This window comes from Sus scrofa, chromosome 9 (genome assembly GCF_054392235.1).
Source record: "Sus scrofa isolate SSC_HxYL_T2T_F1_AM1 chromosome 9, Sscrofa_HxYL_maternal_Yorkshire_Landrace_v2.0, whole genome shotgun sequence".
Lineage (NCBI taxonomy): Eukaryota > Metazoa > Chordata > Mammalia > Artiodactyla > Suidae > Sus > Sus scrofa.
Genome location: NC_139391.1, coordinates 104,375,179 through 104,436,731, shown reverse-complemented (window position 1 = coordinate 104,436,731; position 61,553 = coordinate 104,375,179). Strand labels below are relative to the sequence as shown.

At 35.0% G+C, this 61,553-nt stretch overlaps 1 protein-coding gene across 5 annotated transcripts; it reads left to right on the top strand.

The window, feature by feature from the left end:
• The first annotated feature begins 15,860 nt into the window (after nucleotides 1-15,860).
• LOC106504983 (platelet glycoprotein 4) lies at nucleotides 15,861-43,829 on the top strand. 5 transcript variants are annotated; one of them, XR_014816021.1, is made up of 6 exons: nucleotides 15,861-15,978; nucleotides 20,822-20,916; nucleotides 30,774-30,934; nucleotides 33,482-33,557; nucleotides 35,266-35,411; nucleotides 40,670-43,829. XR_014816021.1 is itself a non-coding variant. In XM_084977319.1 (4 exons), the coding sequence occupies exons 1-4, from the start codon at nucleotides 30,640-30,642 to the stop codon at nucleotides 40,720-40,722; spliced, it is 378 nt and encodes a 125-aa protein (XP_084833445.1). In that variant the 5' UTR covers nucleotides 30,594-30,639; the 3' UTR covers nucleotides 40,723-43,829. The 5 variants fall into 5 exon arrangements, 1 of the variants encoding a protein (XP_084833445.1); XR_014816020.1 differs by lacking the exon at nucleotides 15,861-15,978 and having other exon boundaries at nucleotides 20,819-20,916; XR_014816019.1 differs by lacking the exons at nucleotides 15,861-15,978; nucleotides 33,482-33,557 and having other exon boundaries at nucleotides 20,819-20,916.
• Nucleotides 43,830-61,553: the final 17,724 nt, after the last annotated feature.

The window sequence follows — 61,553 nt, the reverse complement described above, 5'->3', positions numbered from 1 at the left end:
TAAGCCAAGTTGGGAGGAAATGTAGAAAATATGATTAGTTTCATGCTTTACAGCAGTAGGACTTAAGTTCTAGACTGTAAAGGATCTTTCTATTTTTTAATATTTTTTAATAAAATATAGTAGATTTGCAATGTTGTGCCAATTACTGCTGCACAGCAAAGTGACCCAGTCATATATACATACACATATATATACACATATATATACACACATATATATATATACATACACACACCTTCTAGCTTTCTTTTTATAAGATGACATATTTTTAGGTAGTCCTGCTTTCTTTTTAGCACTTATGGCAGAGAACGCTATCCTCCTAAAATGGCTCCCTATAGAAAGGGAAGATGAACCACATTCTGTCTTGTGTCTTATACAGAGAAGTTTACAGGGCCAAGTATTAGTGACTGGTTGGTTTGGATAATAAATCAAGAATAATTTACTCTCCTCATGTTAGGTGCCAGGGTAAATACTGAAAACCCAACTCAAGATACTACCAGTTTTGAAGGATCTTTGGAAAACATGAAGATATTCAAACCTAGTGATGTAATGTCCTGTCATTTAATTGGTAGGGGAATAAAAGGGATCCTCCTAAGATATTGACATGTGAGATGCCAGATATCCTCTTCTGATATTTGAGAATACCTTCATTGCATTAGGATATTTGGGAACATGTTGATCTAAGAGAAATATAAAGGAAATTTCTTCAATCTTAAACTAAAGGATGAATGATGAAAAGTAGAAAGTATTCAAAAGGAGTAGATGAGAAATTATGTAACCTCAATATGATATTATTGTCAATGTCTCCATTTATAAATCTTCATATAAAATATATCTCATGGTATTTAGGTATCCGGTATTATGAATTATCTATGTTTAGTATTGTTTAAATACATATATATTATAGTCTTTATAATTTCTCACTGTATTTTCTCTAAATACTATAAAATTATGTAAAAAAAAGGGCAATCCATATACAAAAGTAAATGACATACATTAAAAACATGTAGAAAATGATTCTTTCTTTAAAAAATGAGAGATTATTATATGAAAAATGATATTGGACATGTGTGTATTTATGTCCACAAACACTGAAGTGGGAGTGAAGCACTTTAGGGACTGTATTAAGTGTGTGACTGTTTGCCCTGAAGAAAGTGTAATTGTACACACAGATGAATTCTATGCTTTATTCCATAGAAAAACCACACCATTTTGTAAAGACACACATTTTAATTCCCAACCAGTTTAATTACCACACAATTATAATTGTTCAAAGCTTCAGTTTGAAGATATATAACATCTGCAAAGGGGTTAATATCAGTTAGAGAATCTATGGCATCTTAAAACGGGTTAAGGCTTACTATTGCTGTCAAGTGCATAAAGAAGAAGAACAATGTGTATAGCTTTCAATTTTCAGGGGAAAAAAAGTAAAGAGGGAATTCTTTCAGAAAAAAAAAAACGAAAAAAAACATAGCTATAGGGAAATAGGTTATCCCTCAAACTTTACTCTTATGAAAATGCAGGAATCTGTCGTTCTTATCCTGTTATCAATTTCTCAGCCGCAGAGTAATTATCTTTTGAACTGCAGTTTGTTTCAGGTGTGTTCCAACTGTCAATTAAGTGTTTCTGGATGAAATACAATGTATTAGAGACACTGCAGCTCTCTTTGTCTGCCTCTTCTGGCCCATCTACACCTCTAAATAACCACTTTACTTAAATCATCAGTGCCTCTTACATGTTTCTGCATATACTAACAGAATTACCTATGATAGTTTTTTTTCTGAGTTAATTGAAACAAAATGAGCTAATGTATTAAAAATGAATTAGTGTTTAACGTTGGTGTGAAATACATTCAGGCCTACTCTTTTGCTTTTGTGGCTCAGAGGTAGCTACATTTTTTTAAGTATTGGTGAAAGTTAATGCTTCAATAGAAAAATTATTTTAATTTTTTTATTTTGAATATGTTTGACTTCGATGCTATTTTTATATTGCTGCTATAACTATATATTAGCTATTTTTGCCTGTAGTTCTTTACATATTAAGTCCTATTTTCTTTTAACAATTGTTCTCAGGTGCTAGTAAGTTTAAGTGCAGGTATTTCAGATATGCTCCTTTCTAAGCACACATGAAGGAATTCCCTCTGTGGCACAATGCAGAGGCTGTGGCATAGATCATAGCTATAGCTCAGATTCAAAGCCTGGCCTGGGAATTTCCATATGCCATGGGTATGGCCCTAAAAAATAAAAAATAAACACTCGTGAAGGAGAATTGTTAAATAGCTAGGACAAACATAAATGTTTTAAAGTTTTGGTTTTTTTTGTTTGTTTGTTTGTTTTGCCTTTTTTTAGGGCCACACCCAGGGCATATTGAAGTTCCTAGGCTAGGGGTTGAATCAGAGTTACAGCTGCCAGCCTACACCACAGCCACAGCATATCTTGTATCCTGCTACTTTGCTGAATTCGTTGATCAGTTCAAGTAGCTTTTGTGTGGAGTCCTTAGAGTTTTCTATATGCAGTATCACGTCATCTGCATAGAGTAACAATTTTACCTCTTCTCTTCCAATTTTGATACCTTTTATTTTTTTTGTTTGAGTGCTATGGCTAGGACTTTCAGCACTATGTTGAATAAAAATGGTGAGAGTGGGCATCCTTATATTTTTTTAATATGTGCACAGGGAGCACATGGCTGTAGAGAGTTGACCACATATCAATTATACAATTTTTTTTTTTTTTTTTGTCTTTTGTTGTTGTTGTTGCTATTTCTTGGGCCGCTCCCGCCGCATATGGAGGTTCCCAGGCTAGGGGTCAAATCGAAGCTGTAGCCACCGGCCTATGCCAGAGCCACCGCAACGCGGGATCTGAGCCGCATCTGCAACCTACACCACAGCTCACAGCAACGCTGGATCGTTAACCCACTGAGCAAGGGCAGTGACCGAACCCGCAACAACCTCATGGTTCCTAGTCGGATTCGTTAACCACTGTGCCACGACGGGAACTCCCAATCATACAATTTTTAAATCACGTTTTCAGCTCTGCTAATCAGAGAATAACTAGGACAGATGAAACTAAATGTGGAAACTAGGGTGACTCATTGGATGTAAAGTAGAGCATTTGTTTGGAATTTTCTTGTAACACAGTTGGTTAAGGATCCTGCGCTGTCGCTGCAGTGGCTCAGGTCACTGCTGTGGCACAGGTTCGATGCTAGGCCCAAGAAGGTCCATATGCCGCAGGTGTGGCCAGAAAAGAAATAAAGTAGAACACTTTTTGAAAATATGAAGGGGTGAGAATACCAAGCAAACATGACGAGTAAATATGTAAGATATTACATTTATAGGAGGCAAGGCATTTGTCCCTTATCAGTATCACACAGAAAGAAAAAAACAAAAACCATGCTGTCCATCAGGTACCTTCTATTTTTTGGACTCCCTTTGTCCTATGTCAGATACCTCAGGGTTCAGGTATAGTGAGTTTTCCACCCTTTTTGAACACTGCCATAAGTTTTTAAAACTAATCCGTCTTTCTCCAAAGTTATCACTGTGATTTTAAATTTATTTTAAAATCATAGGGTTTGATCATCTAAAGTTCTCTGAGATTTTTTGTTCTAACCTCTAGGATAGTATCTGGAACTGTACTTGGAGGATACTATTACATCAAGGTAACATCCTTATATTGGACACCTATAGTTCTTATATTGGAATCAAAAACAAGTTTCTATTTAAAATAATTCAGCATGAAAAATACAAAGAACAGATTCATCAGGTTTGCTAAATAAAAAATACAAATAGTATATGCAATATAAGACTAAGATGGCACAAAGTTTCTTTCAACAACTGTTTGATAGCAATTGCCTGAAATCATTTCGTTGAGAATGACTTAGACTACTTGAGAATGATAAATAGACAATCCAAGATCTCTGTAAATCAGAGGCCATGAACAGTTAGCAAGGTCTATCATAAGAAATGATAAGAGAGAAAATCCCTGGACCCCTGCAGAAGGAAAACTCCCTAAAACTAACTATGAAATGGGTAAGTTAATGATTAGGTTTAATTATTGACATCATTAAATGGAATAAACATTCATGGTCAATGACTTTAATTCACTGTCATATTGGAGAAATATTTACAAACAAAAACTCTCAAAGTTCAGTATATACTGATAGTAGGGTTCACTTCTAAATGATAAAGCTCCATGTTTGTCTCACTTCTATATACAGGATGAATGAGATATTTATCATTGATGAAAATGTGATTAAGATACTAAAACAGGTATCAGAAAAGTTTTTCTTTAAAGACCAGGTAGAAAATATTGCAGTCTTTGTAGTCATATGGCCTCTGTGGCATTTGCCACTACTCAGTTCTGTCACTAAAGCACAAAAACAGTCATAGACAATACGCAACAAATTGGTATCATTGCATTTCAAGAAAAATTTATTAACAGAGAATGAACTAGAATTAACCCACATACCAGTTTGTAGATATATGTACCAGAAGGTGCTTAAAATTTGTAGATCTTGCTGTTGTGAGTAATCATTCTGAGTGGCTCAGTTAACCTGAAAGTTCCCTATAACACCACAATTATGCCTAGCTATCACAGCTATGGAAAGTATATATTGTGCAGAATTGGGGCTACATTAAAAAAAAAAAAAAAGATACTCTTCAGCTGACTGAATTGCTCTGCCACAAGAACAACGGAACTCTTGACTTTCAGGATTAGAGACACATGCTACCATGTGAATGAGGCTGCTCAGCTTGCTATTATGTAAATAATTAAATAAGAAGTATTAACCATATCTTAAATTGGTGAGGCCCTCCTTTCTAGTTCAAAACACATTTGCTCTCTGAGATATTTTTTATACTTGTTGGATGATAAAATTTTGATTTGTTTTACTTCCTATGAATAGACCTTTGCCAATTAAGGTTTCAATATTTCAAAACATTTTCTTTTTTTTTTTTGGTGGATCAAGATGGCAGAGGAGTAAGATGTCACACTCACCTTCTCCTACAAACACATCAAAAAAACACATGTACATGGAAAACAACTAACACAGAACATCTAATCAATGCTGTCAGAAGAACTTAAAACTCCAAAAAGGTCAAGAAACTCTTGACATAATTGGGTAGAAAAAAAGAGAGAGAGAGAGAGAAAAGGAATCAGGACAGTGAGAGTGAGCTGTGAAAGAGAAAAGGAACCCACATCCTGGGAAGCCACCTAACCAATGGGGAGATCAGCCGAGCTGGAGGGACCTCAAAGTCACCAAGAAAAGCACAGCAGCTGGACTGAGGAGGGCAAAGTAAAGTGAGAGCTGCACAGATCATCTGCACCACCACCCCTGACAGCACAGCCTGAGGTGTTCAGGTGGGGGCTGGGCACTGAGACTTAGGCTCTGGAAGTCAGTCCCAAGGAGAGGACTAAGGTTGGCTGTGTGGGGACAGCCTGAGAGGCTAAGGAGTGGTGTGCTACAGGCTGGGGAGTGGAAGGCCAAGGCAGAGGGAACCTGGGAGAAGGTCTGGGCCTGCAGGAGAACAAGGCACCAATGTTGGGGAGGGCAAGAGCAGGAGGGATGGACTGCCATAGGAATCTACCTGATGCACATGCAGGGTCTCAAAGGGCTGGGTGTCTCTGGTGCAGGCTACAGGTGGCCGGTGGCAAGAAGCCACTTTCTTGGCTATAGGAGACTGTGAGCTTCTTGTGCAGGCTGCAGGAGGTCAGGCACCTCTTATGTGGGCTAAGGTCAGCGGGGGCAAGGTGCGATGTGGTGCCTTTTGCATCATTTACAGGCGGCAAGGACAGACTGCAGCAGTTGTTTCAAGGCCAGAGGAGGACACTGCAACCAAGCACCACACACTGTTGCTCTCTCTCTGGAAACACACCCACATTGCAGCTGCCAAGGGCCAAGTGCTCCGGGCAGCACCCAGACGCTTGATCACTGTCCCTTCCCAAGAACTTACAACTAGGAACACCTGGTCCTGTGTGGGCTAAGAGGGACGGAGTGCTTCTTGTGTGGTCTGTAGGTGGCAAGGGTAAAGCACAGCAGTTATCTCTGACTCGAGAGGTGGGCATGGCCCACCGCCACTGGGAATAAATGAACAAGAACCACTTGCAGACCCAACCACCTCAGAAGGCACCACATAGGAGGACATTGCAATGGAACACCAACTGTTGTTGCTCTCGCTCCCCTGGGAGCACAGGCACCCTGTTGCTACCACTGCCAAAAACTCTGGACAGTAACCAGGTGTTTGATCACCATCCTTCCCCAAGAACCTACAACTAAGAGCAGCTGGTGCAGTACCTCCTATGGGGGGCTAAGTGGGACAAGGTGCTTCTTGTATGGTCTATAAGTGGCTGGAGCAAACCACCACAGTTATCTCTCAATCCAGAGGTGGGTGTGGCCCACCACCACTAGAGGTCATGAACAGGCACCACTTGCAGCCCCAGTCACCTCAGAGGGCACCACAGAGGAAGGCATTGTGATTGAACATGACTCGTTATTCTCGCTGTCCTGGGAGCACACTGGCCCTGCTGCTGCCACAGCTGAATTCTCCAGGCAGTACCCACATGCTTGATCTCTGTCACTTCACAGATCCTGCAACTATGAGCAGCCTGTGCAGCAGGCTAAGTATAGGCTAAGTGAGACAGGGTACTTCTTGTGTGGTCTGCAAGTGGCAGGGGCAAAACACCACAGTTATCATTGACTCCAAAGGTGGTCATGGCCTACCTCCACCAGGAGTCCCTGAACAGACACCACTTGAGGCTCCAATCACCTCAGAGGAAGGCCTTGCAATCAAACACTACCTGTTGTTGCTCCCCCTCCCCTGAGAACTCACACACCCTGCTGCTGCCACTGCCAAATTCTCCAAGTACCTTGTAAATCTGCCTAAGGCTCATTACCACTTCCCAGGATCCTGAAACTGGGAGTATCCTGCACACCTTCCTGCAGGTTCTTGCTGCTGTTAAGAGGCCAGAAACCAGGCACTGACTACCAGCCCTACCCATTGTCCCTTTCTTCCTGGAAACATACTCAGCAACCTGGGAATAACAGCCTGTTCACACTGAAAAAGACCCAGCTAATATTCAAACTCCCACACCAAAAATAAATAATGACTCCCCACAAAATACAAAGGGGTGCTATTGCATAGAAATAGCTCTCCAAGACTACACTTTGACTTCCCTAAACTCATTCCCAGTTAAAGGAAAAAGAGAATTCACCTGAAGCAGCAAACAATGAAACAGATCTCTGCAGTGTGATAGACATTGAGTTCAAAAGGGAGATAGTGAAAATACTGAAGGAATTAAGGCTAAATATGAAGGAATTAAGAGCGGATATGAACAGTAATGCAAATCCCTTTAGAAAGGAAGTAGAAAATATAAGGAGGAATATAGAAAAAATAGAAAATTCATTAGCAGAGATGCAAACTTAGCTAAAGGCACTTAAGGCCAGAATGTATAACACAGAGGAACGAATTCGTGACTTGTATATAGAATAATGGAAATCCTCCAATCAGGACTGCAGACAGAAAACCAAATGAAAAAACATGACAGCAATATAAGAGATCTATGGGATGATATAAAGTGGGCAAATCCATGCATAATAGGAATTCCAGGAGGAGAAGAAAAAGAAAAGGGGCTTGAAAATATATTTGAAAAAATTATGTCTGAAAACTTTCCAAATCTAAAGCAAACTGATATTAAGTTACAGGAAGCACAGAGGGCCCCAAACAAGCTGAACCCAAATAGGCCCACACCAAGACATATTATAATAAAAATGGCAAAAGTTAAAGAAAAAAAAGGGGATTCTAAAGGCAGCAAGAGAAAAACAAAGTGTTAATTATAAGGTAACCCCCATAGGGCTATCAGCTGAATTCTCTAGAGAAACACTACAGGCCAGAACAGAGTGGCAAGATATATTTAAAGTTCTGAAAGGAAAAAATGTGCAGCCTAGAATACACTATACAGCAAGAATATCATTTAAAATAGAAGGTGAAATAATCTCTCCAACAAAAAAAAGCTAAAAGAGTACAGCAATATTAAACCCATTCTAAAAGAACTATTGGAGGGCTTCTCTAAATATAAAAAAAAAAGTAAGAAGAAATAGGATGGAGGAAACCACAATTGGAAAGCAATCACTCAAATAAGCCAGCATACAGATCTAAAAGAGGAAAAAGAAAAAAAAAATACTACTGTAAAAGCAATTATAAATACAAGGAATAACAAAAGAACCAACAAAAAGATATTAAAAAAGAACTTCAACATCAGAGAATGTGGGGAAGGAAAGTAAGAAAATCTAGATGCTTTTTTTTTTATAATGTGTTTGAGCCGATATGACTATCAGGCTAAAGCAAGCAGATATAGGAAGGGGTTAACATACTTAAAAAACAGGGCAACCACAAATAAAACAAAATATTACATTCACAAAAAACTAAAAAGAAAAGTACTCAAGCAGAAAAAAAATAGAAATCATCCAACCAAAAAAAGAAAGAAAGGAGAAATATAGAATCAACTGGAAAACAAGGTTTAAAATGGCAACAAATACACATTTATAAAAAATTACTTTAAATGTCATGGACTGAATGCTCCAATCAAAAGACACAGAGTGGCAGATTGGATAAAAAAGCAAAAACCTACAATCTGCAGTCTACAAGAGACTCACCTTAGGCCAAAAGATACATGTAGATTGAAAGTGAAAGGATGGGAAAAGATATCTCATGCCAATGGACAAGAGAGGAAAGCAGGAGTTGTGATACTCATATCAGACAAAATAGACTTTAAAATGAAGGCCATAAAGAAAGACAAAGAAGGATACTACTTAATGGTAAAAGGATCTATTCAAGAAGAGGATATTAAAATCATCAATTTACATGCCCCTAATATAGGAGCACCCAGATACCTATGACAAATACTAACAGACATAAAAGGACAAATTGATGGGAATACAATCTTAGTAGGAGACTTTAACACCCCAGTCACATCAATGGACAGATGCCCTAGACAGAAAATAAATAAGGCAACAGAGATCCTAAAGGACATGATAGAAAATTTAGACTTAATCGACATTTTCAGGATGTTACATCCAAAAAAATCAGAATATACATTCCTTTTAAGTGCACAGGGAACAGTCTCAAGGATTGATAACAAAGCTAATGTCAACAAATTTAACAGTACAGAAATTATTTCAAGTATCTTCTCTGATCACAATGGCATGAAACTAGAAATTAACCACTGGAAAAGAAATGAGAAAAAACTGACTACATTGACATGAAACAACATGCTACTAAAAAACCAATGGGTCAATGAGGAAATCAAGGAAATTAAAAAATACCCTAAGACAAATAATGAAGACACAACCACTCTATGGGATGCCGCAAAAGCAGTGCTCAGAGGGAAGTTCATAGCAATACAGGCCTTCCTCCAAAAAGAAGAAAAATCTCAAACCAACAACTTAACCCACCACCTAAATGAATTAGAAGAACAACAGCAACAACAACAACAAAAACACCCAAAGTCAACAGAAGGAAGGAAATCATGAAGATCAGAGAGAAAATCAATAAAAGAGAGTTTCAAAAAACAATAGAAAAAAATCAATAAAACCAAGATCTGGTTTTGTGAAAATGTAAACAAAATTGGCAAACCTCTGGCCAGACTCACCAAGAAGACAGCGAAAAATCCCAAATAAACAAAATAAGAAATGAAAAAGGAGAAATCACAAAGGATTGCAGAAATACAGAAAAACAATAAGAGAATACTATGAACAACTACAGGCCAACAGATTTGACAACCTAGAAATAATGGACAACTTTCCAGAGACTTACAGCTTGCCAAAACTGAATCCAGAAGAAATAGATAAACTAACCAGAATGATCACTAGAAATAAAATGAATATGTCATAAAAACACTCTCTACAACTAAAAGTCCAGGACCAGGTGGCTTCACAGGCAAATTCTACCAAACATACAAAGAGCAACTTATACCCATTCTCCTTAAACTTTTCCAAAAGGTTGAAGAAGGAACACTCCCAAAGACACTCTATGATGCCACCATCACCCTAATTCCAAAACCAGACAAAGATACCAACAAAAAAGAAAACTACAGGCCAATATCTTTGATGAATATAAACACAAAAATTGTCAGAAAATATTAGCCAACTGAATCCAACAGCATATAAAAAAGATCATATGCCACAACCAAGTGGAATTCATCCCAGGTTCACAAGGATGGTTCAACACAGACCAATCATTCAACATCATACACGGCATTAACAAATGAAAAGTCAAAAACCACATGATCGTCTCAATAGATGCTGAAAAAGCATTTGACAAAGTCCAACATCTACTCATGATTAATAACCTTACCAAAGTGGGTATAGAGGGAACATACCTTAACATAATAAAAGCCATTTATGACAAACCCACAGCAAATATAATATTCAATGGGAAAAGCTGAAGGCCTTCCCATTAAAATCTGAAACAAGATAATAATGCCCATTCTCACCACTGTTATTCGACATATTACTGGAAGTTCTAGCCACAGCATTCAGAAAAATAAAAGAAATGAAAAGTATCCAAATTTGAAAAGAAGAGCTAAAATTGTCACTGTATGCAGAGGACATGATACTAGGTATAGAAAACCTTAAGGACTCAAACACACACACACACACACAAAACTTGAATTGATCAACAAATTCAGGAAAATAGCAAGATATAAGATTAACATTCAGAAATCAGTTGCGTTTTGTATACTAACAATGAAATATTATAAAAGGAATACAAAACAATATCATTTAAAATCACACCCAAAAACTCAAATACCTGGGAATAAACCTGACCAGGAGGTGAAAGACTTATATGCTGAGAAGAAGAAAACATTAATCAAAGAAAATAAAGAGGATTCAAAGAAATGGAGATATTCCATGCTCCTGGGTTGGAAAAATTCATATTGTAAAAATGGCCATACTGCCCAAAGCAATCTACAGATTCAATGCAATCCCTATTAAATTAGAAGGACATTTTTTACAGTATAGAATAAACAATTCAAAAATTTATGTGGAATCAGAAAAGACCCAGAATTGCCAAAGCAATCCTAAGGAACAAAAACCAAGCATGAGGCATAACTCTCCCAGACTTCAGGCAATATTATAGAGCCACAGTAATCAGGACAGAGTGGTACTGGTACTAAAACAGAAATACAGACCAGTGGAACAGAATAGAGAATGCAGAAATAAACCGAGACACCTATGGTCAATTAACCTTCAACAAAGGAGGCAAGGGTATAAAATGGGAAAAAGTATCTTCAAGTGGTGCTGGGAAAACTGGACAGCTGCATGTAAATCAATGAAACTGAAACATAGCCTCACACCATGCACAAAAATAAACTCAAAATGTCCTAAAGACTTAAATGTAAGACAAGATACCATCAAACTCCTAGAAGAGAACATAGGCAAAACATTCTCTGACATCAACTGCACAAATGTTTTCTCAGCTCAGTCTCCCAAGGCAAGTTAAATTAAAGCAAAAATAAACCAATGGGACCTAATCAGACTGAAAAGCTTTTGCACAGAAAAGGAAACCATAACAAAAAATGACAACTTACAGAATGGGAGAAAATAGTTTCAAATGATACAACTGACAAGAGCTTAATCTCTAAAATATACAAACAACTCATCCAACTCAACAGCAAAAAAGTCAACAACACAATGGAAAAATGGGAAAAAGTCCCAAATAGACATTTCTCCAAAGAAGATATACAAATGGTCAACAAACACATGAAAATATGTTCAACATCCCTGATTATTAGAGAAATGCAAATCAAAACTAAAATGAGGTACCTCCTCACAACTGTCAGAATGGCCATCATTAGTAAGCCCACAAATAACCAATGCTGGAGAGGGTGTGTAGAAAAGGGAACACTCCTGCACTGCTGGTGGGAATGTAAATGGGTACAGCCACTATGGAAAACAGTATGGAGGTACCTCAGAAAACTAAACATAGAACTGGCATATGACCCAGCAATCCCACTCTTGGGCATATATCCAGACAGAACTTTCCTTGAAAAAGACACATGCACCTGTATGTTCATTGCAGCACTATTCACAACAGCCAAGACATGGAAACAACCTAAATGTCCATCAACAGATGAATGGACTAAGAAGATATATATACTGGTATATATACTGCATCAAAACATGTTTCTTTGAAAACTCCATCTTATCTTTCTTTACTTTATCCCATCTTCTTGCCTTACTTTATCCTGTCTTCCTGCTTGAGAAACAGTCATGGTGATGGTAAATGACTTAAGCTTAAGAACAAAGACCTAAAGGCATGGGTTATTTGCGGGGTCAGCTGAATGAGGACATAATACATTGGTCTAGGCACGCCGGACCTGGGCAGATTGGCATGCCATTTGCACAAGCATGATATGTCCTCTAAAGAATAAGAGAAAGAGGAACCTCATAGCCAAGTGGTTTATGAGTGGTCGTTAGCAGAATACCCATTAGCAAAGAGAACCAAGGTGCAAACTTGGGCACACAGGGTTGCCGCAAAGAGGCATGCCCTTTGCGGAAGCACAGTGAGCATTCTCTGAAATGCTATGCATAGATAGCTAACTCAAATGCTAATGATTCTTACATGCCTAAAGTTTAGAGTAAAAGTTTAACCATCTACCAGCTAAGTGACTTTTAAAATAATAAAAGAACTTATAAAATAATTTAAAAACCCTATATCCTGCACCTACAACCCCCTTTTCACTTGACGTAATCCTCAAGAACACAATAAAAGCAGTGTGGTTTCTTGAGGCAGGGCTCTTGGTCCCTGAGATCTTGAGTCCCCCGGTTCCCACCTTTAGTTAAAATAAATGTCTCTGTGTCTTGTTTTATGTTAACTTTTTTCCTTAAGTTCTTCAGCCCCATCCTGCTGAGCTGGTCTCGGCAATATACATAATAGAATACAACTCAGCCATAAAAAAGAACAAATAATGCCATTTGCAGCAACATGGATGGAACTAGATACTCTCATACTAAGTGAAGTAAGTCAGAAAGAGAAAGATAAATACCATATGATATCACATATCTGGAATCTAACATACAGCACAAATAAAACTTTCCTTAGGAAAGAAACTCACAGTGTTGGAGAACAGACTTGTTCTCTGCCAAGGGGGAGTGGGAGGGAGTGGGGTGGACTGGGAATTTGGGGTCAATAGATGGAAATTATTGCCTTTGGAATGGATAAGCAATGAGATCCTGCTGTATAGCACTGGGAACTATATCTAGTCAGTCACTTATGATGGAGCATTATGGAGATAATGTGAGAAAATGAATGTATACATGTATGTGTGACTATGTCAATTTGCTCTATAGTAGAAAATTAACAGAACACTGTAAACCAACTACGATCGAAAAAAAAAATAATGAAATAATAATGCTTTCTAATCCCATATACAAAAGTAAACTCAAAATGGATTAAAGATCTAAATGTAAGTCTGGATACTTTAATACTCCTAGAAGAAAACATAGGCAGAAAACTCTTTAACATAAACCACAGCAATATCTCTCTCATTTTTTTTTCTTTTTTTGATCTTTTTAGGGTCATGCTCAGGGCATACGAAATTTCCAAGGCTAGGAGTTGAATTGGACCTGTAGCTGCCAGCCTACACCACAGCCACAGCTATGTGGGATCTGAGCCATGTCTGCAACCTACTCCACAGCTCACAGCAATGCCGGATCCTTAATCCACTGAGCAAGGCCAGGACTGAAAGTATGTCCTCATGGATACTAATTAGCTTCATTACTGCTGAGCCATGATGGGAAGTCCAGAAATATCTTTTTGCATTCATCTCCTAAAGTGATGGAAATCAAAATAAAATGAACAAATCAGACCTAATTATACACAAAAGCTTTTGCACAGCAAAAGAAACCATAAACAAAATGAAAAGACAACCTATGGAATGGGAGAAAATATTTGCAAATTATGTGACTGACAAAGGATTACTCTTCAAAATATGAAAAAACCTCAAACAGCTCAATATAAAACAAACAACCCAATCAAAAAATGGATAGAAAATCTAAATAGATATTTTTCCAAAGGTATACAAACGGCTAACAGACACATGAAAAGATGTACAATATTGCTAATTATTAGAGAAATGCATATCAAAACTATGATGAGATGTCACCTCACACCAGTCGGAATGGCTGTCACTGAAAATCTTCAAATAATAAATGCTGGAGAGGGTGCAGAGAAAAGGAAACCCTCCTATACTCTTGGTGGGAACGTAAATTGTTACAACCACTATGGAAAACAGTATGGGCATTGCTCAAAAAACTAAAAAACAAAGCTAAAATATCATCCAGCAATCCTACTCCTGGGCATACATTGAGACAAAACTGTAATTCAAAAAGATACATGTACCTCTATGTTCACTGCATCACTATTTATAATAGCCAAGACATAGAAGCAACATAAGTGTCCAATAACAGATGATTAGATAAAGAGTATGTGGTATATATACACAATGGAGTATTTCTCAGCCATAAAAAAGAATGAAATAATGCCATTTGCAGCAACATGGATGGACCTAGAGATGATCATACTAAGTGAAGAGAAATACAAATATCATGAGATAGCACATATGTGTGGAACCTAAAAAACTGATACAAATGAATTTATTTACACAACAGTAATAGATTCATGTACATAGAAAACAAACTTACAGTGACCGAAGGAGAAAGAGGAAGGGATAAATTAAGAGTTTGGGATTAAAATATATACACTACTATATGTAAAATATATAAGCAAGAACCTACTATACAGCACAGGGAACTATATTCCATATATTGTAATATTATATAATGGAATATTACCTAAAAAGTATATGCATACATATATATACACATATATAAATATAAAACTGAATCACTTTGTTGTATACCTGAGGCTCACACGGCATTGTAAATCAACTATATTTTAACAAACTAAAAAAAAAAAAATAAAAATGGGAAAAAAGAAAACAATAAATTGCCTAAGTCATAAAGAGATACATTTAAAGTGCTCAATATTACTAACTTTTTGTTCCATATGACACATTCCTCAACTACACAGCTAGCATTTTTAAGTGAATGTTAAACATTGCCTTAATTCTCTACTTGAACTTTCTGAAATTATTCTCTTAGTCTTACATGTGAGATGTCTTACTAATGACTGACTCTTTCTTTATATTCAATACATTCTTATTCTGTGGCAAACGCTATTCGTCATCTTACAATATTTAGATTAATTTATCATGACATTCAGGAGACATAAATCTGTTAATGTCATAACAATTTTGTTTACAATAAAAGCCGTGTTAACTGTAACACAGACATGAATAACAGACTTGTGGTTGCCAAAGAAGAGGGCAGAGGGAGTGGGATGGACTGGAAGTTTGGATTTAGTAGATGAAAACCATTACATTTAGAATGAATGGGCAATGATATCCTAATATATTGCATGGGGAACTATATCCAATCTCTTGTATAATTTGTTTTATCCCTTTAATCCTTGGAGGTAACTAACCATGGAGATGTACACATATTTATGCACATGCATAACACACATGATGAAAGACAGTACGAAAAAAACGTGATGAAAAATAGTACAAAAAAAGAATGTGTACATATATGTAGTATATATACTATACATACATATATAGACATAACATGTGTGTATATATGTATGTATGACTAGGTCACTTTTCTATATAGCACAAATGGGCACAACACTGTAAATCCACTACACTTTAATTTAAAAAAATGACTTCTTTCTCCTCCCCTTAGAGAATTAAGCTTTGCAAACAGTTCAAGTTGAGATGAAGTCTGCTAGTATTTTTAGAAGACCTATGAAATTCACATATTGATCTGGCCCTCCCCACATGAGAATTATCCACATATACAGAGGCACTCTCTCTTTAATCTCTTTTACACATAGCTCCTACCACCGCATCTATGAAACATATGGTAAGTTTATTTCATATCTTTAGAAACCTCCATTTTAACCTCTTAAATTTTCACTGGCATTACTCTATACTGTCATGTCTTTTGCAATATTATCTTTTTAGTTATGTATGAATATATTTGTTTTTATTCCTGTATGTGAAGCCTCTCCTTGCCAAATAAAGCAGGTATAACCTGACATTGATTTAACACTACTATGAATGAAGAAGGCAGCGATTTAAAAAAAAACATGTGTGTTATGCATGTGCATAAATATGTGCACATCTCTGTGGTTAGTTACGCTCAAGATTAAAGGGATAAAACAAATTGTACCTTATGGTTTTACATTTGTAAATAATGTTTTGAGATACTTTGCAACATATGTGTTTACAGGTCTTTAGAATGAATTTTGTTTTATTTAATCTCAAAATAATTCTATTACTTGCCACTTACAGAATATGTTCATCATGCATTCCTTGTTCGTTGTTTAGATATCGTTTTCTTTTCTAATATCAGGTTATTTAAAATTGTTATTAAATTTGCACCAATGTCTTCAAAAGAATATTTAAAGAAAGATATTGACCAAGATATCATTTTTTTAAAAAATAGAGTATAAGTTTTCAGTTCATCTATCTGGGGTTTTAATCTTTTTTTGGCACATTATTAGCTGTGTGGCCTCAACTAGTTGTCTAAAGAACATAGTAAAGCCGTATGATAGGTAAACAAGATAACATATGTGAAACACTTACTTTGACAATCAGCAGATAGTAAGCCCTGGATACATGCTAACTCTGTTACTGTATCATCGTCATAATTTATCTAGAATTGCAATGCATATGATACTAAAGTTGTTCTCATTTGCTCAACTGTAAACAGGGAATGACTCACTTAAAATTTTTTACCTAAAAAAAAATTTTTTATCTACTACGTAGGATCTGCATACAGCTTTACATTTTAGAATTTAAATCTACCACATGATTTGATCTTTAGCTTGAGCATATAGATAGACTCTGTTATTGTCTTGGACAAGAAAGGAAATCAGGAATATAATGAGTGTGTGCTCTCAGTTCACAAAACATACAAACAAAGTTGTGATAAGAAGTTGGGTCTTGTGATTCTTCTTTCAGAATTTTTTATTATGCGTATGTCAGATTACAAACCCTCAAGGGAAAAAGTGAAAAAATATACTATCACAAATAATTAAAAATCTAAGTGCCTATATAATTTTAAAAATAGCTCATATTTCACTCAATTAAATATTTACCAATAAAATAGATCTTTTTAAAAATTTAGAAGTTGAGTATAAACCAGTTTGATTAATATATGGAGACAGATATTTTGACACATTTTTGTATACATGAGAAATTTGGTAAAATTCTCCATACCAAAAAAAAAAAAAAAAAAAAAAAGACATGCTTTTGGCCCAGAAATTTCATTTTCTGCTGTTTACTAGTACCCAAGTGCATAAAGTCTATGAATATGAATTTTTAGTATTATTTTTCTAAGATCAGAGAAACAGACAAACTAAATTTCCATTAAACATGAGACTGATTATTTAAAAGACAATACTGCATTTATCATGGAGTATTTTTCAATAATGGACAAAAGAGAGTTTACACTATCCATGATATGAGAATATCTCTGAGGCATCTAATGTTAAAAGAGGCAACTCGTATAAAGTATGAGTCACTGTATTAGTCCATATGCATATGTATAGAAGTTTAAAATTCAAAAAAAAATTAAAAGGATTGGTACATACATACAATGGACAACTACTCAGCCATTAAAAAGAATGAAATAATGGCATTTGCAGCAACAAGGATGCCACTATAAATTCTAATGCTAAATGAAGGAAGTCAGAAAGAGAAGACAAACACCATGTGATATCATTTATATGTGGACACTAAAATATGGCATAAATGAACCTTTCTACAAAACAGGAATAGACTCATGAATATGGAGAGCAGACATGTAGTCACCAAAGGGGAGGAGGGAAGGAGTGGGATGGCCTGGGAGTTTGGGGTTAGTAGATGCAAACTATTACATTTAGAATGGATTAACAATAAGTTCCTACTGTACAGCACAAGGAACTATTCCAAACTCCTGGGAAAGATCGTAATGGAAAATAATACAAAAAAGAAATTTTATATATATATATATATGTGTGTGTGTGTGTGTGTGTGTGTGTGAGTCACTTTCCTATGCAGCAGAAATTGGGACAATGTGGTAAATCAATTATACTTTAATAAAAAATAAAATAAAATTCATAAAATTACTTAGGTGGGTAGTAGTGGGGACATACTAAACATAGGCCCCTTCTGAGGTATAGAATTGGTGGTGGAATGAGACCTCATTTTATAACTTTTTATAATTTTCAATAATTTTTACTTGTTGATATTACTTTAATAAATCCTCTAAAATAAAAAATTACCAATGATCACCATAGCAATCATTTATTAAACAAACACTATATGTCAGGCTCTGTGTTAAGTCCTTCATATTACCATGCTCCATCTTCATTAACAATTCTGAGAAGGAGCTATTTCCACTATGACTAAGAGAAGTAAGTAAGGTTGTTAGCCACATGTCATACACTTTCAGAAAGGATGAATTCCAAATTCTGACCTAAGTCCATTCACATCTATAACAAATGTTCCTCTCAAAGCAATGTATACTTATGGTATGAAAGAGCAGTATAGTAACCTCTCATTTTTGGTCATTCTTACTCCTTTCAAATATTATTTTGTTATAATCTTGAGGGTCTTCACTCATTCAACTGATTATAGCTATGAGACTGCTCTGTGCTCTGGGGATACAGCAGTGAACTAAATAGATAAGAGCCTCCCCTCCCATGGAACCAACGTTCCAGCAGATGCAGAGACAGGACAAAAAAAAAAGTCAAATATGTGTCTGGTGCTGATACGTAATCTGCAGTAACCAGAGCAGAGAATGGAAAAGGGGCAGGGGCCTGATGGGAAGGAACACATTTTGATGCCTTGTAAACAGGCCTCTGTCATGTGTTGCATACAGCTCACCTGTTATTAAGATTCTTTTATTTAGTTTTCTTCATGTTTTGATTAAGAAAATAAGAATAAGTAGTTACTATCTAATCCTCAGTCAATATAGTTAGCTCCTGCTAATATCAGGATTCCCTTTTGACTGATTCCAAACCCTGTTTGGTCTTTCAGAAAAAAAGTGTTCCCAAAGAACTGTGCCTCGCCGACATTAGTATATTGACAATTTTATCTTTTATTCTACTAATTTTGCCTAGTGCTATAGTGGATTTACATAAGGCAAGATATACCCTCCTAGAAAACCTACCCCTTCAAAATACTGCACATACGTCATCTTTTTAAAATGAAAACCCCAACATTCATTACTCAGAAATGGGTATAGCATTTTTCTGTTTTATTGTTCCAGGTGAATATTTTTCTCAAAATATAAATATACGGTTGCAGATTTTATTTAGCTATGCGTTTTCTGGGTCTTGTGCACTAAGCTACTCAGGAACTGCTGTCTATGGGAATGAATGCTTAATAGCTTCCTCTGCCTCCAGACAGAGGATTCAGATGACATTAGGCCACTGATTAATAATGATCCAAGTAAGCTCAGTGTCAACTTAGGTATCTATTTTGCATGTATTTTTTTCTGAAATACCTTTAACAGTGTTCATATTTTCATTATAACTTAACTATCTTTCAAAATACATAAGATATGCTGTTTAAAATAGGTCCTATCTGAACTCCTGTATTGGTGAGCTATTTCTGAAGTGTCACACTGGAAGGTATGTGTATTGGTGTGCATATGTGAAAATTAAGGCTGAGAAGAAAATATGTCAAAGCAGCTTAACTACAAGAGATATCCTTAATCAAAATATTAATTGAATTAGCCTTTATACTACATTTTTACTAATGGAACAAAGATAAATGGTTACAATTATAAGGAAATCATCTTTTAAAATTAACTGAAATCATCATAAATTCTTAATTGAAAAACATAAATCATGAGATTACACAGTCTATTTTTACTTCATCATAATTTAGTGGTCTGATCCCAAAATTTTATAGCATTATAATTTCTAAATAAATGTCTCAGTCAAAATATACTAGGAAAAGAGCAATAGTTGGAAAAAAGTGTTTGCATTTCCTTCCTGTTGTATAGAACAGGCTGCAAATGAAAAGATTCAACATATGCCCAGAAGGGACAGCATAAGCAATCCATGAGCACTGGTTTAAATACAGTCTAATGAATGGAATATATTTCTGCCTATTGTTTTCAATATCAGAATAATAAATTCTTGTCAAGTTTGTTATAATATGATCTACTCATTCCACTAAGAATTTCTCCTAATCTTTACGAAAGAACCTTATATTATATAAACATAACCAGACTGACTAGGTGAAATATATACTGTATATACTGCCACAACCTAGTTGATTTTTAAAGAATTCCCATGAGTCAGATGCCCATGGCAAAATGAACAACATTGCTCTTGAACATAGTGAAAAAAATAGATGTGCGCGCGCGCACACACACACACACACACACACACACACACACGGAGACCAGTAAGGAAGCAATGCCTATCACAGAAACTAGGCACTGGCTATACTACATATCTTCTTTTCAACGTTAGATTATCTAAAAGTTATTAAAAATGAAATTGAAAATAAAGTACTCTTTTGTAAAATACTTCAGTGTTTTCAATGCTGTTTATAAGATAGGATTTAGGCATAAACTCAATATTCATGAAAATGGAATTTCCTTTAAATAGTGATTATAATCTTGATGATATTAGAGAGTAGTCTAGTTTTAATTTTCAGAGAATGTATTTTCCCAATTTATTCATATTTTTCTGTTTTGACAGATATCTTACAAATGATTAGAAGAATTGATTCCTTCTGAGACCTCATCAGATCATTTCCTGCAAAATCCTCATCTTGCTGTCTACTTGTGGAAAAGGTATAGTAAAGAAAACATCTGTCACCTTCTTAGAGCTTCACATTTAGAAGGAAAAGACATCCATCAACATTCAGTTTGTAGAAGAATTCCAGACAGGGTGCATATGGTTGTGTTTGGAGGGTGAAAATCCCAAGTGTCCCAGGCTGAGGGAAGGTAGACAGTGTGAGTACAGTTAGCATGTTCTTCTTCAATAAGGTTTCGGTTTGTTAATGATCACTAGGAAGAAAATTTTATAAAGGGGGATTTTGAAGAATGAAAAATGAACGTGACAATATTTATTATTTCTACCACTGCTAGGTAGTTCATAGCCAGAAAGGAGAAGACCTAGAAAGTTTTGTAAAGCAGAAAGAAAAGCATCTGTTTATTTATAACTGGACAAGTGATCTGCTTCAGCTGCGTGTTTTCTTTGTATTTGATCTTTTTTTATTTACATAATGGTTTTTATTTTTTTATTATAGCTGGTTTACTCAGTGTTCTGTCAATTTTCTACTGTACAGCATTGTGACCCAGTTCACATACATATACAGATTCTATTTTCTCACATTATAATGCTCCATCATAAGTGACTAGATATAGTTCCCAGTGCTATACAGTAGGATCTCATTGCTTATCCATTCCAAAGGCAATAGTCTGCATCTATTAACTCCAAGTTCCAAATCCATTCCTCTCCTTCCCCCTCCCCCTTTGCTTTTCCTACCGATGTTTAAGCTTCTATTTTATGATCTCCTTCTAATAACAGAAACATACCTCTTGGGAACCACCTTACTTAGACCACATAGTTTGAAAAAAGCAGGTGCTGAATCTTAGTTTTTCCATGAACAAGAAAAATGTGCTGTGACAGAAACTCTGGGCTCATTGCTGGTGCTGTGATTGGTGCATTCCTGGCCTTATTAGGAGGTATTCTAATGCCAGTTGGAGACATGCTTATTCAGAAGACAATTAAAAAGGCACAAGTAGCATCCAGAATTTTTCTAGTCATTCTGATTCATTCTATTTTCTCTCCTTTTTGGGCTTGGTGTTCCTCTTTTATATTTTACGGCAATTCTCAATTTTGTGTCTCGAACACAAGGGTTGTTATGAACAGCTGAAACTGTGTGATTGAGAAATGCTCAAAGTGTGATGTATATTCTGTATGAATGCGCTGTAATCTTAAATCTAATATCTAAGTTCTCATTAAAAAAAATTATTTTAGTTATGGGAGTTCCCATCGTGGCACAGTGGAAATGAATCCGACTAGGAACCATGAGGTTAAGGGTTCGATCCCTGGCCTCGCTCAGTGGGTTATGGATCTGGCATTGCTGTGAGCTGTGGTGTAGGTCACAGACGTGGCTCAGCTCCCCCCGTTGCTGTAGCTATGGTGTAGACCAGAGGCTACAGCTCGGATTAGACCCCTAGCCTGGGAACCTCCATATGCCATAGGCATGGCCCTAAAAAGGCAAAAGACAAAAGACAAAAGACAAAAAAAAAAAAAAAAAAAAAAAAAACATTGTAAGCATGCAAATTAGTGGAAATAATTGCTTTTAATTGTATTCAAAGTGTATGCTGATATGCTATTGAATAAAAAAATTAAGTGTATTTTGTTAGGATATCTCTTTCAAAGTAGTTGCACTTTTGATAATACTGAGAAAAGTAAATCACATTTCATATATATGCATATATAAAATGTAAATATAATTGTGTTTAATATTTATGTAGGTACATTGGCAAACTCTAGTTTTTTTTTTTGGTAAGCTGCTTTGTATAGTATGCACAATAGTATGATTGTCTTGTAAATGTTTCCTATTGAGGAAGTTTTATATTTGAATCTTAGAAAATACTTTGAGAAATGTTATGTACATATAAGTTGACTCCAGTTTTACCTTTGAAAAACTGACTATATATATATATAGACTTTGCACAACAAGCTAGAATATAGTTTTCACCCCAGTTCCTTCCGATTCCTCTGGAATTCCTTTTCCTGCCAAAACTGTTATCTGTCTTATCCATTTGATCATGTTTGACATCTTTTCTTAGTAGGAATACAAAATAATTGTATATATTATGATCTAAATATTGTCTCCTTCCTTGGAATTTCCAGTTATCTTACTATTTTTAGTATAGTTCAGTCGAGACAGATGGGCGATTGTAAGGTAGGAGTTGTCTAACAGTGTGAAAGGGAATCAGCATTGTTCTACACCCTTTCTTCTCTATAAACTGTTTCTGTTCTGTATCTTCTGTGAAGATAAAACAGGGTCCAACAGACAGACTATAACTTATCTTTTGGAAAAATCTTCAGAATAAGGATGTACAATAATCTTCCAGTGCACAGCATTTTAGACAAAGATATTTTTTCTGATATGTAATTTATGTTCAGTAGCTGAATACTGATCATCTATTTTTATTATTATTATTCAACAATATTAGTGCATATAGACTGTTAGATTGCACAGGAGGTGTTAGCATCTATTTTAACTGTTGAATATTTATCTCCAAGTTCATAATAATTAATCTTGAGGAAATAAGAGTTCTAAGGCATCAACAGCTTGCTTTTGTACAGAGGCTAAGGGAGAATAAAATAAATTTTTTTTCATCAACATATACAAAATTTTATTAGGAAAAGCATATTTAAATAAAACATACAGACCTGAATTGAATTCTAGAATTGAATTCTAAAATGTGGAATATGGAACATAAATGTCATTTAGAAAGAGAATTTCTCAGAGTATTCAATAACTTCAGGATGAAGGTGAGACAAGTTGTATTTTGAAGTATAAAATTCTGAAAGTCTAAGAAAGGATGCAATAAAATTGTCAAAGATCTGATTACTACTATAGAAATGGGGTAGAAATGCAACTAAGTGTTGTGAAGAGGGAAAGAAGAATATAGAAAATGTGAGAAAAAATAATATTAACAAGAGAGATAGAAAGACAACGACATGTGTTTAGGTTTAGGAAGCTTTGGGCATCAGGCAGAATAACATTTAATTAATGGTATGATAGGTAAAAGTAGATGGTGTAAGTTTTCGGGTAGGTGTCAGATAGAACAAAATCTACATTTAGAGACTAATATCAAATATACTATATAATAATATACTGCATAACAATATCCTAATATACCATATCTTACATTAACATGCTAAATAATAAAGCATCTATTTAGTGTTGCTAAGAGATTCATATATACTAATCATTTAATCTTTACAAACATCTATGAGAAAATTCTATTATTTTGCCCATTTTACAGTCACAAGACTGTCAATCAAATTGCCAGTTCACCTCGCCAAAAGGAAGAAGAGTCAGTTTCCAAACCTAGGCAACCTGAAAGCAGAGAGTGAATGAGGTGCACAGTCTTGTACTCTGTAATTCTACAACACAAAGTATTGGAAAGTAAGGAGACCAAACCAGGAAACCCAGGAAAAAACTCTGTAGGACATAACCACTTTCAAGGAGAATTTAAAATGCTGTTGTAGTTTGACATAACAAAAGGCACTCTGGCCTGGTGTGGGGAGCACACAGAATTGAAGGGTGATGGGGTGCAGAATTGAAGGGACTGAATAGGGAGAGAGGAATAAAAATAACAAACTGCAAGATGTGTACCTGAGTTATTGATAGGAATCTGTATCTTAGGAGAAAAGGAGAGAGGTTTTATAAGTGTATATTTCAAAGGTCAGAGCTCAGAGAAATTTGATGATTACTATGGAGATTACAGATAAAAGCAAATAGACTTGCTTTCTAGAGAGTTTGAAGGTAGGAATAAAAGAGCAGAGAAATTACTAAAGGATTTGTGCATTCAGGGGTAGGTAGGAAAACAAAAACAGGAAAAGGAGAGCAATGATTTTATATAATGAAATGAAAACAAGAGTAAGTTTTTGGAAGTTAATGGGAGGTGGAACTCAAGGAAATAGAGAATAAGATAACTTCAGGCAGATGAAAATTAAGGAAATAAGAGAATATGGGCACTAATGATTAGGAAAGTATAATTTCAGTAGGATAATAAGCAGGAATGAAATAAATAGAGTGCTTTTTCTTGTTTTTGAAATGAGGGTTATCTGCAGTCTTTACACTACATTGTAATCCAGCTGAATATTCACAGACTAAGACATCATTAGAATCCCTTCAGGGGTCAGGGGTCATGGGTACTTTAAAGACTAAGGCTGATTTTGCTCTCAGAATTCCATAGAGCCACATAACCCTGTCCATTTCAATCACATAAAGATGCTGGAACTATTTTTATTTAAGTAAAACTATATCATTTTTATTTAGTTTACAAAAGTATTTTTTAAATGATATTGGCATATATACAGAGATATATACATATATCTATATATCTGGCATACAGTAGAAATATATATACTCCAGTAGAAGTATATATACTAATATATATGTCTGGAATGCGGTAGAAGTCAATCTCTGAATTACGTGTAAACACAAAGAGCCAAGTCTTACCTCTGCTTCGGAAGCATTTAGGTTATGCTAAAATAAATGCTGTTACTTTACAAGTGTATACAAGTTCTAGTTTACTATTGTTTATTTATTATTGAAATTCATTGTAGATTGCTCACATTTTTTAACTAATAGCAAATTAGGAAAATCATTACTTGTATTCAAACACCATAAAAACTTGAACTGTGAAATTTTAAAAGATCAGAAAATCATCTCGTGTTGTAATCTAAATTTTTAAAGTATAGAATTGGGACTCTGTGATACCTACTGGTTCTAAAAGATGACACCTAATACCAGCATTTGAAAGGGCCGAAAATACCTTACAATTTACTTTGTATATACTTGGATGTATACATATACATACAAAAATACTAATTTCATGTATTTCAACATAGTAATATTATTCATTTCCATATAATATATACAGTATGTATATATGTATTTATACATATATATGAATTATATATTTACACATTTTCAAAGGGTGTTTTCTAAGGATTTATGACTTTTAAAGATTATAGCTGAAAACTCTCTTTCCAGTATTTTAGACTATGACTCCTAGTAGATTTGCGTGGAGCTAGCAGGTTTATGTAATCTTGCTAGAGAGACTAAAAGTCAGTGGCATGAACTGCTACAAATGTGGAATGTAGAAATTATCAAAGGACTTCAGAAAAAGGTCAAAGTTCAGGCACCATTTACAAAGGATAATTTACTACTTAACATTGTTAATATCACTTGATAAATATTTCATGAATATGGTATAACGCAGACCATTTTAAATGAATATTTATTTAATTTCCCTATGATATTAGATATACAATACCAAGAAGGGATTTGAAGATTTTTTTCCAATTAAAAGACTAATATTCAAACATGCCATCACTTTCTTCCCCCATTCTTGAAAAACATGAACTTTTAGTAGCAAAATAAAAGTTTTCTGATAAAATAAACTGAAATAATTATATTTGTGCATTAAAATTTTTAAATTAGAAGTCCATATTTAATAATAAGTTAATTTATATTCATGTAAATTTTATAATATATGCTTAGATATTTATAGATATGATAAAATAATTTATAGATTTTTATAGTTTCTAGATAGCTCTAAAAGAAACTCCTGAAGTGTAGGCTATTAAAAAATTGTAGTATTCTAAATTTAATGACAATGAGAACATGAAACTACCTAAATCAAATTGTAAATTTAAACAGCAGTATAAGATGAATTAAACACTCATATATTTGTATATTAATTCCCATAATAAAATCACTTAAAATGTTTTAAGAAGCAGCAGGTCAGCCTATGTAATCTTCTTCCTCCAGTCCAACTTTAATTTTCATGCCAAATAAAAAATCTCCCACTTTAGCTTCTTACTTAAACTCTTGGAAGCTAATTTCTGAGTTTCAGAAACAAATGTATTTCACCAAATTTTATTCTGAGGTAATTGATGACTTGATAACCTGAAACTAAAACCACTTTTGATGTTAGAGTAACTGCCACTGATACTTGAATTCACTTTTTCTCCCAGTATGCACATATATATATGTGCACAATGCTCACATATAGGAGAAAATTTTTTGAACGTGGGGAAACTGCTTGTAACTGATCCTAAGCATAACAAATTGTGGTAGTGAGTGGAGAGGATAAGGACTATTTTCAGTATGTTTCTGATTCTTAGGGGACTTGTGATTTCACTGGATGGAGAATAAATATAAAAATGATGAAATAGCAGAAAAAAGTGTCATAGGATTTTACATGAGTTATTGCCACATGACTGGTTTAGACAATTATCCTAGGAGAGAAGTAGTTAAAGAAATCTGGGAAGTAAATGAGATTAGAGTTCTTCCTCTAAAGGGAGGATAGAATTTGAATTTTAATAATAACCAACATCTATTGAATGCTTTCTCTGTGCTAACACTGTTCTAATTGTTTACATTTAGTAATTCCTATAACACCCCTAAGAGATAAATATGTAACTAAATGATGTTCCACTTTGATTTTCAAAGATACTAATGTCATGTATTTCAACCTAATAATATTATTCTTATTATCCCCATATTATAGATACGGAAACTGAAGTACAAAGAAATTACACAACCTGCTCAAGTTTAAATGGATAAAACATGACCAGACCCAGACTGGAGAGCAAACTCACAACCTCTAGTTTCATTGTTAACCACTGCATTCTAGGTTCTGAGTGAAGACAATGTACTTGGTCAGGCTGGGAGTAGGATGAGGAAATCTACTCAGAGATTAAGATATGCTATACATGATCCTGTCCCTTGGTCCTCTGCAAGATTCTTGAGACATGGGACAATGTATTTTCTATTACGTACCCTACATAGTCCACACCATAGGAGGATATCAAGGACATTTTAGCAGTTACAGTGAAGTTGCCCATCATGTTGGTGAAGAGCTATATTTCCATAGCAGCAATAATCAAGTGATCATGTGACTACATAGAAGATATTACTGCCCCAAACATGTGCTTTCAAATGAATGTAGCAAGGTTTCTAGGCTTTCAACCCAGCTGGAGACCATGTCCTGTGAGAGTCATCAGGCTGGAATCCAATCATTACCATGCGTGGATACTCTGAATACTTAAAGTCAGGGACAGATACTGCTGTTCGTATCAGCCAAGTGAGAGAAACATATAAGTTATATTAACTTTTCTGTATACATAATTATCAATTTTGTACTTCACGTTTAGCAAAAGTTTTACAATATAGGCCAGGCAGTACAAAGTCAATTTAAAATCAAAGCCTCTTATACTCACAGTGGCATAAATACTTTGATTCATTTTAAAATTAGAGGAACTTATGATATCTTTATCCTTGGTACTCAAAGAGGCTTATACAATTTTCTAGTGCATATGTTAGTGTTACATTCTGAGGAAATGCATTCCTATTTTGTACTATTCAATATTTTTCTTTTTTCTTTTTTTCTTTTTTTTCTTTTTTTTGGTCTTTTTGCTATTTCTTTGGGCCACTCCCGTGGCATATGGAGGTTCCTAGGCTAGGGGTCGAATCGGAGCTGTAGCCACTGGCCTACGCCAGAGCCACAGCAACGCGGGATCTGAGCCGCATCTGCGACCTACACCACAGCTCATGGCAACGCCGGATCCTTGACCCGCTGAGCAAGGGCAGGGACCGAACCCGCAACCTCATGGTTCCTAGTCGTATTCGTTAACCACTGCGCCACAACGGGAACTCCCTCGATATTTTTCTATTTGTCTATGAACAATTCATGGTGTTAAGGAAACTATACAAAATTTTATAATTACAAGAGAAATGCCCTGATTCTCCATTATCTACTTCTATATTATCATACAAAATAGAATCAGACATCTGTTTCTCTAGGACCTAAAAAAATGGGTGGGATTAGATGATCCTAACTCAACCTGCTGATAATTTAGTGCCTTCATTTCAAAAGTGTTTCGACTTTCACATTTAAAATAATAATAATAAAATATCTGGAGTTCCTGTCATGGCTCAGCAGTAACGAAGCTGACTAGGATCCATGAGGATGTGGGTTCAATCTCTGGCCATGCTCAGTGGGTTAAGGATCCAGCATTGCTCTGTTTGTGGTATGGGCCAGAAACTACAGCTCTGATTTGACCCCTAGACTGGTAACTTCCATATGCCATGGATACAGCCCTAAAAAAGACCACATAAATAAATAAAATAAAAATATCAGGATCAACAAATAAGACAAAGTGATTCATGGCCTGTAGAAGAAACTCATGATAGACTTGCAAGGTCTACTTAAATGAGATGCACAAGCATTAGAGTTAGGGAGTTTTCTGTTCTGTCACATATATTCTATCACAATCCCTTTTCAATTCCATAAACATTTGAGTTCTACTCATTAAGAACTGAAAATGTCTTGAGAGTCACATGATAAATAATTGATATTGTATTTGTCCTTAAGATTCTTATAGTGTGAGAGTAACCATGTATATGTGTGTATGTTCCTGTGAGTTCTCTCCTCCTCAAGTCGCTTGTAATGGGGTAAACTAACATAGTTTTCAGCTTCTATATATATTTCAGCTATAATACCCTCATCATTTAGGGTAAAAACTTTTACATTTACAAGAATAGCCATATTACTTTATATGCAATTTTGTCTTATTTTTGACCTTGCTACATAAATAAGACTTTTGAAGAGCAAATAAAAGTTTTTCAAGGCCAATTATTTGCAAAACGTAAGAAGTTCTCACATCACATTAGCTGCTTCCTTGTATCAGTGTAAAAGGATTGCAACAGCACAGGATTTTGTAAAGGCATTTTAGTTGATGCCTTGTTCTTCTCTAAAGAATTCCCTTATTCTCTGCATTAAGCAATAAAGTATCCTGAAGAAATGAAACTTAATTTGACTTCTACCAAGTAAGTGAAGAGGTGACAGGAAAAAAAAATTAAAAAAATAAAAGCCCAGTGTATAAGAGGACTAGCTTAAGGGTGGAAGACTAGGATCCTTGTCATGATTCTACTTGTCTAGGTTACCCGTGGGCCAGCCACCTGGTTTCTCAGACCTCAGCATGCTTTCCTAGAAAGTGTGCTTAACACTCAGTGTCTTTTTCTGATCCGTCATTCTACAAATTGCTGCTCCCAGTTGAAGGAAACAAGCAGTCCCATAGCCCGGAAGCACAAGAGCCAATTTCTCATGTAGTGTTTCCTGATCCTGTCATTGGTATTTTTTTATTTCCCTATATTCATCACAAGAGGCATCAAGGATTTTTAATGGATTTTGCAGAAGAATAATAGTACAACTTACTTATTTTATCCTTTTATCTAAAAAATAGTAACCTAATATTAATGTCTTAGACTATTCTCATTTTTGGAAACATACTGCTAGGCTGTTGCAAATGTATTAAGAGTCGGGAAAGCCACATTGAGCAGGCTTTGGAAGGGGAGACATCAAATGTGTGTTTTTCTTAATGTAACAAGTGCTAGTGATCTTCTTCCCTTGAAGTGACTAACTGCTAAAGAAATAGAAAAGGCACTGAAAACCACTAGGTTTTTATCTCATTTTTTTTCTTTTCTGCCTCCTTAGTCCAACTCACTGAGGGCAGAAGAAGAGTTAATGGTTGACCTGATAAGAATTTTTGGGGAAACTTTTAATAAAAGTTGCTTAATAAATCATGTTAGAAACTGTCACAATATTGCCTTAGAGTCACTCTAAAGTTTGCCAATGGTTGGCCTTAAAATCAGCAGACATGTCTGCAGCATTACACAATGATTCTCTCTGTAAGAGGTTAACTGAAAGAGACTGCTATAATTTGTTGAAAACATTTTTGTTGTGAGTATGTGGCAGTTTGCAAAGGTGCTTATTTAAAAGGTCCTTTAGCTTGGTCCTTTCATTGATTAACTAAAGGTTTTATCTCCCGCAAGTGCCCATATTTATTACAAAAAAAAAAAAAATCGTTTTCTTTTTCATAGGAAGCTGTCCTTGAAGAAGGTACAATTGCTTTTAAAAATTGGGTTAAAACAGGCACAGAAGTTTACAGACAGTTTTGGATCTTTGATGTGCAGAATCCAGAGGAAGTAGCAATTAATAGCAGCGTAATTAAAGTTGAGCAAAGAGGTCCTTACACGTACAGGTAAGCAAGTCGCCATGGATGGGTGGCACTCTTTCCTTGACCATAAATATTTCTGAAAAGTTTTCATTTAACAAATGCCATTGTACTGAAATGTACTTACTAATTTCTTGCCACTAATATACATTGAAATTTTTTCTGCCTACCTAAAATCCTAACCTAAGGATTTAATGATGATAAGAAATGCAGATTTTTATTATGAATTTGCCAGCATTAATTAACTTCCTTAGATTTAGGAATTTACAGGTGCTGTACACTTACAGCATATATTGTCAACAACTCAAAAATATGCATTCAAAATGGAAAAAACTATCAAAATTTTAAAAACCAGAGAGTATTTTAAAAAGACTAAAATTGAATGTGTTGGTTATATGAGTGGTTTTCAAAGTACAGCTCCTGGAACAGTACTATCAGCATCACCTGAGAAATGCAAATTCTCAGGCCCCATCTTAGACCTAATGATTCAAGAGAACCTGGGATTAGACCCTGGTAATAAGTTTTACAAACATAATGGTTGATTTCAACACATAATTTTGAGAATCCCAGGAAGAAACTGATTTTAATAGCTATAATACCTGCTAAGGGTTTCTCTTCAAACTAATTTGTATTAGTTTGGAGAGAAGCCCAGGTTGTATGGGTGTTTTTATTTATTCAGTAGTTTTATTCTTATCTTTTCCTCATTACTGGGACTAAATAAACTACATCTTTATCTCATATGCCTTAATAGTTTAACGTACTTTTTAAATAGAATTTTAGGTTATTAGAACTAGAAGGAAATAATTAACCAGAACATTCATTTTGTAAATTAAAAATTATAAAAACTGATACCAGAGCATATGAAATGATTAGCATATGTTCACACAAACTTAGAAACTGATAACTCTAGATTTTATAATAGACTTTCTCCTATCTAAAATACAGAGTGTCTTTTCTAACTATCAAGTAGGAAAAGAGAAAATTGAGATGCTGAAAATCCTAACTTTATCCAAGTCTAGAAATATATTTAAATTATCTATATGGGAATAGAGTTAAGTCCTAATGCATCATTTGTTATACAAATGCTGATTTTTCCTCAATAATAATTCTAACTAGGTAAACACTGGTCAATCATGTCATAAAATTTACTATTTGTAGTGATTTCTTATAATTCAGTTTTACTTGCCCATTTGTTTTAATTTATAATTATATATTTTATTTCCTCTCCATGCATTATGTTTCTAGATTGACAACTTACAATCAAATATAATGAAGTAACAGTGCTTATGAGGGTAATGCCTGCTGCCTAGTATCATGATCAATCAGTTGCAAAGGCCTATTGACTATTCTGTCCTAGTAACTATCCTCAAATTCCCTGTCTCCAGGAACATGTCTGTGACTATTCACAACTCTGTCAAATAAAAGTTGATTGTCCTTGTTACAGAAAAAAGTCTTACCTTTGGAAATACTTTGATTTTCTTCATGGTCTAATAGTTCTTATATTATTATCAAAAGCATATATGAATATCTAAACTCCAAAAATATGTTGTAACTATGATATGTACCTAGGAAAATCTGGAATTCACACATGACCTAATAAGAATCAAAGCATAATTGTTTTAGAAATCATGACTAATTGAGCTAATTCACGTAAGGAAAGAGAATACTTATTAGAATTTGAGAATTCATCACAGATTGGGGGTATTATGATTGTTTGTCTAGAAAGGGTTATGTTTTTACTTTTAAGTGTGTTAATTGGGGTGTGAGAAAACATACACATGATATTGAGTCCTATCCTAGTCCTGCTCGGAGAGGTGACAGCTAATATAAATTTTATTCTTAGAGGCTTTAACCCATGTCTCTAAGGGATTCAAAGGGGGTGGGATAGATATAACTGATTTATTTGGAAAAGCAAAGAGGGGAGGGTCGGAGAAGAGAAGTTGGATTTGCAGCTAAAGTATATCAACAATAAACTCTTTATCTAACAGAGTTAAAGGATTTTATGATCAACCACGAGTCATCTTGTCTCATGATACCTCCAAAAGGAGTCCTAGTGTCTGCTCAGATGCCTTAAATAATGAGAAAACAAATTTTCAGAAAAAGTTAATAGTTTGAGTCTTCCATGTGTTGAGGTGAACCAGCCTCCCCATGAATTGTACTCTGAAATCAGTTGAAACTGGAAGTGGAGGAGGATGTCCTTCCTCAAAGAGAACCAAAGGCTTGTTTGGCTTTTGACTGTTAAAGTGACCTTGATGGAACTTTGATTGACAGGGCATGACAGGGGTCAAAGCATGAAATTGCCTGGATTGAGATCCTAATCATACATATTCCAACCCACACCATCTCTATGAAGACCTAGTAATTCTTCAGAGTATTCTCAGATCTACCATAAAACATTTTTTTAAAAAAACTTTATTTTGGCAGGATTACTTAGAAAGCAGTCCTGGCCTAAATCTGAGGTAAATTCCTCTCTTTGACCGTATTAGTTTACATTTTCTAAAACCCTTACATATTCTAATTTTCAAATAAAACTTGAGTGATTATGTTCTCTTTTTAAAAATGTATTCTGAACAGGTCACAGCTTGAAGGATTTCTCTCTTAGTGGGTGCCATCTACTGATAGAATGTTTTAAGTACAACAAAGTATGTAGGTGAGAATTATTTTTCTATTATTTCAACAATTATATATAAATGCTCCTGAAGATTAAACTATTTTCATTTTAAATGTTAGTAATATATAGTATAATTTAAAAATACAATCGTATAAGAGAAAATAGTAATTGACTAGTAATAGACTGTGCAGGGTACTATTTCAGATTTTTATATTCTTTGTTATGTTTACAGTACTCCAAGAAGAATAAATAAGAAAACATTGAAGAAACTCTGTTAGAAATAAGATATATTTCTATCATTTGTGAATTTTCTTTTAAAATGATTAATTTATTCATTCAAAAATGTTTATTGAGACACTGTGCTTAGGGATGAAAAACACTCATGTTTATCCTACAAGAATTTATATTTTTATTATATATGATTGAAATCAAGTGTGTTTTTTTCTGTTTTGTTTTTATATTTCGGTCCCATTTTTTATAGTTTTTATCTTAGGTAACAACAGGTCACTGCTGTAACCTTATGTAATAGACATTCAGATATGTGATAGAGCAATGAATAATGTAACATTTATATCACCTCAGAAATATATTGTGCTTGTAAAAAATTGTTTTCCATAATAATCACCTTTTACTACATTCCTAAAAAATAGTTGATACTTTGCCTAGAAATTTTAGAGGTAGGAGAATAGAACTTACAAATATTCAATAAACATGGGGAATGATGGAGGGGAATTGATTTGCAAAGTGGAAGTTATAATCCATCAGTTATCTTTAATCTCATTAAAATACTGGAAATTATTGAAAAGTCAGTGCAAAAAATGCTGTGCACTTTGAACAGTTGTTCTAATACTAAAAAAACATGCCTTACACTTCCTTCTCTACCCTCTCCACCTGACACTTAGGATAAAAGCTTAACATTTGGAGTTGTTGGCATGGCTCAGTGTTTAATGAATCTGACTAGAAACCATGAGTTTACAGGTTTGATCCCTGGCCTTGCTCAGTGGGTTAAGGTTCTGGCATTGCTGTGAGCTGTGGTGTAGGTCACAGACGTGGCTCAGATCTGGTGTTGCTGTGGCTCTGGCGTAGCCCAGCAGCTACAGCTCTGATTGGACCCCTAGCCTGGGAACCTCCATATGCCACAGGAGCAGCCCTAGAAAAGGCAAAAAAAAAAAAGACAAAAAAAAAAAAAAAAAGGCTTAACATTTGAGCATAGGATGCAAACCCTTTTATGTTTGAGATCTTGCTCATTTTGGTGGTTATATGTCTACCACTCTACTTCCTCTGACTCTTTAAACCAACACTATTGAAATATTTACATTTCTAAAACCATACCACATTTTTACTTTTTATCTTATACATGTTACATTCTACCCTGTTTTGCCTAAATAAACTTCTCCTTGTCATCAGACCACTTATGTATAATTATATTTTGTCCATTATACCACCATAACCATCCCAAACATGTTTGTCTCTGTTCCTTGTTTTCACGTAGACTCTGTGGAAACTACAATAAAAACACATATTACTTCTCCCCATTGCTTCCTTAAATGCAAATTTAAGGAACCTCTCCCTTCTCTAATTAGCTAGAGTCACAGCATTGGCTTATTTATCATTTAACCTACTTGTTGAACATAATTTCTAACATATGAAACATACTCAACAATTATTTCATGCATGAATGGATGGTATTTGAGACTTCATGTTCACTTGAAACAATTATTTTGAGTTTTATATATTTGTTTTTCAGAGTTCGTTATTTAGCCAAGGAAAATATAACCCAGGACCCTGAGACCCACACAATCTCTTTCCTACAGCCCAATGGTGCCATCTTTGAACCCTCACTATCAGTTGGAAGAGAAAGACACCTTCACTGTTCTCAATCTGGCTGTGGCAGTGAGTAGACAAACAGCAATATTATTTGTTTTTTAAATACTCTAGAATCCACTGCAAGTAATCCAATAATTAGAACTATCATTAGATATTCTTTATTTTGTCATTTTTATAAAAATGTGTTCTTATGGCATTATTTTGAGTGACAGTCACTTAGAAAGACAAGATCATATCATTACCAACTGCATTAGAAGACCACTTACACTACTGTCATGAAAAAGTCGGATGTAACTTTGAAAGACTCCTCCCTATGGCTCACACTGAGGCAGAAAAGCTGGAGTAGCAATACTCATATCAGACAAAATAGACTTTAAAATGAAGAATATTTTAAGGGACAAGGAAGGACATTACATAATGATCAAAGGATCAATCCAATTAAGAAGATATAACAATTTTAAATATCTACACACCCAACATAGGTTCACCACAATATATAAGGCAAGTGCTAAAAACCTTAAAAGGAGAAATTGACAATAACACAATAATACTGGGGGACTTTAACACCCCACTTACAGCAATGGACAGATCAATCAGACAGAAAATCAATAAGGAAACACAGGCCCTGAATGAAGCATTAAACCAGATGGACTTAATAGATATTTATAGGACATTCCATCCAAAAGCAACAGAATACACATTCTTCTCAAGTGCACATGGAACATTCTCTAAGATTGATCACATCCTGGGCTACAAATCCAACCTCGGTAACTTTAAGAAAATTGAAATCATATCAAGCATCTTTTCTGACCACAATGCTATACAGCTGGAAATCACAAGAAGAAAAAAAACTGCAAAAAGCACAAACACGTGGAGACGCAACAACATGCTACTAAAAAACCAATGGATCACTGAAGAAATCAAAGAGGAAATTAAAAAATACCTAGCAGCAAATGACAACAAAGATATGACACTCCAAAACCTATGGGATGGAGCAAAAGCCATTCTAAGAGGAAAGTTTATAGCAATACTAGCCCACCTCAGGAAACAAGAAAAAGCTCAAAGCAACAAGCTAACTTTATATCCAAAACAGCTAGAGAGAGAACAGACAAGACCTAAAGTTAGTAGAAGAAAAGAAATCATAAAGATCAGAGCAGAAATCAATGAAATAGAAACAAAGAAAACCATAGAAAAGATCAATGAAACAAAAAGCTGGTTCTTTGAAAAGATTAACAAAATTGATAAACCCTTAGCCAGACTTATTGAGAAAAAAAGAGAGAATACTCAAATCAATAAAATTAGAAATGAAAAAGAAGTAACAATGGATATCACAGAAATACAAAGGATCATAAGAGACTACTATATGCAACTATAGGCCAATAAAATGTGAAGCCTAGAAGAAATGGACAAATTCTTAGAAAAGTACAATCTTCCAAGACTACACCAAGATGAAATAGAAAAGATAAATGGACCAATCACAAGAACTGAAATTGAAACTGTGATTAAAAAACTTCCAACAAACAAAAGTCCAGGACCAGATGGCTTCACAGGCGAATTCTACCAAACATTTAGAGAAACTATTTCAAAAAATTGCAGAGAAAGGGATACTCCCAAACTCATTCTATGAGGCCCCCATCACCCTGGTACCAAAACCAGACAAAGATTCCACAAAAAAAGAAATCTACAGGCCAATTTCACTGATGAACATCGATGCAAAAATCCTCAACAAAATACTAGCAAATCACATCCAACAATACATTAAAAGGATTATACAGCATGATCAAGTGGGATTTATCCCAGGAATGCAAGGGTTCTTCAATATTCACAAATCCATCAGTGTGATACACCACATTAACAAACTGAAGGATAAAAACCATACCATCCTCTCAATAGATGCAGAAAAAGCCTTTGACAAAATCCAACACCCATTTGTGATAAAAACCCTTCAGAAAGTGGGCACGGCAGGAACCTACCTCAACATGATAAAGGCCATATATGACAAACCCACAGAGAACATCATTCTCAATGGTGAAAAGCTGAAAAAATTCCTGCTGAGATCAGGAACAAGACAAGGATGTCCACTCTTGCCACTACTCTTCAGTATAGTTCTGGAAGTCTTAGCCACAACAATCAGATAAGTAAAAGAAATAAAAGGAATCTAAATTGGAAAGGAAGAAGTAAAACTATCACTATTTGCAGATTACATGATACTACACCTAGAGAATCCTAAAGATTCTACCAGAAAACTGTTAGAGCTCATCCACAAATTTGGCAAAGTTGCAGGATACAAAATTAATACACAGAAATTGATGGCATTTCTATACACTAACAATGAAAGAGCAGAAAGAGAAATTAGGGAAGTAATCCCATTTACCATCCCATCCAAAAGAATAAAATACCTAGGAGTAGACCTACCTAAAGAGACAAAAGACCTGTACTCTGAAAACTATAAGCCACTGATGAAAGAAATCAAAGATGACACAATAGATGGAAAGATATACCATGCTCATGGATTGGAAGAGCTAATATTATCAAAATGACTATACTACCTAAGGCAATATACAGATTCAATGCAATCCCTATCAAATTACCAAGGACATTTTTCACAGAACTCGAACAAAATAGTTTAAAGTTTGTTTGGAAGCACAAAAGACCCAGAATAGCCAAAGACATCCTGGAAAAGAAAAATGGAGCTGGAGGCATCAGGCTCCTGGACTTCAGACTACACTACAAAGCAACAGTCATCAAAACTGTATGGTACTGGCACAAAGACAGAAATATAGATCAGTGGAACAGGATAGAAAGCCCAGAATTAAACCCATGCACCTACAGCCAACTATTCTACAACAAAAGAGGCAAGGATATACAATGGAGAAAGGACAGCTTGTTCAATAAGTGGTGCTGGGAAACCTGGCCAGCCACATGGAAAAGAATGAAATTAGAACACTCCCTAACACCATACACAAAAATACACTCCAAATGGATTAAAGGCCTAGATATAATACCAGACACTATAAAACTCTTAGAGGAAAACATAGGCCAAACATTCTCTGACATAAACGACAGCAACATCTTCTCAGGTCCACCTCTCAGAGTATTGACAACAAAAACAAAAATAAACAAATGGGACCTAATTAAACTTAGCTAGGAAAATATAAATGTTTTAATGTCTGCTTCTTTGTTTGAAATCTGATTCAGTAGCCTCAGCATCAACTGCCAACTTGTTAAAAATGCATAATCTCATATGCCAATACAGACCTACTGAATCACAATCTGTAGTTTAACATGACTCCCAAAGTCTTTTGTCTTTTCAGTCTTTTGTCTTTTCAGGGCTGCACCCACAGCACATGGAGGTTCCCAGGCTAGGGGTCTAATAGGATCTGTAGCAACGGCCTACACCAGAGCCATAGAAATGGCAGCTCCGAGCTGCATCTGTGACCTACAACACAGCTCACAGCAAGGCTGGATCTTTAACCCACTGTGCAAGGCCAGGGATGTTGGTTCCTAGTCAGATTCGTTAACCCCTGAGCCATGACGGGAACTCCCAATAAAAGGTTTCTTATCAGGAATTTGTAAGTGCCATATGCACAAAGAAAGTGAAGAAAATTAACTTGAATTTATATTTCTCACTTAAGAAGGGTCTCTACATTGGACTAGTCTACAGAGAGAACTACTGACTTCAAATTCATCCTAAAACAAGGCTCTAATAACAAAAACAACAAAGCATGGACAAAAAGAATGAGAAGTAACAATGTCTTTTCTATCAAAGGAAATCTTCATTACTCCATTTTGCTCCGATTTCGGCTGAAACGCCCTCTTGCAACCCCCTCCTCTTTACCTCTTCTTCCAGCAACAGTATGTTTCAATTAGCCAACCAGGAAGAATGTGCACCCTGACCTGACCATGGGAAGGGGACAGGTACATCACCTGTGTTAGGGATAAATAGGGAGGGTCTTTTCTTCTTTGAGCACATGCTTTTTTGAGTACCCACACCAGAAGTAAAAAGGCTTGTTGAGATCTCCCCATGGTCATGTGTCTCATTTTCCAAAACTGACAATCCTAGCCATTCCCCAACAAGAAGACAACATCAGAAGTAGACTGCTATCCCAAGATTGTCACAGCTGACATGTATGGTTATTTGTTTTACTTCTGATTTACACTGGTGGGTTTCTCCCCTCCAAGGCTCTTATTATTGATGTTACTAGATGGGATCCCCTCACCTGGCTGGTTAAAATCTGCTCTGACCCAGACCATAAATACATTTTCATATAATGTTAACAGGATGAAAGCTTTTAAAATTTTGTTTATGACTTTACTAATACTATGTATATTATTTTTATTAACTGTTTTCACAAAATTGCTATTTCTTGCATTGCTGAATTTGTAATTGAGTCTCTGATAGAATGATATACAGTTCCATATGAGGTCAGTGATCTCTAGATATGGGAAAATGCAACAAGAGGGAATATTTTCCTGGACTATAACAGACTAAGAAGATAGGTGGTCCAGAGACTTTTGGCTACTGATAATAAGGCCTAGTCCAGTAATAGCACATTGAATTGCCTGTCAGTGAAATCTTTGCCAGATCTAGGAATATTCATTCCCAGCACTGTGGGACAAAATGGTAATGAAATGCCTCCCAAAACTATGGTCGAATCTATGACCATGGGAGAGCACTGTGAACTGAAGTTTGGAACTTGCCATCAGGCTCTACATGGAGTAAAACATGAGCCACTGCATCTGCTGACCCACAGCACCCCTGAGCAGAGTTCAGTGTGGAGCCCAGGAGTGAGGCAATCTGTACTCTGGGAAAACTGACAAGACAGGCTTTCAGTTAGATTTCAGGCAAGGATTTTTATGGGCCCAGATTCTTGCATTTTTCTCATATCTAGAAAAGCAGAAATCATTAACAGTGGCATATGCATTGGCCATTAGAAAGAAAAGGCAGAATGGAGTAGCTGTGCATCAGACATCCAAGACAATACTAGGAAATATTATGGGATTAGCTTTAGACGAGTTTAGACAAGTCTTTGTATTGCTAAGACCATAAGGTTTATGTGCCCTGTCAGACTTGAGGCCACCAGGTATTCTCAAAGCAGCATCAGCTGACAGCTGCAACCTTATATTTTAAAAGTCTCCTCTGCTAACAACAGAAAGGAGACAACATGTATAAGGACTAATAGCTCCTGTTCTTTATGTCTTAATACCACATCAAATATTAAAACCTACTTAGATAACACTACAATCCTCTTTCAACAATACCAGTATCAACCAAAATTCCAACTCTGTTTAATTTTTTCTCTTCTTCCCGTCCTCTATTGTAGGAACCTATTATGTCCAGCCACCCAGCACATCACCTCTAACCAACAGGAAGTAGCTACAGAAGAGAGGACCGTCACCCCCTATCCCATATAAAATCAGCTGGAATGACAGGTTCCCAGGAGGAAGGAGACAGACCCCTACCCAATAAATGTAACAGTTCACCTTGAAGACCTGCTATGGACATGGTCTCCAGAATTGGAATGATCCATAGAAACCACATAAATGCCCTGCAATCAGTATTTACTATGACTGTTCTTATGCAACAAATAAATAAAAAACAAGGAGATGTCAGAGATCACTGAACAGCTCAACTCTGCTGAAGGCAAATATCTGCTGACACAGAGTTCTAGAGTACAGGGATCCTTCAAAGATATTATGCATAAACTATGCTATTCTGTAAGTAGCTGCAGTATATGCAGCTAGAGGTATGCACCAGTGCTAATAGTTTCCTTTATTATTCACTAAGAGGTAGCCTTGTCATTGCCTACAGCTGCTCCTGCCTACTAATCTATATATGGCACCTTCCTTAATAAAAGTTGTGTGGGCTAAAGCCAGGGCCTTTTGTTCTCCGGAAAAGAGTGCCTCCTTGTCCCCCACTTTCAGTCTTGTGTTGTTTTTTTTTTTATATACTTTATACCATCCCTGTTCCAGGATTCCCCATTTCCCTGCAGCAAAGAACTGAGTTTGGAACTATTTTGGCTCAAAGAGCCAAGCTGACAGCTACTGCTTTTTACTAATCCTGCCTTCAGTGTATGCAGTTGAGGACTATAGTCTTTATGGAAAGATGGACCTATATGAATGAGTATAAGTAATTTGTGGTGGATAGTTTTATAAACTCCACCTCCTAAGCATTAAAAGAATTCAGTTCTCAAGGACTTCTGATACACTATCTAAAAATGGAAATATATTTGTGATAAAATATAAATATTTGTCACTTTTGATATAAACAAGGAGCAGGATTCTAAAAATGTTCTCTTTTCTGAAACTTGTTTGAAATATCAATATATGTTAATGTTTCATATTTTCCTACAGATAACTGAGTAATTATTTAAAATTAAAGATCCTATAAGATTGTGAACACTATCTGTATTGATTTTTATATTATCTATGTACAAAACTTAAACTGGCTTCTCTCTCTCTCTGCTAAGAGAACAAATTTTTCTTAAAATGTTACATTTGACAACAGATTATGCGAAGTTATTTGCCTTTAGGCAATCTGTATTTGCTTTTGAGTTTTTTTGTTTTGTTTTGTTTTGTTTTTGTCTTTTTGCCTTTTCTACGACCGCTCCCGTGGCATATGGAGGTTCCAAGGCTAGAGGTCCAATTGGAGCCGTAGACACCGGCCTATGCCACAGCCACAGCAACATGGGATTCAAGCAGCATCTGCGACCTACACCACAGCTCATGGCAACACTGGATCCTTAACTCACTGAGCAAGGTCAGGGATTGAACCCGCAACCTCGTGGTTCCTAGTTGGATTCGTTAACCACTGAGCCACAACAGCAACTCCAACAGCAAACAACATTTATACAATCCTGATAAAAGCAGTGTTAACCAGAAACTGGAAGAGAAATGGGGAAAGTGCATGAGTTTAGAATCTTCATGACCACAATGGTTCAGTTTAAATAATGATAGAAGTAGTATTACAATTATACTGATGACACGTGGGTTCTGAGTGAATATATATTTGACAATGTGTAGTTCAGGATTTAAATTTACTATATGAGCTCTAGGTTTCACTACTGTTGTTGATTCTCCAAAACCAGTTCAGATAAATATCACAAAGCTAACAAAAACCATGGCATTGGTTTGGAGAAAGGAATTATGTGTATGTACATGTATATGCCTGTGTATATAAAAATGTGAAGTGTAATTATGGAGAGTTATGTTTGTAATATTTGATATATCCAATTAATTATTTAATAACTTTCACAAGTTTCAAGTAATACAGCTTCACCTTAAGTTCTACATAAGAGTGAAAATAATTTCTAGATATTATAAAATATTTTTATTTAAAGGAAGTTGGTAATTATTTTTGGTTGATCTGTTTTTAGATAACTGGATTCATTTTACAATTTGTAAAATGGCTGTAGATCAACTTATTGGTAAAGACAACAAGAAAAACTGAGTGAGTCCATTGAATAAGTTTCATTATGATTTTAAGTATTTTCTTGTAAAAATGTAGTGTATCTATGAAAGTAAGTGGAAAGAATGTAAAACTTCAACTCCTCTTTGGCTTACAATCATTGAATAGTTATTAAATTCTTGTAACTTTTATTTGTAATTTAGAATTATATCTAGTGTATATTAAAATGGTATTTACAGATATTGAGGAATGAATCTTTGGTGGTATTTCTAATTTTATAAGCTGTCAAAATATTTCCAAGACCATAGTTTCTAGAATTCACATTTTAGTTTCCTGGATATAATTTATTAAAAAAGAAATATATGCTTAGGAAAAGTCAATCTAATTAGAAATCTGTATCAGAAAGATTTTAAGAGTGAAAGATGTCTGAGAAACAGCCAGATTAAACTTTAAATCATTTGTTGCAGGGAACAAAATCAAGGAACTTAACCAAGTTGCAAGAGCAAATTTCTGAACATTTATTTGCACTAGTATTTACTAACATTCCTGTTATGTATGTGTAATATATTAATATATATTTTTTTCATAGTTATTTTCACTGAAGAAATCTGAAGAACTATCTGGTGCCTTTTCTTTGGCTTAATGAAGTTGGTGTTTTTATCAATTAGTCACCAGAAGCTTCTTTGTATAAAAAGAAAGCTCCTGATGTTTGAAAATTGAGTATGTATCTAGATTATTGAGATTTTTATCTGTTTCCATTACTCATATGGGTGAGTTTACATGTTATGAATTATATAATTATTTTGAGAGAACAAAACCACACAGAAATGTCAGGTTTGTGTTAGTTTTCAATGTTTTTATTTTAGAAGTAGAAAGTACTCCTATCATTTTGGATTATTTTCATAATGTAGCTATTAAATACAGTCAGAAATGTTCATAAATCAAGTTACTAGTAAAATTAACCTCCTTGGCCAGGTAGAAATTATCTTAGTGAGTGCTGATGTGATGTTTATTGCTTTTATAATTTCATATTGTGCATACAGATTGAAGTAAAATAAATGAGTATACAATGAAAATTATATATGGCCTCAATAACATTTGTATACATAATATTTGTTTTCCATTTTATCAAAAGAAGCTGCAAGTTAGGCTGCAGATATTGCTGAACATGTCTAGACAACAACTGTTTTCAATATATCCTCAAAGTTATGCGATGTTTAATGTATATTTAAACATAAATGAAGGCTAAATGAGTAGTAACCCCTATTAATATTAGCCAGATCACTATTTTTCATCTTTATTTTAGGGGGAATTGGCTATAAGATGAAATCCTCACCTTTGAAAGTTGTAATATTCCATGAAAGCTATATGTGTAATGTATTTTCACTTCTTGATTATTTCAAGCTAGTTAATAATTTTTAAAAATATGAATAATTAATGTAATATACCTGAATAGAAAAGTTAATGTGAAACTGAAAATAGTAGCTATTGGGGGAGATGGAACTTTACAAGAGAAAAAAAAAGGAAAATTAAATAATATAGAAATTAATGAGACTAAAATGACAATAAATGAAAGAGAAATAACATTCTCTAATACCATACACAAAAATAAACTCAAAATGGATTAAGGATCTAAATGTAAGGCCAGATACCGTAAAACTCCTAAAGAAAACCATAAGCAGAACACTCTGACAAATCACTGCAGTATCTTTTTTGATCTACCTCCAAGAGTAATGAAAATAAAAATAAAAATAAACAATTTGGAGCTAATAAAACATTAAAGCTTTTGCACAGCAAATAAACCATAGGAAAATGATAAGACAACCCACAGAATAGGAGAAAATCTTTGCAAACAAAGCAACTGACAAAGGATTAATCTCCAAAATATACAAGCATCTCATACAGATTTATATTTAAAAAAAAACAAAAAACAAAAAATGCTCATAAACTGGTACAACTACTCTGGAAAACAGTATGGTGGATCTTTAAAAAACTAAATATAGAACTACCCTATGACTCAGCAATCCCATTCCTGGACATATATCCAGAGAAAGTCATAATTCAAAAAGATACACACACCCCAGTGTTCATGGCAGCATGATTTAAAATATCCAATACATGGAAGCATCTTAAATGTCCATCAACAGAAGACTGGATAAAGAAGATTTGTTACATATTTACAAGGAAATATTACTCAGCTATAAAAATAATGAAATAATACCATTTTCAGCAACATGGATGGACCTAGGGATCATCATACTAAGTGAAATAAGTCAGAGAAAGACAATATCATATAATATCATTTACATGTGGAATCTAATAAAAAATGATACAAAGGAACTTCTTTATAAAATAGAAATAAATTCACAGATTTTTAAAACAAACTTAATAGCTACCAAATGGGAAACCATGGTGGGTGGCAGGGATAAATTAGGAGAATGGGATTAACACATACACCCTATTATATATAACATAGATAACTAAGAAGGTTTTACTGTGTAACATAGGGAGGTCTAGTGTGTGTGTGTGTGTGTGTGTGTGTGTGTGTGTGTGTGTGTATCTGATTCGCTTTGCTTGACCCCTTAAACTAATATTATAAATCAACTATACTCTGATAAATTTTTTAAAACAAAAATAAAGTATGTTTGATGATTAGAAGTGAAAAAAATAAAATGATGATAATACAGTAATCTAGATACATGACTGCTACATATACACATGCTGTCCAAAATCACGGTGTACCTCCTAGATTTTTAATGTGGAAGCCTTGATGAATGATTATAATTCATGAGCTAAAATTGACTACAACACCACAAGAAAACAGAAGAAAAACAATGTTAAACACAGTAAAACCAAATCACTCAGAATTTAAAGGAAAAATCATGCAAATGTGGGAAAAAATTTGAGTTTTGGCAAAACTGTAGAGGTAGTTCAGGCCTCTGTGTTTTAAATATTAACTCCTGTGCCCCCTGTACATAAAAAAAATGAATGCCTGGCTCTATCTTCCCTAAGTGGAAGCCTTTCTTTAATCAGCAGATGTGGCACTGGTATGGCCTGCAGGGGAGAATTTTCCACTTACCCAAAGTTCCTATCAGCCTTCCCTTCCTAGGAACATCAAAATTATCTACAATCTAAATAAAAGCAATACATTTGCAATGAAATATCACAACTTCAAGACATATCTTCTTACTCTACTTCCAGATTATTGACTGTAAACTGGTTTATGTAGAAATTCTGAAGGTGGCAGTGACTATTACTGAGTTTTTATTATGCATCAAAATCATGCTAAATATTTTAGATGAATTATCACAGCTTATCCTCAATACACTTTTATGAGTTTCCAATAGTCAGTGATTCATCAGCATTCATTCTATCTTTTGGAGACATTCCAGAAAATTATAAATTTTAGCAGTGCAAAATTGTTCATTTTCAAAGTGTCAATCAGTTGAATATTAAAAAATAAAAGAGAACATTGGTAAAAATATTTGTGTGTGTGTGTGTGAGAGAGAGAGAGACTAAGAGGTAGAGACTAGGATAGCAACTCAATCTTTTGTTCTGTTCATTTCTGCCACATTTATTAACTGAAAAGACTGAATAATTGCCTATGATCTTACTCAAAGTGCTAACCTAATATATTCACATTATAATAAATAAAGGAGATATTGTATCATCCTTAAGACCTGTCATTATTCCAGTAAAAAATAAGTTATAATTAAACAGAGTAATTCATATGACCATTTATATAATAGAAAAGATCATCCATTTAAAAGCCCAATCACAACAAAAACTTTTTCTAGTGGGAAAATATGCTTTTCAAAATGAAGTATAGTAGTTGTATACTTTTTTCTGTATTATTCGCTATTAAAATTTCATGATCAAATTATTCAGTACTTTATAAGCCCTAAATGTCCAATATCTTGAGTATTTCTGTAGCTAAATTAAGGTGAAAGATTGGAAACTTTCTAGATATCTTTGTCAACAAGTATATTGGTTTGGCTTCACCATTTTTTTTTTTTTTGTCTTTTTTTTAGGGCCAAACCCACAGCATATGGAGGTTCTCAGGCTAGGGATGGAACAGAGCTCTAGCTCCTGGCCTATGCCACAGCCACAGCAATGCTAGATTCAAGCCTTGTCTGGGACCTACATCATAAATCAAGGCAACACCAGACCCCCAACCCACTGAGCGAAGTCAGGGATTGAACTGGTAATCTCATGTATACTTGTTGGGTTCATTAACTGCTGAGCCACAATGGGACCTCCAGTTTGGCTTAAACATTTGACTGCTACAAGGAAAAGTCACTGCTCTTCACAAAAATATTTTTTTCTTTACAAATAGAGAAGAATATTTGTCTATGTAGATCACTTGATTTACTAGATTTAGAAGAATTACTGATACAGATTTCCTTAAACAGGACTCAGTTTTGAATAATGTAAGAAGTTCTTTGGACAAATTTTTAAATAATTGAAAAATAAGTGTATGGATGTACATAAAGGAATAAAGCAAAGATGGTGGAGCTAAGGTGTGGCTTTACCCAACAGATCACAAAGAGACTAAGCCAGCAGTCCTTTTGAAAGTCGTAGTTTATACACCTCTGATTCAAAGATGGTCTGAAGGGACAGGAAAGACTGAAAATGCTCATCCAGATCAGATATAGTTAATTACCCCTCCTTATGTGGCTCTTTGCAGCTCTTGAGAGTTGGGAAGCAGCCTTTCATGTATCCTTGAATGGGAAAATAATTGCCCTATCCATGAAGTTCATCAGAGAATTTTATTCTGCAGCTTGAAAAATTGAGTGAGCAAATATAAAACATGATAAAGATTTTGAATATTACTTGTTTTATTTTTCCACAGCTTTCTGGTAAGTATTTTCCTTTCTTCTACTTTCCAGGAAGCAAATGAGTCTTTACATTTATGTACCAGCTACATCAGGACCTTTCTTAATTTTCTCCTACAAAATGAAGATTTAATATGCTTTAATTTGGCAAAACATCTTATCTTACACTTGAAGAACTGACAGCACTTTTTCCTTTGCAGTGAAATGAGCAGTGGCACATTTCTCAAGGATTATTAACATGTTATTAAAATCCATACTTTGAAGAAAAAAAAACTCCATCATTTTAAAGATTCAACATATATACAATCAAATGGATTTTGGACCTTACTTGAGCATGATCCAATTATTTTTATTTGGTACTGATTCACTGATTGGTTCCCTAGTGACAAATTCAGGAGAAGGGTGGAGGTTCTAAACAAATCCTAGGCCTTGAACTCTTATCTTCCTCATCAAAGTAAAAGCATCACTACCCTCATCAGTGTTGCCACAACTCATAGAGCCCAAGACTGTCAGTACATTGCTTTTCATGAGCATCAACTACTTTGAAAGACAAGAATGGAAACAGGTCAATGAACTATTTATTGCAGATTATTTAAATTTCTTTCTCTACAGACGCCTTTATACAACATCAGCAGGCATTGTAACCATACTCTTTATAACAATGTGGGCTGACATTTTTGTCAATGATTTGGCAAATAGCCATGTCTGAGGACTTTGTCATTTTCCATGTTCTGCAGCTCTTCTGGAAATGTGAGTAGATTTTGATCTTTCTACTTGTTGCCTACAACTTATGCTTGGCAACTTTAGAATGTTGTACTAGGGTTAAGAGATGCAAATGATAATAAAGAAATGACTGCATGGAAGACTACAAAGAGCAGAAGGTGCATTATCAGTTATTTGGTATAATATTTCTGCTTTCATAGTCACCTCAGAAAGATTGTTTTCAATCATTAAAAGATGTCCTTCCTTAAATTCCTGTGCTTTGCCTACTTCCTGTTGTGTCACAAAACATTTACTATAATTTTCTGTTTCAAGTAATTTATCTGAATTTTTTTCCTAAGTTTTTTTGGCCATGTCCACAGCACATGTAGGTTCCTGCCAGGAATCGAACATGTGATGCTGCTGTGGCAATGGTGGATCCTTTACCTGCTTTGCCATGAGGCAACTTTCTGAATTTTTTTTATGAAATATCACCCTTTGGAGACATTCTTTCTTAACTCAATCTTGACCATTTTTTTCCTAAGATAATATTTAAACTAAGTTGGGGGGAAATTTAGAAAAGATACATGGTTTTACCCTTTACAGCAGCAGGACTTAAGTTCTAGACTGTAAAGGGTCTTTTCTTTTCATTAGAATACATATTGTTAGGTAATCCTGGTTTCTTTAGCCAACTATGGCAGAGAACACAGTCCTCTAAAAAAGGGAAAATGGATCACATTCTGTTTTGTGTTTTATACATATAGCATTATAGGACAAAATATTTGTTTTTTTGTTTGTTTGTTTGTTTTTGTCTTTTTAGCTATTTCTTGGGCCGCTCCCAGGGCATATGGAGGTTCCCAGGCTAGGGGATGAATCAGAGCTGTAGCCACCGGCTTACGCCAGAGCCACAGCAACGCAGGATCCGAGCCACATCTGCAACCTACACCACAGCTCACGGCAACGCCAGATCGTTAACCCACTGAACCCGCAACCTCAGGGTTCCTAGTCGGATTCGTTAACCACTGCGCCACAACGGGAACTCCAGGACAAAATATTTGTAATTGGTTTGTTTGGATACAAAAATCAAGAATAATTTGGCCTCTTAATTTTAGCTGTCAGGGTAAATACTGAAAACCCTAAACCAAGATGTCACCCATTCAGAAGGGTCTTTTGAAAATCTTAACATACTCAAAATATATTGGTGTAACATCCTTTCATTTAATTGGGAGGGAAAAATTTATTCACCTAAGATATGGACAAGTATCTTCTGATACGTAAAAGTCTATTCTCTTTCTTTTTTTTTTTTTTTTTCTGTCTTTTTGCCTTTTCTAGGGCTGCACCAGCAGCATATGGAGGTTCCCAGTCTAGGGGTCCAATCGGAGCTGTAGCCGCTGGCCTACGCCAGAGCCACAGCACCACGGGATCTGAGCTGAGTCTGCAATCTACACCACAGCTCATGGCAACGCCGGATCCTTAACCCACTGAGCAAGGCCAGGGATCGAACCTGCAACCTCATGTTTCTTAGTCGGATTCATTAACCACTGAGCCATTATGGGAACTCCTATTCTCTTTCTATTAGGATATTTGTGGACATGCTGATCTAAGAAAAATATAAATGAAACTTCTTTAATTCTTAAACTAAGTAGAGCTGAATGATGTAAAGTAGAAAGTATAAAAGAAATGGATGAGAAATTACAGATTCACCTCATGGTAAAACTTTATAACCAGTTGATGACTCAGATTTTTAAATCCTTATAGAGAAATCATTTCATAGCATTTAAGTATCAGGAAAAAGATTTTGACTTAATGTGTCTTTAGTGTTATTTAATCAAAAACATGTGTATTCAGGAGTTCCCATTGTGGCTCAGCAATAACGAACCCAACCAATATCCACAAGAACATGGGTTCAATCCCTGGCCCCACTCAGTGGGTTAGAGGATCTGGCTTTGCTATGAGCTTTGGTGTAGGTTGACAGATGCAGCTTGGATCTGGAATTGCTGTTGCTGTGGCATAGGCCAGCAGCTGTAGCTCCAATTTGATCCCTAGCCTAGGAACTTTCATATGCCATGGCTGCAGCCCTATAAAGCAATATATATATATATTTATATATATATATATATTTATGTATATATATATTTTTATATATATTTATGTATATATATATTTATATATATATTTATGTATATATATTTATATATATATTCTACTCTTTATCATTCCTCAACATATTTTGTTCAAATTCTATAAATTACGTACATTAGGAAAGACAATCCATACTCAGAGTTTAGTGAAATACATTAAAATACCCAGTAAAAATATGGTACTTTCATTTTAAAATGAGAGAATTTTTATATGAAACATATATTTGCATATGTGTATGCACACGTTGAGGTGGTAGTGGGCTTATTTGGGGAATGTATTAAATTGTGTGACTTTTAGTTTGCCCTATAGAAATTGTTAATCATAGGCATGGATGACTTTGTGGTCTATATTCCATAGGAAAACTACCATTTTGTAAATCACCACAAAATTATAGTTGTTCAAAGCTTAAGCTTGAAAATATGTAGTATTTGCAAAGGGGTTAACATAAATTAGAGAATCTGTAATATCTTAAAATGTGTTAAGGCTTACTGTTTCTGACAGGTACATAAAGAGGGAGAACAATATATAGAGCTTTCAGTCCTCAAATAAAGGAGGTAAAGGGAGCATTGCTTCAGGGGGAAAAAAAAGTAGCTATAGGAAAATTTGTTATCCATGAAAATTTACTCTTGAGAAAGTGCTAGATAATTGTGCTTGGATTTTATGTGTGCAGAAATCTGTACATATGAACCCATTATCAGTTTCTCAGCTACACAGTAATTATTTTTCGAGCTGGAGTTTGTTTCATGTGTATTCCAGCTGTTGGTTAAGTGTTTATGGATGAAGTTCAATGTATTAGTAGCTCTGTGGCTGCTCCCTCTTTGTTTGCTTCTTCTGGCCCATTTACCAGTCTAAAAAAACACTTTACCTAAATAATCACTTTCTATTACATTTTTCTGTATATACTAACAGAACTACCTATGATTGTTTTATGAGTTATTTGCAGCAAACTGAGCAAATGAACTAAAAATGAGTTACTGTTTAATACTGGTATGAAACATGTATTTGCATTTTAGTTTTTGTGGCTTAAAGATAGCTGCATTTTTTAACATTTGTGAAAATAAAGACTTTCATTATATAAAAAATGATTTTGCTTTTCATTTTTATATTAAAACATATTTTGCATGTGTTTGACTTCAACATTGTTTGATATTGCTACTATAATGGTATGTTAACTACTTTGGTCTATGCATGAGTTATTGACATATTAACTCATATTTTCTATTCCCAAGTGTTCTCAGATTCTCTTAAGCTTCTATGAACACATTGCAGAAATGCTCTATTTTGCACTCATGAAGGAGAAGTGTGACATAGCTAGGAAAACATAAATGTTTTAAAGTCTTCTTTCCTTGCCTGTGTGAAATTTGAGTCAGAAGCCTCAGCATCACCTGAGAATTGATTAAATACACAAGAATCCCAGATTCTAACCTAGACCTACTGAATCAGAATCTGTAGTTTAATAGGATCACCAAGTGATTTACACACACAAGAAAATTCAAAAAGCTCTGATTTAAGTCATACTTAAATTGGACTACCTGGTTTATTTGACCTGTTCCTGGTAATAGTTTAATTTATTAGTAGAACAACTTAAGAGAGTAAAGCTACATAAGCATACTAAGAATAGAGGAAACCCATCAGACTTGAAAATTGCTATAAACATTCTGTTAAGATTTGTCATTTGGCCTGTCAAGCTCATAAATGCTATTTTCAGATGGTAATAAAACTAGTCTATACAACTATAAATGTAATAAATTCATTGAGTAATAAAAAATAAAATTAAAAAAATAAATCTAGTCTATATGTCAGGATAGAGGGTGAGGTGAAACTAAGACTATACTCTCCAAATTTTCTAGAATGTATTATTCTATCTGCTTGACAATATTCATGACAAACATTTATATTTACTTCATGTAAAGAAGGAAACAGGTCAGGGGTAGGTAAGGGATAGTAACACTGGAGATATCCCCTGGAATTTATCTGACATGGAAATTATCCCCTTGAATAAAGGGACTCTACAGAATCCAGTAGTTTTATATATTATACAAAACCTAGGGCATATATTAACTGCTACAGAGATTTGCCCTGGGCCAAATAATAGGCTAGATTGCTTACCTGCAAGATATCTGGCATGGGATGCAGAGCAAGGGCAAGGAAGTAGAATAGAAAGATTAGCGCTTATTTCTAGAATAGAATGAGTATCTATACAGTGATAGAAGAGTCAGTAAGGCCTGTGTGGAAGAAAAAAGTGAGCTTAGAACTATCTTAGCTCAAAGAGCCAAGTCAACAGCTACTGTTCTGCTCTAATCCTACTTTCAGGCTACACAGTTGAGGATTACAGTCTTTATGGAAAGATGGGCCTATGTAAAGAGAAGAGTAAGTAAACAGTGGTGGGTAGTTTTATAAACTCCACCCTCTCAGTATTAAAGAAGAGAACTTAGTTATTGGAGACCTCTGAGGAACTGTCTCAAAATGGAAATATGGATTGTAAGAAATTGTTACATATCTTCAGCTTTTGATATAGACTAAGGAGCAACATTCTCAGAATTTTCTATTTGTCTGAACTAGTGTGAAACATCAACACATGTTAATGTTACATATTTCCTCAAAGACATGTGAGGAATCATTAAAAATAAAGGTCCTATAAGATTGTGAACACTATCTGTATTGACTATTAAGTTATCTATGTCCCTTTAACGTCCCCATTCCCTTCCCATCCCAGCCCTGTCACCAGCATATATAGCATGTTTATAGAAGTATAAGTAGGGATATCATGGAATAATCAACTAAATGGACAGTTTAGTCACTAGGATACAGAAATTTCTCCTACAAATAATTTCTTGCTGAAATGTGTTATTTTGCTACATTATTTACATCTGTTGTGTTATTCCAAAATATTTAGCTCTGGTTCCCATTAAAAATGAAAACATAGGAAAATCCTGAACTCATCTTCACAGACATGCCAAATCTATAGCTACATATGAAACAATTTCCTCTGAAATAAACAAAACAACTACCTGAGGAATGCCTACACATAGAGCAAATGAGAAAAAACCCACATCGAACTGGGAAGGAGAGGCTGAGACACAAATCTACCATGAACTCCATCCCTGACATGGTAACTAACATTCAGGAGGAAACTTAAAACTCTGATCTTCTCCGTGAGGAGTGAAATGTTTGAAGGCCACATTGGGCTAACTTTTAAGCTCTGAAGCTGAGAGATGAGATTCCAAAACATCTAGCTTTGAAAGCCAATGAGTCTTATATCCCTGAGATCCACAAGAGTATAGGAAACTGGAAAATGACTCCTAAAAGGCTCAGAATCACCTGTTGCAGGGCCAAGAACAAGAGGTATCTATACTATATATGAAAGAGGCTCATTTTTTAACCTTAAAATGTCAGCTTGAGGGGAAGATGTTTAACTTAACACATAAGCGGGCCTGATGGGATACTTTCTGGGCACAGAGGCTGGCAAACACCATCTTCAAACTCTTCCCTTACCTTGCACCAACAGATGGTCACCATCTCCCCCAACCCCATGAACACCATGCTTATGGTGCCCCCTCTGCCTTACTCTAGTCAGAAAATCCCAGTTTTTGTATTTGCTGCACTAATTTTGGAGGCTGCTTCCCAGGGGATACCCTTTGGTCACTTGGAGGCCAGAGGCGAGAGGTCCTTCTCTTACTTATTCTTGTTGGACAGTAACAATTGGAGAGACAGTTCTTGGCCAACTACCATGTCTGGGAGACCGCATGGACAACAGACTGAAAACATCCCCAGTCTTTCTGTGAAAGAAGCTTATAATTATAAGCATAATTGGGGAGTTCCCGTCGTGGCGCAGTGGTTAACGAATCCGACTAGGAACCATGAGGTTGCGGGTTCGGTCCCTGCCCTTGCTCAGTGGGTTAACGATCTGGCGTTGCCGTGAGCTGTGGTGTAGGTCGCAGACGTGGCTCGGATCCCGCATTGCTGTGGCTCTGGCATAGGCCGGCGGCTACAGCTCCAATTTCACCCCTAGCCTGGGAACCTCCATATGCCGCAGGAGCGGCCCAAGAAATAGCAAAAAAGACAAAAAAAAAAGTAAAAAATAATAATAATAATAAGCATAATTGATAACTAAAGACAGGTGATCTGGATATGGCTCCTTGATGGCAGTTGCAAAAGTCAGGGATCTGTACAAGTGTATAAGCTCCTTGCTGGGAGATACCAGTGAGCTAAAGTGAGGCAGAGGGAGAGCACAGAGATGTTCACCAGCCTATGTTCCTATCTTATACCATACATGAAAATTAAGTTAAAATGGATTAAGGACTTGAATGTAAGACTTGAAATCATAGAACTCCCAGAAGAAAGTATAGGCAGTAAACTCTTTATCATCAATCTTGCTGAAATTTTTTAAAATTTGACAACAAAGGCAACAAAAGTAAAAACAAACTATATCAAACAACTCTAAAGTTTCTGCAAGGCAAGGGAAACCAATAAAATAAAAGGCGAGCCATAGAATGGAGGAAAACCTTTTCAAACCATGTATGTAATAAAGATTAATGCCCAAAATATATAAAGAACACATGAAATTGAATAACAAAAAAAATATGACTTAAAAATGGGCAGAAGATCTCAACAGACATTTTTCAAAAGAAGACATACAGATGCCAATAGTTATATGAAAAGATGTTCAACAACACTAACCATCACAGAAGTGCAAATCAAAACTACAATATGATCTCACCTCACAACTGTTAGCATACATACCACCAAAATGACAAGAGGTAAGTGTTGGTGTATAGATGGAGAAAAGGGAACCATTGTGGCTGTGGGAAATGTAAATTGGCATAGACACTTGGAAAACAGCTGGAGGTTCCTCAAAAAATTAAAAATAGAACTACCATATGATCCAGCAAATCCACTACTGGGTTTTTATCTGAGAAATAAAAAAACACTAATTTGAAATACATATGCACTCCCCATGTTCATTGCAGCATCACATACAACAGCCAAGTTCTGCAAACGACTTGAATGTTCATCAAAGAATGAATGGATAAAGAAACTGTGGTATGTGATATACACAACAGAATATTATTCAAACATAAGTGAAATCTGGCCATTTGTGATCTTGAGGGCACTATATTAAGTGAAATAAGTCAGACAAAGACATACAATATGATCTCACTTAACATATGGAATTAAAAAAAAACAAGCTCATGAATACAGAAAATAGAACTATGGTTGTGAGAACCAAAGGGTGAGGCTGGATGTGTGTGAAGGGAATGTGTGAAGGGAGTTAAAAGGTAAAAACTTCTAGTTATAAAATAAATAAGTCCTAGGCATGCAATGTACAATATTATGACTGGTTAACAATAATGTATTACACATATGAAAGCTGCTAAGGAAGTAAATCTTAAAAGTCTTGGTGATAGAAAGCAATTTGTAACTATTTACAGTAATAGTTGTTCACTAGACTTACTGTGGTGATCATTTTGCACTATATATAAATATCAAATCCTTATGTTGCACACCTGAAACTAAGATAATGTTAAACAGTCATCTTTAGATATCTGTAAGCAATTAGACCAGGACTCCCACAAATACCAAAATCCAGGGATGCTTAAGTCCCTTAAATAAAATGGCATAATACAGTTGATCCTCCTTGTCCATTAGTTCTCTGTCCCCAGATTCAACCAACCACGACTGAAATCCAAGTTTGGTTTAATATATGGATGGGAAACATAGGGATATGAAGCCACAAATATGTGTAAATTACATATTTTTTAAAAATGTATTCAGCTCTTCTAAGAAGAGTAACAACAAGGATAGATGAAAATAAGTAAAATAAGTATGGAATGAAGGAGCTAGTTTGACTCAGTAGATATAAAGTTTAGCATTTGTTGAAAATAGGAAGAGATGGAAATACCAAATATATATAACTCAGTAAATGTGTATGACATTACATTTGTATGAGATATAGAGGTATCCCATTTTTCCTCTGTCAGTATAACACAGAAAAACAAAACAAAACCAAACAAAAACTATACTGTACACCAAGTCTCTTGTTGTCTACAGCTGTGGCAATGCTTGACCCTAAGTCTCTCCAATATAACAAGGGTAGATTTTGACACCAACACCTATATTTTGGACTCCTTTTCTCCTGAATCATGTACATTAGGATTCAGGTGTAGTGAACCTTCTACACTGTTTGCATCATGTACTATGTTGTAAACCTAATTGATCTCTCTCTCCTAATCTATCACTGTGTTTTAAATTGATTTTAAAATTAAATGATTTGATCATCTAAAGTTCTCAGATTTTTTTATTCTAACATCTGGGTTAGTCCCTGGAAGTATACTTGGAGGATACAAGTATATCAAGGTAATATGTATAAAACAAAACTCCACAGTTTTTATACTGGGGTCAAAAAAAAAGTTTCTGTTTTTTTAGAGTAAACTGGCATGCAATATTAAAAAAATATTCAACAGCTTGCTAAATAAACAAAAAAGTAACAATGTATGGAGTAGAAAGCCTGGGTATTAAGTAAGTTTCTTTTAGCATCTGTTTGATCATAGGTGCCTGAAATCATTTGACTAAGAAAGACTTAGGCTGGTTGAAAAAAATAAAATAAAATAAATAAATAAAGGGAGTATAAGATCTGTGTAGACCAAAGGTCATGAACAGTTAGTAAGGTCTATCATGAGAAACATTAAAAGAAAAATCCCTGGATATCTAGGGAAAGGAAAAGCTTCTAATGTTAATGATGAAATGGGCAAGTTGATGTGTGGGTTTAACTATTCACATCATTAAATAGAATAAACCGTCATGGTCAACTAGTTTAATTCACTGTCCCATTGTAGAAATATTTACAAACAAAAATGTTCAAAGTTCATTGTATACTGATATAAGGTTCACTTCTAAACATTAAACTCCATGTTTGACTCATTTTTACATACATGCTGAATGCTATATTTATCACTGTTGAAAATGTGCCTTAGATGCTAAAACATGAATTAACACAATTCTTCTACAAAGGATCAGATAGAAAATATTGCAGGCTTTCCAAATCAAATGACCTCTGTGGCAGTTGCCCCTACTCAGCTCTGTCACTGCACCACAAAAGCAGTCACAGACAATACCCAACAAATAGATGCAACTATGTTCCAAGAAAAACTGGAACACTTTGAGATACATATTTTGAATCAAGATGGCCAAAATTAAGACAATGAGAAAGTACTAAAGGCAACATGGGAAAATCAGCAAAAAATATACAAGGGAATCCTCATAACATTATCAGCTGATTTTTCAGCATAGACTCTGCAAGTTACAAGGAAGTAGCATAATATATTTTAAGTGATGAAAGGAGAAAACCTACATCCAAGAATACTCAAGCCAGCAGGACTGTTGCTCAGCTTTGGCAGAGAAATCAAAAGTTTTACAGACAAGTTTGGAATTTTCTTTTAAAGCTAAGAAAATTCCAAACCATCTTTACAACAAATGCTAGAGGAAGTTTTCTAGAGAGAAAAGAAAAGGTCACAACTAGAAACAAGAAAATTATGAATGGGAAAGCTCACTGGTAAAGGCAAACAGCAACTATATGCCAAAAAATGGACAACTTAGAAGAAATGGACAAATTCTTAGAAAAATACAATCTTCCAAGACTGGACCAGGAATAAACAGAAAATATGAACAGACCAATCACAAGTACTGAAATTGAAACTGTGATCTAAACACTTTTAATAATAAAAAAAAAGTCCATGAACAGATGGCTTCTTAGGCTAATTATATCAAATATTTAGAGAAAAATTAATACCTATCCTTCTGGAAGTATTTCAGAAAGTTGAAGAAGAAGGAAAACTCCCAAGCTCATTCTTTGAGGATACCATCACACTGATACCAGAACCAGACAAAGATTAACCCCACACACACACACACACAAATTACAGGACACTATCATTAATGAACATAGATGTAAAAATCCTCAACAAAATACTAGCAGGCCAAATACAGCAATAAATTAAAATACACTGTCAAAATACAGTACACCATGATCAAGTGGGATTTATCCCAGGGATGCAAGAATTTTTCAATATGTGCAAATCAATCTGTGCAATACACCATATTAACAAATTAAAGAGTAAAAACTATACGATCATCTCCTTAGTTGCAAAAAAAAGCTTTTGACAAAATCCAACACCCATTACTGATAAAACCCCCCAGAAAGTGGGCCTAGAGGGAACCTACCTCAACATAATAAAGGCTATATCTGACAAACTCACTGCTAACATCATTCACAATGGTGAAAAACTGAAACCATTTCTGCTAAGATCAGGAACAAGACAAGGATGTCTTCTCTCACCACATTTATTTAACATATTTTGGAAGCTCTAGCCTTGGAAATCAGAGAAATAAAAGGAATCCAAATTGGAAAAGAAGTAAAACTGTCACTCTTCACAGATGATATGATATTATACATAGAAAATCCTAATGATGCTACCTGAAAACTACTAGAACTCATCAATGAATTCAGTAAATTTGCATATTCAAAATTAATACACAGAAACCTCTTGCATTTCTATATGCTAATAATGTAAGATCAGAGAGAGAAATTAAAGAAGCAAACCCATTTACCATTGCACCATAAAGAAGGAGATGCCCAGGAATAAACCTACCTAAGGAGGTAAAAGACCTATACTTTAGACGTTAGAAGATGCTGATTAAAAAAAGTGAAGATGGAGTTCCCGTCGTGGCGCAGTGGTTAATAAATCTGACTAGGAACCATGAGGTTGTGGGTTAGATCCCTGGCCTTGCTCAGTGGGTTAAGGATCCGGCATTGCCGTGAGCCATGGTGTAGGTTACAGACGCGGCTCAGATCCTGTGTTGCTGGGTCTCTGGCGTAGGCCAGCATCTTCAGCTCCAATAAGACCCCTAACCTGGGAACCCACATATGTCACATGGGTGCAGCCCTAGAAAAGACAAAAGACAAAAAAAAAAAAAAAAGTGAAGATGATATAGACAGATGGAAAGATAAATGATTTCTTGAACTGGAAGAATTAATATTGTCAAAATGACTATACTACCCAAGGAAATATACAGATTCAATGCAATCCCTATCAAAATACCAATGGCATTTTTCACAGAACTAGAATAAATTTTTTTAATTTATAAAGAAATACAAAAGACCCTGATTAGTGAGTAATCCCGAAAAAAAAAAAAAAAAAAAAAAAAGAAAAGAAAAAAACAGAGCTGGAGGAATCAGGTTCCCTGACTTCAAACTGTACTACAATGTAACAGTCATCAAAATAGATAGTATTGTGCTAACATAAACTGACATACACATCAATGGAACAGGATATGCACCACAACTTCTTTATAGATTCCTCTGTCCATGGACACTTAGGTTGCTTTCATGTCTTGGCCATGGTAAATAGTGTTGCAATCAACATTGGAGTGTATGCATCTTTTTGAATTATGGTTTTCATCAGATAGATGCCCAGGAGAGGGACTGCTGGAGAAATAGATCAGTGGAATAGGACAGAAAGCCCAGAAATAAACCCACATGCCCATGGTCAATTAATCTATGATAAAGGAAGCAAAAATATACAATGGAGAAGAGACAATATGTGGTGCTGGGAAAACCAGACAGCTACACATAAAACAATGAAATTAGAATATTCTCTAATATCAACATAAAAATAAACTCAAAATGAATTAAAGACATAAATGTAAGACTGGACACTATAAAATTCTAAGAAGAAAACATAGCCAGAACACTCTCACATAAATCATGGCAATATATTTTCAGATCCATTTCCTAGAGTAATGAATAAAAATAAAAATAAACAAATGGGACCTAGTTAAACTTAAAAGTTTTTCACAACAAAGTAAACCATAACCAAAAAAAGCCAACACACAGAATGGGAGAAAATATTTGCATGTGAAGCCACCAATGAAGGATTGATTTCCAAAGTATACAAAAATCATGTGCAGTTCATTATTTAAAACAACAACAACAAAAAACCTCTGGAGTAGCCATTGTGGCACAGCAGAAACGAATCAGACTGAGGATGAAGGTTCAATCCCTGGCCTTGCTCAGCAGAATCAGGGATCCAGCATTGTCACAGCTTGGATCCCATGTTTCTGTGGCTGTGGTGTAGGCCAGCAGCTGTAGCTCCAATTTGACCCCTGGTATGAGAACTTACATATGCAGTGGCTGCAGCCTTAAAAAAAAAAATTTTTTTTTAATTAAAAAAATAAAACTTTAAAAGTGGGCAGAAAATTTAAATAGAAATCTCTCCAAAGACATACAAATGACCAAAAAGCACATGAAAAAATGCTAAACATCACTAATTATTAAAGGAGTGCTAGTCAAAACTACAATGAAGTATCATTTCACACTGGTCAGAATGGCCATCATCAAAATGTCTACATAAAAAAAAAAAAAATGATGGAGAGGTATTAGAGAAAAGGGAACCCTCCTACACTGTTAGTGGGGATGTAAATTGATGTAACTCTTATGGAAAACAGTATGGAGGTTCCTTAAGATACTAAAAATGGAACTACCAAATGATCTAGCAATCCCACTCCTAGCCGTCTACCTGGAGAAAGATATATGCATTACAATGTTGATCACAGCACTCTTTAAAACAGTCAAGACACATAAGTGAACTAAATGTCCATTGGCTGATGAATAAAGAAGAAGTGGTACATACATACAATGGAATATTAGTCAGTCATAAAAAATGAAATAATACCATTTGCAGCTTATCATATTAAGTTAAATAAGTCAGGTAGAGAAAGTAGAATATATGATATCACCTATATGTGGAATCAAAAAAATAGTGCAAATGAACTTATTTATAAAACAGAAACAGACTCATAGACTTCAAAATCAAACTTATGGTTACCCAAGTGGAAAGCTGTGGAGATAAATCAGGAGTTTGGGATTAACATATGAATAGTACTATATATAAATTAGATAATCGACAAGCACCTATTGTATAGCATAGGGTACTCAATATTCTGTAATAAGTCATATGGGGAAAAATATGTAAAAGAATAGATTTATGTATATGCATAACTGAATCACTTTGCTGTACACCTGAAACTAATACAATTTTATAAATCAACTATACTCTAATATAAAAT

Coding starts and splice junctions, on each gene's coding strand:
- LOC106504983 (XM_084977319.1), top strand. Junction 30,935..35,265: donor AGAGGTCCTTACACGTACAG/GTAAGCAAGTCG, acceptor TTTGTTTTTCAG/AGTTCGTTATTTAGCCAAGG. Junction 35,412..40,669: donor TTCTCAATCTGGCTGTGGCA/GTGAGTAGACAA, acceptor CCTCTATTGTAG/GAACCTATTATGTCCAGCCA.